The following is a 72089-nucleotide window of genomic DNA, read 5'->3' on the forward strand; positions in this document are numbered from 1 at the left end:
CTATTACCACCCTTACATTTTGACTAATCAATCTTCCTGGTAAAAATCCAGCTTGATCTTCATGTATTAATTGATTTAATACTCTTTTTAATCTATTAACTGAAATTGCTACAAATAATTTATAATCAGTGTTTAACAGTGAAATCGGTCTATAATTTTTAACTTCCAATACATCAGCATTCACCTTTGGTATTAATGCTATATTTGCTTGTTTCCAAGTTTGAGGGATAATACCTTTTGTCAATCCAAGATTCATCACTTCCAATAGGTAAGGGATTAATTGCTCTTTAAATGTTTTATAATAAGATGCTGTAAAACCATCTGGTCCAGGAGATTTGTTCAATTTGCTTTTATTTATTACTTCTTCCAGTTCTTCTTTAGTTATTGGAGAATCCAAGAAATCTTTATTTTCCTGTGTTATTTTTCCCCAATCCCATTTGGTAAGATAGAAATCCATTTCTACCTCTGAAACTATATTTTTTTATATAAATCTGTATAAAAATTCACGAATGTATCTAATATCTCCTCTTTAACTCTTGTTATCTTACCCTTCCTCTTAATTTGGGTTATTGGTATTTTTTTATCTTTTTGCTTGAGTTGCCATGCTAACATTTTACCTGGTTTGTTAGCATGTTCAAAAAATCTTTGTTTATTATACATGACTTATCTTTCAATTTCTTCAGCAATTAAAAATTCATATTGCTGTTGCCAATTTCTAATCTTGTCCTGCTGTTCCTGTTTATTTACTTTATCTTGCATTCTGCTTAAATGTCGTTCCCCCTGTTTTATTTCATCTAGTATATATTTTTTCTTTTTCTCCCTTTCTCTATAGCATCTTGAATTTTGTTGAATTAATAATCCTATAATAACTGCCTTACCAGCATCCCAAACTATATCTTCACGAGTACCCTTATCTATATTATCTTTAAAATAGTTCTGTACTTCCACCTTCAATTTGTCAACTATTTTACTATTTTTCAAAAGAAAATCATTAATTCTCCAGGGTTTGTATCCTCTATCTCCCATTTTAATTTTAACTGATATCGCGTTATGGTCTGACAACACCCTAGGTAAAATCTCTGAGTCTTCTGATTTCACTACTAGACCTTTTGATAGCCATAACATATCTATCCTGGAGTATGTAAGGTGTCTCTGTGAAAAGAAAGTATATCCCTTCTTATTACCATGTGTCAATCTCCAGACATCAAACATATCCCAGTGATCTATAAGAACATCAAAAATCCCTGGTAATTTTCCTTCATTAATTGCTTTTTTTCTTTTCCCAGACCTATCTATCTTAGGTACCTTAACACCATTAAAATCCCCCATCCATATCATTTTTTCAGTAGTGTGTTCAGCTAATAGCATTGCTAATTTATCATAAAATACTTTTTGATTTATGTTAGACGCATATATTCCCACCAACAATATCTTCTGGAAACCACATGTTATTTCCACCAACAGAACTCTTCCCTCTACATCTTGGTAGATAACTTTTGGTTCTAGTGAGACAGGTATATACATAGCTATTCCATTGGTTTTCCTACTTTCATTACATGCCGTGAAGAGTGTACCCAACCTTGAATGTTCCAATCTAAATATATCCCTTGGAAGTATATGCGTTTCCTGTAAGCAAATAATATTAGCATTAATTTTTTGTAAATGGTGAAATACTTTCCTCCTTTTATTAGGAGAATTCAATCCATTGATATTCCAGGATAAAACCTGTAACATATCAAAATTTTAGTTAGATCCCATAATCTTCACAATCAGGTATAACAATTTTAACACCTACTGCCCCCCTTCCCCCTTATTCTCAATTCATTCTTCAGTGTCATCAATTGAAGAGTCCTCTGATGGATCTACTGGTAGGTCTCCACCCCCTGATGCTTCAGATGCCTTTTCTTCCTCTGTAGATTCTCTGGTTGGAACTTGTTTGGTTGATTTGGTAGGTTTAACCAATTCTGCATCATATCTTCTTAAAAACTGCTCAGCCTTATCCAATTCTGTAAACTTGAACCTTTTTGCCTTAAAAGTGAAGGAGATACCCTGTGGATATTCCCATCTAAACTGAATTCCACTGAGTCTTAAACGTTGAGCAATATCCATAAAATCCTTTCTTTTCTTCAACAGTCTTGCAGGTATTGTCAGGCTGCTATCTCAGTTTCTGTATTGCCTCTGTGCCTGTGCTGAACTGTCTAGACTCAAGGTCGACCTCGCATACCAAAGCCTGGGAATGCTACTCCTGGGAAAGTGTATTCTGTCTATGCGTTGTTGATGCTTTGTAATCTCCCGCCATTGACTGCCTTATATTATCTTCCAGCTAGTGAGACTCTCATAGCTGCCATATTTTCCTGTTTGCACTGTATTACCTTTTTGACCAGTAAAAGCCATCTGCTTGGATTCTATACGGCTCTGTGGTAATTTCTGGTTCTAAGGGTCAGGAGCTGACATTATGGCAGCTATCTCACCTTCTTCGTTATACTATTAGCCAGGCTGGAGCCCGGGGGGGTTCGCCTGCCACTTGGATGGGAGCTGGGAGGCTCTCCGAGTGACCTACTACCCTGGATTCCTCTCTGGAGGATCCCACCCTATTACAGGACTTAGTCGCTGAACTTTTTCGAACTACCCTAGAGGTTTGCCGCTTGAGGAGACTGGTACAGGAACAGTGGCAATCTCTAAGGGGGGTTCTCTGGATGTTGATGTCGGAGGATACTAATACTCGTTTAGACCTTCGGGATTTGGATCAATTACTGGACGACGCCCGGTTGGCAACTGAGGACTTACAAGTACTAACTGGACTTTTGGACAATCTTATTTCTCGGGGGACTCTTCCCTCTAGTTCTATTACCCTGGGAAACGCTGCTATGGCAGGAGCCCCGCAGGAAGGTTTTTCCCTAATACCTGATGCGGCCAGCTGTCAAGCTGAAGCCAAGCGGATCGCTGTTCGCACCGCTCTTCTCCTTGTGGAATGTACAAAGGACACCCCGGTGGCCACCTTGGCTCAATGTTTGACCCCCACGTTCGGGACCGATGCACCCGCGCTGGCAGTTCAAATACAGCCATTACTGGGCGGGGAACCTGACCCCATACTCACACTCCTGGAAACGGAGCTTTTACCGCATGTTACGGCAGAGGCTGCCCTGAGACTTGAGAACGCCAAAGTCCTTGCGGATAAGGAAGCCGCCGAAGCGGCTAAAGCGGCAGCCGAAGTTCTGGCCGCAAAGGATAAAGAAACAGCTAAGGCAGCAGCCGAGGCTCTGGCCGCAAAGGGTAGGGACCGGGCGAAAATGGACACTCGCCCCAAGGACACTGTACAGGGGCTGTTAGGTCTGTCTTTTTCCCCGACGTTTGTCCCGTCGCGCATGACTCAACGCGCACGCCGCCTTGCTGACCGACGCCGAGACTCCGGAGAGTCTGAGGATGAGGATCTATATGGGGACAGCTCTCAATGGGCCACGAGTTTCCGGACCAGTAAACCTCATCTTACTGGTGGCCCAAGCGAGGATGTTCACCTCTTACGAGCCCAGAATCGGGAGCTCACCGACCGTGTTGATCAACTCCAAGAGCTAATGGAGCGTATGCTTCAGGATAACAGGCAATTACAACAAGCCTTGTTAGCCCAGGTACAGCCCGCTCCAATACCGGGTCAGGGGGTGCCCGTCCAGCCACCCGCCAATGTGCCTGCACCACTCCTGCCTCCCGGAGCTCCCGTTGTTCCTCCACCCGGACCACCCGTGCAACCGGGTCAGCCTGCGCCCGGTCCTTGGAAGCAACTCAAATTGAGAACTACGTACGACGGATCTCTCGAGACTTTGCCTTGTTTCTTGCATCAAGTGGACAGCTATATGCGAGAACAAGGGCAGCTTTTCCCCACGGAGGACAGCCGGGTGCGCTATGTGGCTTCCCTTCTGACTGGTAAAGCAGCTGACTGGATGGTTCTCCAGTTCGACACCCACTCCCGCTCTATACGTTCCCTCAACAACTTCATGACTGCTCTGAGAAGGAGGTTTGAGGACCCCTTTCTGGGGGAACGAGCCAAAGCGGAACTCTTACAACTGAGACAAGGCTCTGCTCCAGTTCGAGAATTCGCCGATGAATTTCAACGACTGGCAAGTAAAATTGTGGGTTGGCCCGAAGCCACCCTAATTCACCATTTCAGGGAAGCCCTGCACCCTGATGTTCTGAACTGGTCATACATGCGGGGTGATCCCGATACCCTTGAAGAGTGGATTCTATTGGCCGAGGAAGTGGAAAGCCGCCGACGCTTTATTTCTCTTGTCCGTCAAAAGCACAAGGAAAAAAGCACCCAAAAGCCCCAATCCAAGGCACCACCGCCCATTCCACGAAATCCTACATGTCCGCCCCAGGAACGTGAAGCCCGGTATCAGAGAGGTGCCTGTCTTACTTGCGGGGAAATGGGCCACTTTGCAGCTGTTTGCCCATACCGCCCTGAATTATTTCGTCCCAGCACGATAACCCGAGCCAGAGGTCGTCCACCACGCAGAGGCACCGCGGCCACCCGCAGCGCAGCGCCGGGAAGACCCACACCCTCTGCACTTCATGCTGGAGACCCAACCTCCCTGCCTACTACGAACGACCCCGCCGGGTCTCGGATTACAAGTGCCCCATTGGGGGACAACTTTCCCTCCTCGGATGAAGAAAACCCATGGAACTCTCCAGCCTTAAACTTGGAATCTCCCCTTGACTTGTCAAAAAACGGCTCCGGTCTGTGGTGAGTGGAGCGTCTCCACAGACCTCTGCAGATCCTCCTGCTAAACCAAATGCTCCCACTAAAATTAAAGAAGTGGACTCCACCGTCTACGTGGATGCAGTTTTACAACACCATAAAGGTGGCCCCCAACTACCCGTCAAAGCACTCATTGACTCCGGCTGCTGTCGCACTCTCATAAGCGAAGCCACTTTTGCTGCACTTAAAGCCGAATCTGAGGCTTTACCAGCCCCCGTCCAATTTGCCCAAATGGACGGGAGCCATTTCCAGGGGGGTCCAGTTGATCACCACACCATAGGGGTGGCGATGGGAATTGGCTCCCACTGGGAGCAAATAGACTTTACTATAGCCCCTATCCGATTCGATGTGGTCTTGGGAATTAACTGGATTAAAGGACATAGTCCCAGTATTGACTGGGAAACAAACACTATCTCCTTCGCTAGCCCATTTGCGACCAGCATCGGCAGCGCTTTGCGCTGTTATATCCGCCCGTCCCAGCTTTAACCTCCGATGTCCCAGCACCTCCAATCCTACCTAAAGCATACCAGGACTTTGCGGATGTCTTCGACCTCAAAGAATGTGATGCCTTACCCCCCCACCGAGCCTCAGACTGTGCAATTGAAGTGGTCAAGGACTACACATTAACCAAAAGTAAGATTTACCCTATGAGCGCTTCCGAGCGCACTGTTCTCCGGGACTTTTTTGAAAAAAACCTCGCGAGAGGGTTCATTCGCCCATCGAATGCCCCGAACTCGGCCCCCGCGTTTTTCGTCCGGAAGAAGGAAGGCGACCTTCGCCTATGCATTGACTTCAGAAAACTCAATGCAGTTACCCAAACCAACGCCTATCCTATCCCATTAATATCTGATATTTTGGGACAATTACAAGAGGGCCGTGTATTCTCCAAGTTGGACTTGGTGGAAGCCTACTACCGGGTCCGTATCCGCGAAGGGGATGAGCACCTCACTGCCTTCTCTAGCTATTTCGGAATGTATGAATTCCTCGTGATGCCGTTCGGATTAAAAGGGGCCCCGGGGGTCTTCATGCAACTTATCAACGAAATCCTTCATGACTTGCTGTATCACGGGGTGGTAGTTTATTTGGACGACATTCTTATTTATTCAAAAACCATGGACGAGCATGTAGCTCTGGTCCGGGAGGTTCTGCAGCGCCTACGCGACCACCAACTTTTTGCAAAACTGGCTAAATGCGAATTTCATCAAAGCCAGCTCACGTTTTTAGGATACATAATCTCCCACCAAGGTCTTCGCATGGATCCTGCCAAAGTCCAAGCCGTTCTCGATTGGACTCCCCCCACCAACCGCAAGCAAGTGCAACAGTTTTTGGGGTTTGCAAACTTCTATCGAGGGTTCATCCCTAACTTCGCCCAAGTGGCTCTACCCATCACTGACCTGCTGAAAACTAAAGGGAAAGCAAGCTCGGCTACCTTACCCTCCGTGAACATCCTGTGGACTGATCAATGCCAAGCCGCTTTTGTGGCCCTCAAACACCTCTTCACTTCGGAGCCTGTGCTACGGCACCCGGACCCAAATCAAATGTTTATTGTGCAAGTCGATGCCTCCGATGTAGCTATGGGAGGGGCCCTCCTCCAAAAAGGACCAGATGGTCTCCTTCACCCTTGCGCTTACTTTTCAAGGAAATTCGCACACGCTCAATTGAACTGGCCCATTTGGGAGAAAGAGGCGTCGGCCGTTCACCATGCACTGACTCTATGGCGTCAATTCTTAGAGGGGTCTGAAGTCCCCTTTGAGGTTTGGACCGATCACAAAAATCTAGCTGCCCTCACGGGATCCCATAAACTATCGGCGAAACAACAACGTTGGGCGGAATTCTTTGCTCAGTTTCGTTTCGTCCTAAAGCATGTCCCTGGGAAGCAAAACGTTCTCGCCGATGCCCTCTCCCGGTTACCACAATACCCGATGAAACTCGAGAGGCCAACCAACTCTCTGTTCACCCCTACGCAAAGAGGAGCCCTACCTGTACTGGCCGTACAAACTCGATCCCAGCAGCAGCGCACCATATTCAGCACACAAGCTCCGCCAGCCCGACCGGCTACCCAGCCGCCCCCTCAACGACAACGAACCGGCGTTCCCGCCCCTACAACCCCACCAGCCGCCCTACCGCCTGCAGTCTGCGCGCCACCGCACGTAAGCACTACCCCATAGCTATGCCTAAGACCACCATAGACGGGGGGGTACCCGCCAAGGGACCCATAGCTATGCCTCAGACCACCATGGACGGGGGGGGGGTACCCGCCAAGGAACCCATCTCCGAGTCCTTTTTAAATTCCCTTCGGGACCATTGCCTTTTGGAACGCTCCGCTCACACCCTACCTCCTGGTGTAATAGAACAAGGGGGTTCTTGGTACAAAGACTTGGTATGTGCCCAAAGCACTCCGAAAAGACGTTTTGGACTTGGCTCATGGAGTAAAGACAGCCGGACACTTTGGGTTTCTGAAGACTCTTCACTTATTGAGCAGACAGTTCTGGTGGGGGGAATGCGTTCCGACATTGACTCCTTCATTCGCAGCTGTCCTGTTTGCGCAACAGTGAAACGATCGCAGGGCAAACCCCCGGGACTGCTGCAACCTCTTGAAATACCCAGCAGACCGTGGGAAGTGATTGCTATGGACTTTATGACTGATCTCCCTCTCAGCGGGGGAAAAACTGTATTGTGGGTTGTTACTGATTTGTTTTCCAAGCAAATTCATTTAGTTCCATGCGCAGGGGTCCCCTCTGCTCAAAAACTGGCCCACCTCTTCGTGACACATATCTTCAGATTACATTCGTTTCCGCGCAAAATAATCTGTGACCGCGGAAGTGGTTTCGTTTCTAAGTTTTGGAAAGCATTCCTCAAGTTGGTGGGGGTGGAGCAGGGATTGTCTAGTGCATACCATCCCCAAACAGAATGTTATTTGCGCTGTTATGTCAACTACCACCAGGATAACTGGGTAGAACTGTTACCTTTTGCAGAATATGCCTACAATAATGCTGTGCATCAATCTACAGGTTTTAGCCCATTTTATGCGGTGTATGGACAGGAGTTCGGTCCTGTTGCTCCGAGAAATGATGTGGAGGGGGAGGGGGACCCCGACGTCGCCTCCTGGGCACACACCCTCCGTACCACTTGGCCCTGGCTGATTAGCAATCTCGACCGAGCCAAGCGCAAGTACAAAACGCAGGCCGACAAACATCGTTCCCCCGGGGGTGATCTGCGAGTGGGTAACTTGGTCTACCTTTCCACCAAGAATCTACGCTCCACCCGTCCGTGCCATAAGCTCAATGCTAAATTCATTGGCCCATTCCCCATCACACGGATCATAAATCCTGTCACAGTGGAACTAGCTCTCCCCAAAACCCTGAGGCGTGTGCATCCCGTTTTCCACATTAGCCTCCTGAAACCCCATATTACTTCTCCACAATGGCATCCCGATCCGCCTCCCGAACCACCCGTGATGGTGGGGGGAGAAGAACACTTCGAAGTCTCCAAAATCCTTGACTCTCGTATTCACCATGGAAACCTACAGTATCTAGTCCGTTGGAAACATTTCCCCCCTGCCTATGACGAATGGGTCCGCGCACGAGATGTCTCCGCCCCCAAACTCGTCAACGCCTTTCACATTACTTACCCGGATAAACCAGCCCCCTTGCCGGATGGGAGGGGGCCTTAAGGGGAGCAGGATGTCAGGCTGCTATCTCGGTTTCTGTATTGCCTCTGTGCCTGTGCTGAACTGTCTAGACTCAAGGTCGACCTCGCGTACCAAAGCCTGGGAATGCTACTCCTGGGAAAGTGTATTCTGTCTATGCGTTGTTGATGCTTTGTAATCTCCCGCCATTGATGCCTTATATTATCTTCCAGCTAGTGAGACTCTCATAGCTGCCATATTTTCCTGTTTGCACTGTATTACCTTTTTGACCAGTAAAAGCCATCTGCTTGGATTCTATACGGCTCTGTGGTAATTTCTGGTTCTAAGGGTCAGGAGCTGACAGGTATTTCCTTCATCAGTCTCAAAGGCTCATCTTGAACTTTCAATGGTGTCTTGTAATGAGTGTTGAGTATTAAATGATGACTCCTTGAGAACAGTTGAAGCAGGCAATCCCTCGGTACTTTATTTCTGGTTGCATATGCAGAGTTTATTCTATAAGCTGTCACAATCATCCCTGCAATAACATCTTCTGATTCCTGTAAAAAATCTGCCAAAAGAACTGTCAGATACCCACGTAGGTCCCGATCTTCAATTTTTTCTTTCAATCCACGAATACGCAGGGAGGATTCTTTTATCTTGAGCTCAATCATCGCCATCTGGTCAAATTGTTTCTCATCTCTGTCAGTAGACACTGCTATTGACATCTCAAGGGTGTCCACCTTCTTCTTGATTTCTTTAGTCTCCTGTGTATTTTTTTAAAGCTTGGTTTCTACCCTATCTTGTCTGACAGTCAGGGATGAAATTGTGTCTTGCAAAGCAGCTACTGCAGCCGAGTTTTGAGATGTAGTAGCTGTATTCTGGGATAATTCCTGCTTCAATTCTGCAACATCTTGATGAGTCTTAGTTAAAAGTTCAAATACAGAAGTCAATGTCACTTCAGGCTTAGTTTTTGGAAGCATCTTAACAGTAACAGATGATGATGCTACTGGAGAAGTTGTCTGTTTAGTTATGATTTGAGTCACAGAGGATCTTCTATGAGTAGGCTGTACCACCAGCTTTGTGTCTTTAAGAATGTCCTTAGTATGCTTCTCTTTTTCTCCCATTGGTAAGCTAGGAGAACTGAAGAAAACAACAACAACAATTGGCAATTGTAATCCAAAAGGGGGAATTGGGGGGGGGGCAGAAAGTTTCTTTTAAGTCATTGCATAAAAATTATTTCAGATGAGAGAGTCCAGTTCAGAGAAAACAATCACTATGACATCTCAGATGTTTTATTCCATGTCACTTGATTATTCTCCAACTCCTTTCTCTTATTTCCAAGTTCTTGCTTTAATAAGAAACTTTTTGAAGTGCGTCACACAACTGGCAAAAATCCAAAAGTTAAAAAACAGAGCGTAACAGAATTATAGATGTTTCTGAGTTAAGTCTTTAAAGAACAATTCAGCCACACACCCCAAGTTAATGTTTTAAAAGTAAAAAAATGCTTTGTTGCAAAATGTAAAAGAAAATCGGGTCCCACCTCGCTTTCTTCTGATGTGCCTTTAAGATGGCGCCGGCAATTCAGCGGAGCCCCGTCAGAGCTACCGCCGCCGTTTTCTTGGCGGCTATCGCTCTGATGACAGGTCTGCCACCAGCCCCCGTTTCTGCATCCCCTCTTTCATCGAGGGGTGCCGCTTGCCGGTTTTTCATGGGGCTGATTGATTGCCCCGCGGCAGCGAGACAGCAGGAGCGCGACTTCGCGCTAGTGGCGGGGGGGGGGGGTCATCCAACCCGGAAGTCAATACTCCAAATTAATGACTGGCTGCGTAGGTGAGGTTATCAAGAAAGGTTTGGATTTCTGGACCATGGCTTACGCTTTCGAGAAGAAGCTCTTCTGTTGGGGGAAGGTTTACACCTCACGAGGGTAGGAAAAATGTGTTTGGTGAGAGCCTTGCAAACCTGATCAGGAGGGCTTTAAACTACATCCTATGGGGGAGCGAGACAACAATTTAAAGCCTTGTATGCTGATAATACCTGGAGATGAGAACAATAAAGATTTGCATGGAGTGGCATGTATGCACGGAAACAAAAACTCACAGGTAAGTACAGAAATGAAAACAATGGGGCACATAAACCACAGATTCCGATGTCTGTACACTAATGCACAGAGTATGGGAAACAAGCAGGAAGAACTCGAAGCCCTAATACAGGAAGGGGATTTTGACCTAATAGGCATTTCTGAAACTTGGTGGGATGTCACTCATGACTGGGATATTAAGATTGAGGGGTACAACTTGTTTAAAAGGGATAGATTGATAAGGAAGGGGGAGGAGTAGCACTGTATGTCAAAGATGTGTACACTTGTGAAGAAGGACATGAATCTGAGCATGGTAGTGCAGTCGAGACTCTATGGGTAAACATAAAAGGAATAAGAAATAATCATGATATTCTCATGGGGGTCTGCTATCGACTGCCAAACCAGGCAGAGGACTTGGATGGGACACTCCTAGACCAGATCACAAAGTTTTCAAAGAGACAGGACATAGTGGTCATGGGAGATTTTAATTACCAGGATATCTGTTGGAAGTCCAACACTGCTAAAAATGCAAGATCCAATAAATTCCTGACTTGTCTTGCTGACAACTTCCTATTCCAGAAGGTGGACAGGGAAACAAGGGGGTCTGCTATCTTAGACTTGATTCTCACCAACAGGGAAGAACTGGTCGATGAGGTTAAAGTAGTGGGCACCCTGGGTAGTAGTGACCACTAGGGCTGTCGATTCGGTTCGGTCCTAACCAAAAAACAGCCGAATTTCTCCTGATTCAGTGGTTTTTAGTTCGGGACGAACCGAACTAAAAAATGGCGGGAAACCGGAGGAGCCGAATTCAGCGAGTTCAGGAGTTCACGAATAAATCCGGCAAATTCAGGGCCGTCAGTAAGCAGCATTCTCCTCCCCCGGCCAATCGGTGGCCAAGCTGGGTCTTCTTCTGGCCAATCAGTCAGGATTGAGTACTGGAGGAATCAGCTGCTGCGCGGCCAGGCCAGGGAGAGAGAGAGAGTGAGAGAAATCCTCGTGTGTGTGTGTGTGGGGTTCTTGTGCACATTCGCTCCCTTCCGTGGCTGCAGGGGGTGCATTTTTTGGGGTACAGACCCCAAACTTTCAGTGGAGCTTCAGACAAGCCTTCTTAAGAGACCCCCGAAGTTTTGTAAACATTGGGTCAGGGGGTCCCGAGATATGGATTCCCCCCTTTTCTCTTTTTGTGGCTGCAGGGGGCGCTTTTTTGGGGGTGCAGCCCCCAAACCTTCAGGATATCTTCAGACGAGCCTTCTTAAGAGACCCCCCAAGTTTTGTAAACATTGGGTCAGGGCCCCTCGAGATATGGGCTTTCCCCTTTCTCCTATTGGGATGAATGAATCACCCGATCTTGTATGCATCTCCAGAGCAAAACATCCCGTGCTTAAATGAAATCGTCTTGGATTACCCAGTCCTCCTCCCAGCCCCTCTCGATGGAACAGAAGACAGCCACAGTAGGACCCCTTTGGGGGCTTTAATCTATACTTTTTCTCCTGTGTGTGTGTGGGGGGGGGAAGCAGAGTCTGTGTGTGTGTGGGGAGGGAGCAGTTTCTGTGGGGGGGGGGAAGCCAAAGGGGGCTTTCGCCCGTTCTGCCTGGGGGTGTGTGCCCCCTCAAGTCTCTCTCTCCCTGGTTTGAGGGGGGGCTTCAGTTGTATGTCCTCAGGTTTTCCCTCATTCATACGACGGTTAGGTCTATTTTGATGCTTGCTAAAACTGGTTTTCAAATGGTGACTTAAAGAATGCATTTGCCTGGTCCTGGGTCCGATGCAAAAGGGGAAATTCCACCCTCTCCTGCTCATTATGCATAGCTAGCTGCCTCTGTCCCTTTCCATGGTTTGCAAACTCCCAGGTGTCAGGTGTTGCTTTGCATGTTTGCAAAGGTGTTGCTTTGCAATTGTGTTGCTTTGCAGTGTTGCTTTGCAAACTTCTTAGCACCTGCCCCGCCCTTTGCATGTTTGCAAAGGTGTTGCTTTGCAGTTGTGTTGCTTTGCAGTGTTGCTTTGCAGTTGTGTTGCTTTGCAAACTTCTTAGCACCTGCCCTGCCCTTGCTCTCATCAGCTGGGAGCTTTGTGTGTGGGCGGCAAGCTCTGCTCAGAGATGGACATTAAGGGTGGGGGGACCCCTTTTGGGGCCCATATCTCAGCCCCCCCTAACCCAATCTTTACAAAACTTGGGGGGTCTGGCAAGAAGGGTCCTTTGAACCTCCGCTCTACCCCCCAAAATGCCCCCCCCAGAGCCACGGAAAGGCATGGTTGTGTTTTTTATTCGAAATTGTAACAGGAGACAAAGAGGGGGCAGAACTCCTCAATTCCTACTTTTCCTCAGTTTTTTCTCGTGAGGGAAGTGGTGCTCAACATGGCATAAACAGAACATGTGACCAGGGAAGGGATTTGCAGCCTAGAATTGGCATTGGGATAGTGCACAAACACCTGGTTTCTTTAAATGAAACAAAATCCTGTGGGTCAGATGAATTGCACCCAAGGGTACTCAAAGAACTTGCAGATGTAATTTTTGAACCTCTGTCCATTATTTTTGAAAAGTCTTGGCAAACAGGTGAGGTGCCAGAAGATTGGAGGCGGGCAAATGTTGTCTTCATCTTCAAGAAGGGGGAAAAGGAGGATCTGGGTAACTACCGACCCATCAGCTTGACTTCTATACCAGGAAAGGTGTTCAAACAAATCATCAAACAGTCTGTCCTTGAGCATTTAGAAAGGATGGATCTGATCACTAAGAGCCAGCATGGGTTTCTCAAGGATAAGTCATGTCAGACTAATCTTTATCTCCTTTTTTGAGAAAGTTACTACCTTGCTGGATCAGGGGAATGCTGTAGACATAGTTTATCTAGATTTCAGTAAGGCTTTTGATAAGGTTCCACATAGTATTCTAGTTGACAAATTGGGAAAATGTGGGTTAGATCCTATTATTGTTAGATGGATCTGCAACTGGTTGACAGATCGTACCCAAAGAGTGCTAGTTAATGGTTTCTGGTACACTTGGAGAGAAGTGACTAGTGGAGTTCCTCAGGGATCTGTGCTGGGCCCTGTGTTGTTCAACATCTGATTTGGATGAAGGAAAAGAGGGGATGCTTATTAAATTTGCAAATGATACTAAATTGGGAGGGGTAGCAAATACAGTAGAAGACAGAGCCAAGATGCAGGATGATCTTGACAGGCTAGAGAAATGGGCTAGAACTAATAAAATGCACTTCAACAAAGACAAATGTAAAGTTCTGCATTTAGGTAGGAAAAATCAAATGCATAATTATAGGATGGGGGAGACTTGTTTGAGCAATAGTGTGTGTGAAAAGGATTTTGGGGTCTTAGTAGACCAAACACTGAACATGAGTCTGCAGTGTGATGCTGTAACTAAAAAGGCAAACGCAGTCTTGGGCTGCGTCAACAGAAGTATAGTGTCCAGATCATGCGAAGTGATGGTATCACTTTACTCTGCTCTGGTTAGACCTCAACTAGGGTACTGTCTTCAGTTTTGGGCACCACAATTTAAGAAAGATGTAGACAAGCTGGGACGTGTCCAGAGAAGGGCAACAAACATGGTGAGGGGTCTGGAGACCAAGTCCTATGAGGAAAGGTTGAAGGAGCTGGGTATGTTTAGCCTGAAGAGAAGACTGAGAGGGGATATGATAACCATTGTCCCCCCATTGATCGCCAGGGTTGATTTTGATGATCTGGCTGGCTAGGCGGGTGTCCCCTACCTCTCTCACCACTCCATGTGCGCCCCTCCCGAAGCTGCACGCTCGGTGGAAGAGGACGACCATCCCAGATAAAAAGAGTGTACCATTCTTTGATATTGAAATGGTTTTGGTTTTATATATTATAGAGATTTAATAGAAATGCTATATTATGCTTATTTAACCTGCCACATTTAAAGTATGAAGTTGTTAGTAGAATCAAATGTTTTAGATATATTGAATTAATAATATAACTGATTTTTGTAGTAATTTGGCTGACTATTCAGTACGTTGTCATGATAACAATGCTAGTGGGAATATCGTAGCAAGGAATAGCAGTGCCCTTGAAGCTATTTTGACTACGTAATCTTGACTGCTTCAGAGGTATAGCAAGATTTTCTGCTCTCCTATTATTTAGTCAATATTGTGTGTGTTAAGTGCCGTCAAGTCGCTTCTGACTCATGGCGACCCTATGAATGAAAGTCCTAAAGACATATAAATATGAGTGCAGAAAGGTAGAAAAGTTAGATCTCTCCAAGTCTTAGTATAGACTGGAGAATCTCAGAAGATTCTTGGCTTGGTATGTATGAACTACTTACTTATATGTTATTCTAGATAGTCTGAATTCACTAACTAAATATTTTAACTAAATCAGACTACTTTAACTGTTATATTCTAAATTTTGGATTTTAAGATTACTTAGTATATAGAACTTGTCTGTATTCTTGTATACACTTTTAAGACTTTATAATACATACATATACACATATTACATTGAAGTTATACAATAAAATGACTATTTACTCACAAAAGTAAGTCATTTTGTGTCCTGCTTATTAGGTGACTAACTGAATAAGATAACTGAATAAAATAACATACCACTTCTTAGGAAGGGGTCAATTCTAAGAGCATAGTTACGAGAAGCCATTTCCTCTGTAATAGCTGGTTTCCCCGGGAGATCCAGAACAATCCATCTCTCTAACATGCTCTCAGATAAGGACATGGAGCTAACCTTTAAAGTGGCCAAATTTGGATGGTGAGCTATGAGGACTAGACGTGCATGTGTTAACTCAATGGTTGAGCAATTTTAGACTTATATTTATGTTAATTCCAATTATGTATTATGTTTTAAAATCATGCTCAACGGCTTTTATGAGTGAGTGATTACTCGTGACAAGTATTTATTGGGGTATATACTTGCTATCCTTTTTATGAATGTATATTTATGTATATCTTTTATTTGCTGGTCTTGGACCATATTAAACTTATTGACTGAAGAGCATAGTCACTGAAAGGCACTGACCTGCTTCAGCTTCTGGCAATGAAAGAGAAATTCCTTTCCTGCACTGGGAAATCCAGAACTTCTAAAGACTGAAAACAGATGGAAGGAGCTTCGTGATGTGATGTTGTTAGAACCTGAAATCAGGCAGATGGCTGGCAATGGAAAAAGCTGCCTATAAGCTTTGGGCAGAAGAAAAGAGATTGGCCCAGAGTGACAGTCCAGTAGATAAATCTCCTTTTATGATCACAGGTGTCTAATTGAACCATCTCAAAAGGTATAATCAACTCAAAGTAAAAAACCTTGATGAGAAGAATGAGGCCCACTGTAATCTGGAAATGAATGAGTAATTCTGTTCATCTCAGAAGGCATTGACTGTGGACAATGGAAATTTTCAACTGAAGAGTGCAAGTTCGTACGAGTATTAAGCTGACACAGGGGAAAGGAAAGCAGGCTTCCATGCAGTGAGCAAAAGCAATAAATGAAAAATTACAGACATCCTTTTCCACTAGTAGATAACCTTTATTTACACATACAACTTCTGCACTCTCACTTTCATTGCTTGTGTGCCTCTATTGCTTCAGGGTTTTTTCTTTTCTGCAGTTTAAAACTGCAGGGAAATATGCTGGACATAAAGTGATGTAATATCAAAGCAATCCACTAGAGGGAGTAAATCACACGAGGGGGAAAAACCCCTCATAGCAATAGGGGCACACAAACAAATGACAGTGCAGAAGAGCCCTGAAACTGGTTTGGGCCACACGGAGTATTTGCATATACTAATGGGAAATGATGTGAAGTGTTTGCAATGCATTTCAATGGAGGAAGGGGGGCAACCTCTTCGAGACCCCATAAAATCAGAACTCCTCACCCAATCTTCACCAAACTTGGGGGTTCTTGCCAGGAGAGACCCTTACAGCTACCCTGAAAATTTGGGGCCTCTACCCATAAAAATGCCCCCCAGAAACTTCGCAAAAAAAGCCCATTGCCTTAAATTTTCCCAGCCCATTTTCTTCTTCCCTAACAACTAATGCAAGCCCTACACAACCACCAGACACTGTCACAACCTAGAACCTAGAAGCAGAACAACCTAGCAGCACGACAAACCATATGAAGAAGTCTATGGAGCCGAGACTCTTACCAAAAAACCCTAAACACAACACACCACAACAAAATCAAAAGTGGGGGCCCTTTTGCCCTCCCCTACCAAACCTACACTATGTGCAGAGTGGAGGCTGATCACAGCACCCAGGCACAGTCTGGCGGCACATGCTCCACAAAACCCATGTCCAGCCACACGACGCCAGGTAGCTGGAGGTTCACCACCACCACCAAAATAAACCACTAGCAAAGTACACACACAATCAAAGCAGCTGTGTGAGTTTGTGATCTAAACTCAGCCTTGCTTGGAGCCAGCCAACCACAGCAGAAGCCCCCCCCCCCCAATTCAGTAGCCTGATTTCACACCAGCAAATCACTGCCATGAGGCAGGTGAACTGACCCCACACACAGGCAGAAGACCAACAGGGCAGGTAAAGGCGAGACTTCAATTGGAAGCAAGCAAAGTTAACCACTCACTTGCCAACAATGAATTAAAACACTTATGAGGAACAGCAAAAAATAGCTGATATCAATGTGTTAACTCAATCTCGAGTTCTCAGAGCACCCCCAGAGCCAGCAGACTAGTTTACAGGAAACTGCCTTCCCCCTCACGCCAGGCAGAAACTGCCTCCCCTCCCATACAGAGGCAGGCAGCAATCCAACAGGCAAGGCAAGCCTTCAATAGGAACTTGCAAAGCAGGCAGTAAATCAATCCAGTTCTGATTTTGTGATCAAGTTAAGCACTAGCAAAGCAAACAGAGTAAAACACAGCACACCACATCGCATACCAGAGACCCTTGCTTCGAGCCCCAAAGAAAATCCCCCCCACCAGGCAGAAACTGCCTCCCGCCCCCCCAGAAACCCAACAGGAATCAAGTTTAGAAGAAAAGCCCCAATTAAAACAAAATGATAGGGTCAAACTGTTGGATTTCTTCTCCTCCAGGTAGCAGGCAGGAAATAATCCAATGGATGCAGAAGGCGCACAGGTCAGCTCAGGATAGACAGCAGCAGCAAAAGCCAAGGTTTTTGCACTGGGACTCTCTGAGCAGGGAGTATTATAGCTGTTGACCAGCTCAGAGAAGTTCTAATGGGAGAATCCAGATTCTCTGATTGGCCAAAAGAATGCTCTTCTCCCAGTTCTGGCCACCTATTGGCCACTGGGACTGGATTTCCCCCCTCCCAGCTCAGTTTGGGTGTCTCTGAAGGCAAAGTAGGTTGCCCCTGAGGAGAGCTTTCTCCTCGCAAAGGCAGGAAGAAGCCGGAAAGCCGGATTGATTCGGCTTTAAGCCGAATCGCCTAAATCGCCTAAAAGCTTCGGCTTTTCCCCGCCTTTTTTTGCTTCGGTAAAACCCGAACTGGATAAAGCCGAATCAGCATTTATTTGGCTTTTATCCAGATCAGGTTTTACCGAATCGACAGCCCTATACTGGATACAGTAGCTGAATAGGACCCTGGGCGACCCAGCTTGGAATACCCACATCTGACAGGGAAGCTCACTGGGTGACCTTGGGCCCATCCCAAACTCTCAGACTAACAGGTTTATTGTGAGAAAATGGAGGAGGGGAGAATGAAGTTCTTAAAACCGCTTTGAGTTCCAACTGGGGAAAAAAGCGGATGTAAAAAATGCAAATGCTCTAATACAGTGATAGCACTATGTCCTGTGACGCAGTGATACAGCCTGACTCTTATGTGTAAATGTTGATGAGACACAAAGTGGCATACAAAGCACATTCCTCCCATTCCATCTGCCTTTCTGCTCATTCTATTCCAGATGGGGCCATGTGGAAATTTATGTGGCATGCCATGTGGAAGTTTTCTAGTCCCAGAGTTTCTGGTTCTCTGATATTTTAAACAGCAAGAACCTAAAGCAAGTGGTACCTCAAGCTATTGTTGGAGCTATTTCCAAAGCAATTTGGAAACAAAATCATTCCATGGTAAATTGTACATCTTTGGACTTAAGGGGGCTAATTCCCTTTGTTCTGAAAATTTGTGCTCATTATTCCTTAAGGCTTAATATACATATTAGCATTTTAAGTTAAATTTGTAATTAGTACAGTAGAGATAGTAATAGAAAAGAAGTTCTCTCTCTTTTTGGCCTCTGAGAGCATTCAGTATGGCCCTCTTTTTTTTGGTCTATGATTATATATTCTCAATTTAGCAACTGATAGGGTTTTGCTTTTCTTCTTTTTAAAAAATTCTCTGCTGACTTTGCCCTTCACATTAGGAGGGGAAACACACCTGCATATAAAAAGTGTTGGCATCCAGACATACGTATGCAGGCATTAGTTAAAGTGCATGAAAACACTGAGTCATATCCTGCCTCACCTTTCAGAGAGAACACTACCTTAAATATTTAGTGCCTTGGCAAAGGGGTTATGTTTGCAGAATAGCAAATGTTTCCTCACCAGTTGTCAGATGCGATTGTCCCTCTTCGTTAGACATACTGCACATTTTCCCGTATAGAAATTACAAACAGAAATAGCGCTTGCTACTTTAGAACCTAAGGATAGGGCACAACCTGGAAACGCTTCCCTGGTGTAAATGTCATTTCTTGGGAGTTCAGCTGACCGAGCAGGCTTATGATATAAACACATGAAATCATAGGAAGAATAGTATTGGTCCTTGTAGCCCACAACTATATGTTCTCAGAGGCCGAGGTATACTGCAGTGATGGTTTTCACTGGAGATGTCAGAAACTGAGCTTGGGAACGTAATGAAAGCAGATAACTGAAACTGTTTCAAAAAGAAATACCACTGGTTTTTCTTTACTTACAGGGTTGCCAACCTCCAGGTACTAGCTGGAGATCCCCTGCTATTGCAACTGATGTCTATCTCCCTTTAATGATGTCAATATCCCTTTATTAGTCAGTAGAGACAGGGATGGTAGCAACTACATTCAGAGAAGGAGAACTCAGGCAGTCTATAATTCTCACTAATCAACAGAAGTAACTGAGCTGGGACTCCACCCCATAAGACTAAACCAATGCACACAATTATCAGAGAGGGAACCAGACTGTGCCATTGAATAGGGTTGCCAACCTCCATGTGCTAGCTGGAGATCTCCTGCTGTTACAACTGATCTCCAGCCAATAGAGATCAGTTCACCTGGAGAAAAAGGCCGCTTTGGCAATTGGACTGTATGGCATTGAAATCCCTCACCTCCCTAAACCCCATCCTCCTCAGGCTCTGCCCCAAAAACCTCCTGCTGGTTACGAAGAGGGACCTGGCAACCCTAGCCATTGAAATGTATACAATAAATAAGCTCTTAACACGCAGAGTTGTTATCAGTAAAGTCTACTGCAACAACAGGCTTGCAAGAAGCATTAACTAATGGTAGGCCTTCCAGGAGCATAGACACCTTTGGGACATATCTTGCTTATAGGCAGAGAAGCAACACAGCAAGGAGCAGAGGAAAACAAGGGAGAATTTTAATAAGCTCTAAACAGAGGGCAGAATGCACTGCGGCTCCCCCCAGAGTTCAAATGGACTAAAAATCCCCTTCTATCAGTACTTTCATAAAATTCTCCACATGCTATTACCTGGCAAACAGGCTGTGGGCTGAAAGAGAAATATGCAGAAGAGGAGAAATAAGGGGGAGCTAGAGTAGTGAAGTGGAAATGGAGAGGGAACAGGTAGAGAAGGGAGACGTTGACATGGCTCAGAGTTGCCTGGCAAAACTTTGACCGCTGTTCTTACGTGCTTTTAATTAATTTCAGCCAACATTGGCTCCCATAAGGTTGCCAGCTCCAGGTTGGGAAATACCTGGCAATTTTGGGGGTGGAACCTGAGGAGAGAGGGGGTTGGGGAGGGGAGGGACTTCAATGCCGTAGAGTCCACCTTCCAAAGTGGCCATTTTTTCCAGGTGAACTGATCTCTATTGCCTGGAGATCAGTTGTAATCTCAAGAGATCTCCAACAACCACCTGGAAGTTGGCAACCCTACTCCCAAAGTACAGTATAAGAGAAGGGTGTGGGTGCCTGCCTGAGGAATCACTCCCTACTTCCCTCCTCATTCTCTTTTACCTCATTCTTTCTCTCCCCACTTTCAATATGGAAATGGGGAAGTGCTAACGGCAGTACCGGTTCCAATGCCTTTAAATGAAATAGAATAGAATAGTTCCAATGCATTTACCGTAAATGAAATAGAACAGAATAAATATTAAGTAGATTTTTTAAAAATCCTAAAACTAGCTTTACAAGAGCCTTTAAAAACCAGCAGCTAAAATCGCAAACAGCAGGGAGGTTAAAAGGATTGCCAGGGATTCCAAAAGTCCTGTGTGCATGTAAACGTCTTTACATGGATGCCACCACTGAGCTGCCTCTGCCCCTGGTACCTAACTAACCAGCCTTAGACCAAGGGGAAAAACAGTGCAGGGTCTTGAATTTTGTCCTCAGGTGGCAGATAGATACAGAGAAGGCAATCTCCCCTTCTTCCAGGCCATGTACACCAGTATTTCAAATAGCACCTGGAAGCAAACCAGTAGCCGGTGTAAAGCTTTCCATAGTAATGACATATGTGTCCTGTAAGTAACACCTGCTAGCAGCTTAGCTACAATATTTGGGACCAGTCAAAGCTTAATCTAAACCCTCTCCATAGTCATCCCCATCTTTCACGTAGAGCGCATTGCAGTACACCAACCTTCAGGGCATCATGCTCCCAGAGGGCTACCAGCTACTCAGTAAGAATGCAGCATCATAAAATCAGAAAAACAATGGCAGATATCCAGAAAAACAATAGTAGAAACCAAGATACTACTAGAAGTAGTATCTTTAATCCAGCGTACCTAAACAATAAAACAGAATTGGCAGGGCATTTAATATACTTCCGTAAACAATATTAGACAATAAAAATAATAACTGTCCTGAATATTGGTTCAGCTCAGTATGTTTCAATAAAGATCTTTGACAAACAGCTCTATAAACCCAACAACACAAAATGAGTTTTGAAAATCCACAATTCCACTGAGAAATGCCCTCGCTACAAATCAGATCTTCCCAGATGTACCATGGATCTCCTTGAGTCCATTAAAACAGTCACATTTCAACCTCACCCTGGCTATTTGTGGACAACCCGGCTTCAGTTCTTTGTTTGTAATTTCTCTTCTTAGGAAATCAGAAATAGCTCTGTCCTTTAACAACAACAACAAAAAATGTGTCCTGAAACTTCATTTACTAAAACCTGTGCTACATGAGTACAAGGATGTATGTATAGTACTAGGAAAGAAACAGAGAGAGGGTTACTACTCTGTATGTTTTAATAATGGATTTAGTAACTTTTTAAAAATCAAAGGCTTTGTGTGTGTGTGTGTGTGTGTGTGTGTGTGTGTGCATGTTAAGTGTGATCAAGTCTCTTCCAACTTATGGCAACCTTATGAATTCATGTTCTCCAAAACATCCAAAGCAGCAAAAATGTAGTGTTTAAGGTGTCAGACTAGGGCCTGTGAAACGCAAGTCCAAATCCCCACTTGTTCCACAGAAGCTCGCTGGGTGACCTTAGGCCAGTCACACAATCTCAGCCCTGACCCTGGCTAGTACTTGGATGGGAGACCTCCAAGGAATACCAGGGGCATGAGCGGAGGCAAGCAATGGCAAACCACCTCTAAACAACATTTGCTTTGAAAACCCTATGGGGTTGCCATAAGTCAGCTGTGACCTGACGGCAAAAAAGAAGAAGAAGAAGAAGAAAAGTCCTATCCTTAACAGTCTTGCAAACTGAGAGCCGTGGCTTCCTTGATTGAGTCAGTCCATCTCATATTGGGTCTCTCTCTTTTTCTGCTGCCTTCAAATTTTCCTGGCATTATATTTTTTAAATTTATACTCAAGACTGGGTCTTTGGACTGTGCTCGATTTAAAATATTTAAATAATATTAAAATATTTTATATTTAAAATATTTGTAACATCCCTCTCAGCAGTTCTTTTCCTGTGGTTTCCATACAAAATTATACAGATGTACTGGCCAACAATAAAAATCAGAAATTCAGCTGTTAAATGTTTCAGAATATCTAGTTGTTGTTTTTTAATCATCACAATCCAATAAGAAAATAACAAGAGAACCAGTCAAAACCAGCCTATTAACTGGGAAGACAATAAAATCAACCAAAATTTGATCACTAAAGATCACACTAGAGAAAAAAAAACAATAATAACAAAAGATCTAGGAGAAAAATGTTTTCACCCAGCACCCAAAATTTACTAAGCTTGCTTCAAGGTGCCTTGGTAAGGAGGGAGAACACTGCTGAGTTGCCACCACTGAGAAGGCCCCGTCATTCATGATCAGCATCTCACTTCAACAGTGGGACACACACCTAGCAAAACCCCACTTATGGATCTTTGTTGTTGAGCATCTATATATGGGAGAAGCTGACCCTTTCCATAATCTGGTTTTGGGATGATTAGGGCCAGGTAAGAGGGTAATGATTAGGGTAGGTAAGAGCCAGCAGCACATTGAATTGTGCCCATGTACCTCTTGAAGCTCCAGTGAGTTACATTCATTTGGCAGTCATGATATTCATGCATAATGTCAATGAGGATAGAGCAAGGGAGCGGGTGACAATCCCAGGGTCCTCACCGCATACCACTGCTGTCAGGATGGGTCCCTGTAGTGTAGAATAGCCCGCTGAGCTGTACTAGACCCCCTCTTCTCCTCTGGCACCTTTTATGTCCAATTGCCTTGATGCAGCCAGCAAGGTATGTCCCCACCATTGTTGGGGTTGCCAACCTCCAGGGGAGGCCTGGAGATCTCCCGAAATTAAAACTGAGCCCCAGGCGACAAAGATAAGTTCCCCTGGAGAAAATGGCTGCTTTGGAAGGTGGATTCTATGGCATTGTAGCCTGATGAGGTCCTGCCCCTCCCCAAACCCTGCCTTTTCCTTGCTCCACCCCCAAATCTCCAGAAATTTCCCAACTAGGCACTGGCAATCCTACTTAGCAGCCATTTTGGCCTTCAGAGCTTCAGCTATGCCAGAGGACAGGAGGGCTCCAGAGACCAATGCAGATGCACCAAGGGGACAGTAACCCCCCTTCCTTCCCCCATATGTGCTGTTCGTTTGCAGGAAACTGCAGCAAGCATTTCAGTCTCCATGGTCTTTCCCTGAAACACAAGTGGAGTTCCCCTCCCTGGAGAGGAACAGGGTGCCCACACAACACCATGTCGGAAAGCGGCTGCAACTGAGAGCTGGTAATACTGGCGCGGATGAGCTAGAAAGGCATCCAACATTTTCATTGACTGTATCTAAAGAGTAAAGCACCCAGAAAGGAGAAACAGACGAGCATGTCTATTAATTATGGAGGAACTAGTTTCATAGGGGGAACCTAAAACCTCTCTCTCTCTCACTCACTCATACACACACACATGCAGATCTCCCCATCCTACAAATTCATTAAAGACCTCCTTTGGTGATCCTGATTGCAACTGGAATTTAAATAATTTAGCTGTCATTACTAAAACATGTTGAAGTAATTTGCAAATGTTTACATTCGATAAAATGCACCTTTTAAATTATGTATTGCTTCATATCATTTCAATAAACATTTGTTTTCTTTTCTCTCCCGCCCAGCATTCCTGGGAAGGGTTGCCGCATGGCAAGCATCTCCTGAGATGGAGTTTAATAAACAGAAAGATCACTCCTTTTAAACACAAAGAGCTGACGGAAGGTGCCGAAGCAGCTCCTTGTCCTTTCGGCTTCCTTCTCTGCACATCGCCTGTTTGTAATGCATAACGTGACCTTGGGCTGCATTTACCACTGAGGATGATTAGTGATGTGGAAACAGAGAATCAAATTTATAATCCTTCTGGCAGGAGGGATTTATAGAGGCTATTTAATCTTGTTTCTAGCTTAAGAACTCGGTCTGTTCCGAGCGGAGTGTTTGCAGAATCAGTTCATAGGTGAAAACCAGTTTAATGAGGCATTGCTCATGAACAAGAAGAAAGCCTGTTTCGGAGAAGTGGGGACTAGGCCAAAGGAACCGCAGCAAATTGCAGGGAAGAAGAATGCAGCTTCTATTCAAATGTCTTTGATAGAATCTGTGGGAGCAAAATTCCATTTGTATCAAAACCAGTACAGAGTTATTCTATGCAAGGCTGCAGTCACAGAAAAGCTGTACTTTAAAAGCTACATACAGGTATTGGTCATGATCCAGAACTGTAAACATATCAAGACTTTCAGTTGCGTTTTATGATGGAACTTTTAGCATGTACTGAAGGACTGACCTCCCCCCCCCCCCCCCCACGAAATTTCATTTCCCTGGAATCAGGAATCTATGTAGTCCCACTCATGTGTACACCTGAAGCTGCCTTATACTGAATCAGACTCTTGGTCCATCAAGGTCAGTGTTATCCTCTCAGACTGGCAGCAGCTCTCCAGGGTCTCAGGCTGGGAGGGGCTCAAGATATTTAAACAAAGAAGTGTGACTTAATAAGGAATTCGTGAGATTAAAAGAGGGGAGATTATCAAAACCTAATTTTATTAGAGGATAGAAACTCTTTCTTGACTTTTGAGGATTTGCAGTTGGATAGAGACCTTTAAAATTGTAGAGAGAGGTAGAGAGAGAGAGAGAGGGAGAGGGAGAGGGAGAGAGAGACTGCATCTGCGTAGCACCCTGGGACTTCCCTTGTCCCTTCTAAGTACTAACCAGGGCCAACCCAGCTTAGCTTCCCAAGTTTTGACCAGAACCAATTAGCCTGGGCCATCAAGGTCAGGTCTATATATATGTGTGTGCATGTGTATTAAAAGTTGGTGGTTGATTGGATTTGTTCTTTTATATTTAAAATTTAAAAAACCCCACAATTATATAACATTGGGGGGAAATTCTGAAGGAGAGAATTTCAAAAACCTCATATGACCTAGTGAACCAGAGTTGTTCAGGAGGGTGTTTCTATGAAGGGCATGGGGCTGTAGCCGCTCTGAGTCCAACTTCAGCCAGGATAGAGAACAGGATATAAGTCCAATAAACAAACAAATAAATAAAATGGAATCGTTCGAGAGGATGCTTTTATAAATGAACTATGTTTTAGTTTAGGGCACTGGCAATGTATGCACTATCTTGTATTGAGTACATTGTTTTCTAATTTTTGTAATCCAGCCTTGTTTATGATACATCATGTGTTATACCATTACTGTTAACTAATTAGATAATCCCTTCAAAAACCTTAAAAAAAACAAAGGTCATTTATGCATGGGAGTTTTACCTGAGGTTCGTTGCTCGCTGGACCCACACTTTCCTATTGGGAATCTATGTACCAGCAGTCTCCAAGCTCAAATCAAGTCCCGCCCCTTTAAATGCTGCTTTGTAATTGGCTTACTTCACAGTGCTCACTGTGAGAGAAGATTCCCCCTAAAACCCAATTGCCACATAAAAAAGCATTTTAAGAACAACAACATAAAAAACGGAGCAATCTTAAAAAGAGGGGGGGGGGAATCCTAGCCTCAGTTTTAAAAAGATTTTATTCTGCTCAGAAAGAGCTCCGAGGAAGCAGGAAGTATTTCAATCCCTGCCTCTGGATATGCTGCTCTGTAACTGGCTGTGAGCGAAACCAAGCTTGCATGCCCCATACTTTGCCTTCTGCATGGAGATTTCACCTGGGCTTTGCTCAGGGAAGATGGAAGAGTCGGGTTAACAGATGAATGGAAAGGTCTGGACATTGTGAGGGCTGGCAGGGAGGTCAGTTCTCATGGATGAAAAACGCATGCATAACTCCAAGGAACAACTAAGATAGACCAGGGGCAAATGTGAGTGAAAGTACTCATGCATAAACAACCAAACACTTGCCCTAGATGGCATTATCAGACATTTATATAAATTGTTGCTTATCCTTTGCTAGCTGCAATCAGTATCACTTTTCAAGAAAAAAGATCTCCCTCAGTCCTGAAGTGAATCAAAGATGGTTGTTACAGTGAGGGGAAAAAGTATTTGATCCCCTGCTAAATTTGCCCGTTTGCCCTCTGACAAAGAAATGACCAGTCCATAATTTTTTTAACAATGATTTGTATTGGTTTTTAATTTTAATGGTAGGTTTATTGTAGCTGTGAGAGACAGAATAACAACAGGAAAAACCCCAGAAACCCAGAAGACAAAAGTCAGAGATTGATGTGCATTATAATGAGTGAAATAAGTATTTGATCCCTTGTCAGCCCTTGGCCCACAGAACCAGAAATCACCACAAAGTCATATAGAGTCCAAACAGATGGCTTTTACTGATCAAATAGGCATACAGTGCAAACGAATAAAATGACAGCTATGAGAGGCTCACTAGCTGGGAGATATTATAAGGCAGGAAAGGCGGGAGATTACACGCATGAATACAGTTTCCCAGGAGCTGAGTTCCCAGGCCTAGGTATGCGACCTTGGGGGGCAGACAATACAGCACAGAGACAGAGGCAATAACGAAACCGAGATAGCAGCCTGACATTCTGCTCCCCTCAAGGCCCCCTCCCAGTTCGCAAGGGGGCTGGCCTGTCCGGGTAAGCAATGTGAAAGGCGTCGACGAGGTCGGGGGCGGAGACATCCCGTGCGCGCACCCATTCGTCATAGGCAGGGGGGAAATGTTTCCAACGAACTAGATATTGCAGATTGCCATGGTGAATACGGGAGTCAAGGATCTTGGAGACTTCGAAGTGTTCTTCCCCCCCCACCATGATGGGTTGCGCAGGCGGTGGGTCCGGATGCCACCGTGGAGAAGCAACATGGGGTTTGAGGAGGCTTATGTGGAAAACAGGATGCACACGCCTCAAGGATTTGGGGAGAGCCAGTTCCACTGTGACAGGGTTTATGACCCGAGTAATGGGGAAAGGGCCAATGAATTTGGCGCTGAGCTTATGGCACGGTTGGGTGGAACGGAGATTTTTGGTGGAAAGGTAAACCAAAGCACCCACTTGCAGATCACCCCCGGGGGAGCGATGTTTGTCAGCTTGCGCTTTGTATTTACGTTTGGCCCGGTCGAGGTTGCTAACGAGCCAGGGCCAAGTGGTACGGAGGGCGTGTGCCCAGGAGGCAATGTCGGGGTTCCCCTCCCCCTCTACATCATCTGTAGGAGCGATGGGACTGAAATCTTGTCCATACACAGCAAAAAACGGGCTAAAACCTGTGGATTGATGCATGGCATTATTGTAGGCATATTCTGCTAAAGGTAACAGTTCCACCCAGTTATCCTGGTGGTAGTTAACATAACAGCGCAAATAACATTCAAGTACAGCATTGACACGTTCAGTTTGACCATCAGTTTGAGGATGGTATGCACTAGACAATCCCTGTTCCACCCCCACCAACTTGAGGAAAGCTTTCCAAAACTTAGAAACGAAACCACTTCCGCGGTCACAAATTATTTTACGCGGAAACGAATGTAAACGAAAGATATGCGTCACGAAGAGGCGGGCCAGTTTCTGAGCAGAGGGGATCCCTGCGCATGGAATCAAATGTATTTGCTTAGAAAACAAATCAGTAACAACCCACAACACAGTTTTACCCCCACTGAGAGGGAGATCAGTCATGAAGTCCATAGCAATCACTTCCCAAGGTCTGCTGGGCGTTTCAAGAGGTTGTAGCAGTCCCGGGGGTTTGCCCTGCGATCGTTTCGCAGCGGCACAAACGGGACAGCTGCGGATGAAGGAGTCAATGTCGGAACGCATTCCCCCCCACCAGAACTGTCTGCGCAATAAGTGAAGGGTCTTCAGAAACCCAAAGTGCCCAGCTGTTTTGGCTCCATGAGCTAAATGTAAAACGTCCTTCCGGAGAGCTTTGGGTACATACAATTTTGAGTCTTTGTACCAGGACCCCCCTTGTTCCAAAACACCAGGAGGTAGGGTATGAGCGGAACGTTCTAAAAGGCACTGGTCCCGAAGGACAGTTAAAAAGGATTCGGAGATGGGGATTTTGGAGGGAGCCCCCCCGTCGGTCATGGAGATCTGAGAAACAGTTATAGGGCTAGTGCTTACGTGCGGCGGTGCGCAGACTGCAGGCGGCTGAGCGGTCGGAGGGGTAGGAGGGGCGGGAACTCCGGTCTGTTGCGGTGGCGGCTGGGCAGCCGGTTGGGCTGGCGGAGCTTGCGAGTTAGGGAAGGTGTGCTGATGCTGGGATCGGGTTTGCACAGCCAGCATAGGTAGGGCCCCACGTTGCATAGGGGTGAACAGAGAGTTGGTGGGTCTTTCGAGTTTTACCGGATATTGTGGTAAACGGGAGAGGGCATCCGCGAGAACGTTCTGCTTCCCAGGGACGTGCTTCAGGGTGAAACGGAACTGAGCAAAGAACTCCGCCCACCGTTGTTGTTTCGCCGATAGCTTATGGGACCCCGTGAGGGCAGCTAGATTTTTGTGATCGGTCCAAACTTCAAAGGGTACTTTAGACCCTTCCAAGAATTGCCGCCATAAAGTCAGTGCATGATGAACTGCAGAGGCCTCTTTCTCCCAGATGGGCCAGTTTAATTGAGCGTGCGCAAATTTTTTTGAAAAGTAAGCGCAAGGGTGAAGAAGACCGTCCGGTCCTTGCTGGAGGAGAGCCCCTCCCATGGCTACATCGGAAGCATCGACTTGCACAATGAACATTTGATTTGGGTCTGGGTGCCGTAGCACCGGCTCCGAAGTGAAGAGGCGTTTGAGGGCCAGAAAGGCGGCTTGGCATTGCTCAGTCCATAGGATTTTTGCGGAGGGCAAGGCAGCCGAGCTTACTTTTCCCTTAGTTTTCAGCAGGTCCGTAATGGGTAGAGCCACTTGGGCGAAGTTAGGGATGAATCCCCGATAGAAGTTTGCAAATCCCAGAAATTGCTGTACTTGCTTACGGTTGGTGGGGGGAGTCCAATCGAGGACGGCTTGGACTTTGGCGGGGTCCATGCGAAGACCTTGGTGGGAGATGATGTATCCCAAAAACGTGAGTTTGCTTTGGTGAAATTCACACTTAGCTAGTTTAGCGAACAGTTGATGGTTACGCAGGCGTTGTAGAACTTCCCTGACCAGAGTCACATGCTCGTCCACAGTTTTCGAATAAATGAGAATGTCATCTAAGTAGACCACCACCCCACGATATAGAAGGTCATGTAGGATTTCATTGATGAGTTGCATGAAGACCCCCGGGGCCCCTTTTAATCCGAATGGCATTACAAGGAATTCATACATTCCGAAACAGCTAGAGAAGGCAGTGAGGTGTTCATCTCCTTCGCGGATACGGACTCAGTAGTAGGCTTCCACCAAGTCTAATTTAGAGAACACACGGCCTTCCTGTAATTGTCCCAAAATATCCGATATTAATGGGATAGGATAGGCGTTGGTCTGGGTAACCGCATTGAGCTTTCTGAAGTCAATGCACAGGCGAAGGTCGCCCTCTTTTTTCCGGACGAAAAACGCGGGGGCCGAGTTTGGGGCATTCGAAGGGCGAATGAACCCTCTGGCGAGGTTTTTGTCCAAAAAGTCCCGGAGGACAGTGCGCTCGGAAGCGCTCATAGGGTAAATCTTACTTTTGGTTAATGTGCAGTCCTTTACTACTTCAATCGCACAGTCTGAGGCCCGGTGGGGGGGTAAGGCATCACATTCCCTAAGGTCGAAGACATCTTCAAAGTCCCGGTATACAGCGGGTAGAGCCGGTGGTACTGGGGCAGTAGAGGTTAATGCTGGAACGGGCGGAAATGGCAGAGCAAAGTTTTGCCGATGCTGGTCGCAGGTGGGACTAGCGAAAGAGATAGTGTTTGTTTCCCAATCAATACTGGGACTATGTCCTTTAATCCAGTTAATTCCCAAGATCACTTCAAATCGGATAGGGGCTATAGTGAAGTCTATTTGTTCCCAGTGGGAACCAATTCCCATTGCCACCCCTATGGTGCGGTGATCAACTGGACCCCCCTGGAATTGGCTCCCGTCCATTTGAGCAAATTGGACGGGGGCGGGTAAAGCCTCTGAGTCGGCTCTGAGTGCAGCAAACGTGGCTTCGCTTATGAGAGTGCGACAGCAACCGGAGTCAATTAGTGCTTTGACGGGGATTTGTGGACCTCCGTTAAGTTGTTGTAAAACTGCATCCACGTAGACGGTGGAGTCCACTTCTTTGATTTTGGTAGGAGCATTCGGTTTGATAGGAAGATCCTGAGAGGTCTGTGGAGATGCTCCATTCACCACAGACCGGAGCCGTTTTTTGACAAGTCGAGGGGAGATTCCAGGTTTAAGGCTGGAGAAATCCAAGGATTTTCCTCATCCGAAGAGGGAAAGCTGTCCCCCAATGGGGCACTTGTAATCCGAGACCCGGCGGGGTCGTTGGAAGCAGGCAGGGAGGCTGGGTCCCCGGCATGGAGTGCAGAGGGTGTGGGCCTTCCCGGAGCTGCGCTGCGGGTGGCCGCGGTGCCTCTGCGTGGTGGACGACCTCGGGCGCGGGTTGTCGTGCTGGGACGAAATAATTCCTGGCGGCGTGGGCAAACGGCTGCAAAGTGGCCCATTTCTCCGCATGTAAGACAGGCACCCCTCTGAAATCGGGCTTCACGTTCCTGGAGCGGACGTGGGGGATTTCGTGGGACGAGCAGTGGTGCCTTGGGTTGAGGCTTTTGGGTGCCCTTCTCCTTGTGCTTTTGACGGACGAGAGAAATAAAGCGGCGGCGGCTTTCCACTTCCTCGGCTAATAGGATCCAGCCTTCGAGGGTATCGGGATCGCCCCGCATGTAAGACCAGTTCAGAATGTCAGGATGCAAGGCTTCCCTGAAATGATGGATTAGGGTGGTCTCGGGCCAACCTACAATTTTACTTGCCAGTCGCTGAAATTCATCGGCAAATTCCCGAACTGTAGCAGAGCCTTGTTTTAATTGTAAGAGTTCCGTTTTGGCTCTTTCCCCCAGGAAGGGGTCCTCAAACCTCCTTCTCAGGGCAGTCATGAAGTTGTTGAGGGAACGAATCGCACGAGAGCGGGTGTCAAACTGGAGGACCATCCAGTCAGCCGCTTTGCCTGTCAGGAGGGAAGCTACGTACCGCACCCGGCTATCTTCCGTGGGGAAAAGTTGACCTTGTTCTCGCATATAACTGTCCACTTGATGCAAGAAACAAGGCAAAGTCTCAAGAGATCCGTCATACGTAGTCCTCAATTTGAGTTGCTTCCAAGGGCCGGGCGCGGGTTGACCCGGTTGCACGGGTGGTCCGGGCGGAGGAGCAACAGGAGCTCCAGGAGGCAAGGGTGGAGCAGGCAAATTAGCAGGTGGTTGCACGGGTGGTCCGGGCGGAGGAGCAACAGGAGCTCCAGGAGGTAAGGGTGGAGCAGGCACATTAGCGGGTGGTTGTACGGGTACCCCCTGACCCGGTATCGGAACGGGCTGTCTCTGAGCTATCAGGGTTTGTTGTAATTGCCTGTTCTCTTGAAGCATAAGTTCCATTACTTCCTGGAGTTGATCAACACGGTCGGAGAGCTCCCGATTCTGGGCTCGTAAAAGATGAACCTCCTCACTTGGGCCACCAGTAAGATGAGGCTTACTGGTTCGGAAGCTCGTGGCCCATTGAGAGCTATCCCCATATAAATCCTCGTCTTCAGACTCATCTGAGTCTCGACGTCGGTCAGCCAAACGGCGTGCGCGTTGGGTCGCACGCGACGGGACAAACGCCGGGGGAAAAGTTAGACCTGATAGTCCCAGTACATAGTCCTTGGGGCGCGTGTCCACGTTCGCCTGATTCCTAATCCTTGCTGCAGCCGCCCTGGCTGCTTCCGCCGCCTCTCTCTCTCTTGCGACCCTAGCCGCTTCGGCGGCTTGCTGATCCGCAAGAACTTTGGCGTTCTCAAGTCTTAGGGCAGTCTCTGCCGTAATGCGCGGCAAAAGTTCTGTCTCGAGGAGCAAGAGTATGGGGTCAGGTTCCCCGCCCAGCAGAGGTTGTACTCGAACCGCCAGTGCGGATGCCTCGGCTCCAAACGTCGGGGTCAAAACTTGAGCCAAGGTGGCTACCGGGGTGTCCTTTGTACATTCCACAAGGAGAAGAGCGGTGCTAATAGCGACTCGCTTGGCCTCAGCCTGGCAGCTGGCCGCATCCGGGATCAGGGAAAAACCCTCCGGCGGGGCTCCCGCCATGGTAGAAAGAGTTTGTCGAGAAATAAGATTATCCAAAAGTCCAGTTAATATTTGTAAATCCTCAGTCGCCAATCGGGCATCGTCCAGTAATTGATCCAAGTCCTGAAGATCTAAACGAGCATCAGTATCCTCCGATGTTAACATCCAGAGACGTCCTGTAAGAGATTGCCACTGCGCCTGTACCAGTCCCCTCAAGCGGCAAACCTCTCGGGTCGTCCGGAAAAGTTCAGCGATTAAGTCTTGTAACAGAGTAGGGTCCTCTGAGAAGGGCTCCAGGGTAGTAGATCACCTGGAGAGCTGCACAGCTCCCATCCAAGTGGCAGGCGAACCCCCCTGGGCTCCAGCCTGGCTAGGAGAACGGTGAAGATGAGTGATAGCTGTCATAATGTCAGCCCTTGGCCCACAGAACCAGAAATCACCACAAAGTCATATAGAGTCCAAACAGATGGCTTTTACTGATCAAATAGGCATACAGTGCAAACGAATAAAATGACAGCTATGAGAGGCTCACTAGCTGGGAGATATTATAAGGCAGGAAAGGCGGGAGATTACACGCATGAATACAGTTTCCCAGGAGCTGAGTTCCCAGGCCTAGGTATGCGACCTTGGGGGTAGACAATACAGCACAGAGACAGAGGCAATAACGAAACCGAGATAGCAGCCTGACATCCCTTTGCAAAAGATGACTTAGTACTTGGTGGCAAAACCCTTGTTGGCAATTACAGCTATAAAATTTTTACATCCAGAGTGGGGAATGGGTTAAAAGGTATAATAAGTAAATATATCTATTCTAATAAGGCAAGATTTATTCCAGGCTGCTCAACAACTACTAATATTAGGAAGGTTATTAATTTAATATATTATGTCAAAGAAAAAAATGAATTTGTATTTCTCTTTGTTGCGTACAGGCAGGGACCAGGCAGAGGTGCCTGGCCTCTGACTCCACTCCCAGCAATGGAGAGTACTGGGGGGAGCAGAGCCTGTCACAGTTTACTCTTCCCGGTAGTGTGGGTGGACTGAGTGTGTAACCAATGCAGCACTCTAAACAAGGAACAGGTTCACTAACCAGTACAAGTTCCTTTGCATCAAGGTCTAGGCTCGGTCCTCCCAGGTTCTGCAGGGATACCAGAAGGGCAGGAGCTGGTAGTTGGCACCTAAGCGAGATAATACTGAGTGCAGAGATCTCAGCACGAGCAGCAGAGCTTACAGTAATTAGCAAAGTTGTTCCCACACTGACTGACTGGCCAGCCTAAGATTTATGGCTGTTCCTCCTCACTCCCTTCCTAGGCCAGCTGTTCTGCATCACTCGCTGGTGTTGACTCCTGCAAACACCTATGACCAATTGCCTGCAATCTCGCGCTGTGATGCCTCTCCTGCAAATTGAGCTGAACCTTTGACAGCTAACTGGGCTGGGCGGGTCTGGAGGTGATAATCTTCTCTGTTCCTCTGCTCCTTCCCAATATGTACCACCTTCTTCTGCATCTGTTGTCTTTGCTGGTTCAGACCTATGGTCCAGTCGCCCTGGTAAGACTTCCACCGGTGCATCACCCTGCTCTGCCACTCCTTCCTCCTCTTCTTCCAAGGAGAGTTCAGGCTGACTCACGACACTCTTCTTGGATGCTGAAAAGGCATTTGACAAAGTAGAGTATCTTCTGCTATTACATCTGATCTCCATCCAATAGAGATCAGTTCACCTGGAGAAAATGGCCGCTTTGGCAATTGGACTCTATGGCAGTGAAGTCCCTCCCCTCCCCAAACCCTGTCCTCTTCAAGCTCTGCCCCAAACCTCCCACTGGTGGCAAAGAGGGACCTGGCAACCCTATATGAAGGCACTGGAAGAGGTCATCAGGAGGTTTGGGCAGTGGTGTCACCAATCTGTAGATGATACCCAGCTCTACCTTGCTTTTGCACTTAATTCTAAGTATCCTATTGATGTTCTGAACTGGTGCTTAGAGTCACTAATGGGCTGGATGAGGGCTAGGGTTGCCAATCTCCAGGTGGTGTCTGGAGATCTCATTACAACTGACCTCCAGGTGACAGAGATCAGTTCCCCTGGAGAACATGGCTGCTTTGGCAATTGTACTCTATGGCATTGAAGTCCCTCCGTTCTCCAAACCCCATCCTCCTCAGGCTCCACCGCCAAAATCTCCAGGTATTTCCCAACCTGGAGCTGGCAACTTAATGAGGACAAACATGCTGAAACTTCATCCTGCCAAGACAGAGGTTCTCTAGACCAGGGACTTCAGATCTCTCCTGTCTTGGATAGGGTTTTACTCCCTTTGAAAAGACTGGTATGTGGTGTATTGGTGCTTCTTGACACAGAAGTCACTTTAGAAAACCAGGCAGCTGTGATGGTTCATAGTGCATTTGTCCAGCTTTGGCTGGTGCGTCAGCGGAGCCTGTTCCTGGTTCATTCGGATCAAGCCACAGTGATCCATGCCTTAGTTACACCTAGCCTGGACAACGGCAATGCACTCTACAAGGGCTACCCATGAAGTGTGTTCAGGAGCTGCAGGTAGTACAGAATGCTGTGGGTGGACTGCTGGTTGGGGGCAGCTATCAGGAGCAGGGGACCCTGATATTACAGCAATTACACTGGTTACCAGTCCATTCCCGAGCCGGATTCAAGGTGTTGGTTTTGTCCTTTAAAGTCCTGCATGGCTTGTGACTGGGGTATCTGAAGTACTGTCTTCTCCCATATGATCCTGATCAACTTACCTGGGAAGTGTGCCTGCCTGGCCCCCGCACTTGCTTTCCTACGTGCTTTCTCCTGTGCTTTCCTATTATGTTTAGTTGAAAACGATAGGACTTATTTCCACCTCTAGAAGTAATCTATATTCTTTAACTGTTGGAGAAATGATAGATTGTTAATTGTTGTTGATTTCTAGACAAAGCTAACAGCAATGCATGAGTTACATTATTAGATGAGACACTGATCTATGACTTTGACATTCTTGTAGGAGTTCAATAGTTACTTTAATGACATAATTACAGGCTTGATAACTTTGCTAACAGGAGTATTAGCATGGTAACCAATGAGTAACATCAGGGATTTATAAAAACTAGGTGTGTTTGGGGAATTCAGGCATACTGATGCTTAGCACAACAAAAGATTATAAGCTAGCAAAACAATAGCAGGAAACCCCATATACTGTCCTATAGCCAACAGTTCTCAAACATAACTACACTTCAATACACAAAATGTGTGGCTAAATTAATACCATGTCATAATTTGTTATATTGACAAACTTTGAGTGGGGAAGGGACTTGAAACATAACCTTCCCTTAGTTGAAAAGTCTGCAATATTTTCAAGTTGGACACATTTTTAACTGGGGCCTAACTTGAAATGGCTTACTGAATGTCTGCTGCTCTAGGCCAGACTAGCTATGCTTCCCCCAACCCAAAACTTTCTTCCTGGACATTGATCTTTCTTCAGACATTTTTTCCTGCAAATTACTCTTCCCAAACTTCTAAATAAGAACATAAGAAGAGCCCTGCTGGATAGATCAGTGTCAACCTCCAGGTGGTATTGTGAAGAATCTGCACTGTTGGTCTAATGTCCAATATGCTAATATGCCTATATAACAACCATTTAAAGTTCAAAATATTTTTTATATAGGTAGGTATTTTATAATGCTTTTGCCTTTGCCTTTGCTACGTTGATACAATAATGTCGATACAGGATACAGAAATGTCAGTTGAAAGTCCAATTCATTAACAAGAGACACAATGGTATCACAATTGTATCAATTTTCACATTTACATGTGTTCAATCAGTTGCACCGTTGATGCCACTGGATGGGGCAGTTTATTTCAACAGTTTATTGCAACAGACATTTTTAAATCAAGGGCAACACTTGTGGCTTGTCCTTGCTGTGTTTAGTACAGCAGTGAAGCACTGGGATTTTTTTTTTTAATGCTCCCAAATGTGTACTCGAAAGTGTTTTTTTGTATTGTTTGCAATGATTAAATTTGATATCTGCAATAACATGATTATGTGTGGAATTATGAACCTTGTTAAAGCTAATGCTCAGGATTTTTCTCCAGTTGCAAGACTGGCTGGTGGCGAATGGACTCCTGCTTCCTGTTGGCCACAGCTAAGGCCTCAGCCTTCTACCTGACTGAGGACTGAGTATTGACAGGAAAACTGTGCTGATGTTAGATTCAAATCTAATAGCACCTTAGAGACCAAGAAGATTTTTGGATTGAAGGCTTTCAAGAGTCAAAGCTCCCTTTTTCTCCCTCTCCCAAAATACTAGAACTCAAGGGCATCCAATGAATCTGACGGGCAAAAGGAAGTACTTCTTTAAATCATGAGTGATTATGGAATTCGCTGCTGGAGGATGTAGTGATGGCCACAGGCATGGACTGCTTTAACAGGAGACATATTCGTGGATGATAGGTCTATCAGCGGCTACTAGCCATGGTAACTAAAGGGAACCCCCATGTTCCATACAAGAGCGGCAGGAGGCAACATTGGGGGGACGTCTTGGCCTCTATGCCCTGTTGTTGGCCCTCCAGAATAACCAGTTGGTCACTGTGTGAGACAGGATGCTGGACTAGATTGACCACTGGTCTGATCCAGCAGGGATCTTCTTAAGTTCTTATTAGGGGAAGACCTTGGCCTCCATGACCAGCTGTTGGCCCTCCAGAGGAACTGGTTGGCCGCTGTGTGAGACAGGATGCTGGACTAGATGGACCACTGGTCTAATCCAGTGGGGCTCTTCTGATGTTCATCAGATGCAATGGTTTTGTTGGTTGTTTAACCCTCTGAAGTGCTTATTTCATACTTCCTGACCTATGGTAGGGGGAATTGTAAAAAATGAGACCCCTTGACATACCATCCATTGAACCTCAGATCCATTTGCCTAACTGCTGTCCATCTCAGTGAAGTTGCTGAACAGCTTCACAGCTGTGTGGTAGCTGCAGTTTCTCAGAAGATCGGTCCAGGTTTTGGAGGGCCCTGGGCAGAGACTGCTTACAGGCCCTCTCTCCTCCTCTGACCACCAACAGGACCACTGCTCATGCCTTCCTTCCATCCCACTAAGGTTGCCAACCTCCAAGTAGTAGCTGGATATCTCCCGCTATTACAACTGATCTCCAGCCGACAGAGACAGTCCACTTGGAGAAAATGGTCGCTTTGGCCACAGGTCTCTATGGCATTGAAGTCCCTCCCCTCCCCAAACCCCGCCTCCTCAGGCTCCACCCCCAAATTCTCCCACTATTTCCCAACTCAGAGCTGGCTACCCTACATCCTCACCTGCCTTCCTTCTCCTGCCTATTTATGTTCCTTTGCACTGACTATTTGTCCTTCCCCTAATGATGCTGGTTGGTGTGTGGATAGGGTTACCAAGTCCCTCCTTGCAACCAGCGGGAGGTTTTGGGAGGTGGGGTTGGGGGCAGAGATCAGCGTCATCTACATGATGATTTCATCTCTAGTTTGTCAGGGCGGCCCCAACTGGGGTGCCAGAGATAACAAGCAGCCCCAGACTACCACCCAAAGGAGGGAATCAACGAAGGTAAAACACGCTGCCAGCAGTGCCCTCTCCTCCTGCTTTTTTGCTCCAGCGTCCCAGTTGGACTCATGACATCATCACGCCGAATGGTTCCTCCGCCCTTCCCCTGCCTGCTTCTGCCCACCGGCACCTGAGAGTCAGCAGGCAACAGGAACAATGGGCGGTAGATTGCCTGCCATAAGCGGGCAATTGGGAACCCTGTGTGTGGAGATGGGAAAACCACCACTGTGCCTAGGGTTGCCAGGTCCCTCTTTGCCACTGGTGGGAGGTTTTGGGGGAGGAGCCTGAGGAGGGCAGGGTTTGGGGAGTGGGGACTTCAATTCCATAGAGTGCAATTGCCAAAGTGGCCATTTTCTCCAGGGGAACTATCTCTATTGGCTGGAGATCAGTTATAATAGCAGGAGATCTCCGGCTTGTACCTGGAGGTTGGCAACCCCAACTATGCCTGGAAGGAGTGCTCCCATTGTACACCCCCTGCATAGCCTTTCCTGGCAGTGTGTGGTTGGGGGACTCTGCGGCCAGAAACCCTGGGCCCAAGCAGCTGCCCCACCTCAGGGTATGCTGACACCGGCCCTGGTTTCTCAGTTTCATTTCTTTCTGCCTTGAAAGGTGCTTTTTCATTTCTAATATCAGTTTACACTGTAGTCCTTTTCTAGCCAGAGAATTTTTCAAGGCTCATTTTAAGCTGCTCTCTGTTTTATGCTGTGTTATTCTTTTATTTCCTGAAAGTCCAGTTCTAAAAACCCCAGCCAGATGTGACTGCTAAGAGTTGATTGCAACTCAGTGGCTTTTTTTTTTTTAAGTGGCTTCAAGCAGGTTCCCTGGGGAGGCAGCATAGAAATTTCCCAAATAACTAATAAATACTGTGTAGCAGGTAAAATCAATTATCTCCCAGGATCATGGAAGGTCAAGTCATTGGGGGTGGTGGTGGTTGTGTTATGATTCCTGTAAGGCTTGTGAAACGTGCATGTGTGAAATAATCTTGAATACAATGTGGACTCAAAGTAACTAAAAATGGTAAGATTTTTAAGAAAGTTTGTTCATGATCCCCGACTCACTTGCTCTGTGCTTATTCTTATGACTGGCTGCCTCTTGGTGAGCAGTGGGGACAGGTCTGAGGGGGAGGACCAGGGACTCCCTTTGTGCTGTGTGATAATGCACAGGCATGAAATACTGCAGATAGCACAGTGGAGAACTGTACTTTTTGAAAATGCAAAAAGTGGCCTAATGAAAAAACCTGAGCTGCTTGTCCATAAACGGCTCCCTGCTTCTGACCGGCAAGCAGAGCATGAACCGAAATAGCAGCAGGTCTCTAAGCAGCCCTACCCCTAGCCGAACTATTTATACCCCCTTGAATGCTGAGAAAGCCAAGGGATTCTTGAGAATAGTAACTTCTGAACTGGAGAAAACTACCTTCTTATACATTACATTTAACAATTATATCGCACCTGGGGCCTGCCAGCTTCCAGGTGGGGACTGCAGGTCTCCAGGGATTACAGCTAGGGTTGCCATCTTCCAGGTACTAAATCCAAAACTGCACTGATGGCTAAATACAAAGAATGGTTTTTAAAGAACTATATATCGAAACATATGTAATTATAACAATTTGTAACAAATTATGCTTCAATAAAATGTCAAATCAATGTATACAGTCATTTTTTTACAATCATAAATACCAAGCGCAATGATCTTAGGCAGTTCTGGACACAGGTATGTATTGAACCGTTCATAAAATAGAACCAGTAATGTAGGTTGCAATACAATGACAAATGTAGCCAACACAGTCCATTTAGTTACTGAAGAAATGAGTGGCACATTGCCAACTAGATTTCAACTTCAGCCAGACAGCAGCGTGTTGCAGCCTTGAATTCAGCGACAGCGATACGGGCTTCCGGTAATTCACCCATTTCACCACTAGGGGCTCCATCTATCACAAAAATTCCTCTAAATGGATATTAACTCGATACCCGTCCCATCACAGGATTCAACGTTCTTTCATTCATAGGATTCAACGTCCCTTCATTCAAACAGATGGCATAGTAGCTCATCTTGATCAAGTTCAGGTTGTAAAAAAATGACTGTATGTATTGATTTGACATTTTATTGAAGCATAATTCTCTCAGCCCCACCTACCTCACAAGGTTTCTGTTGTGGGGAGTGGAAGGGCAGGCAATTATAAGTCGGTTTGAGATTCCTTAAAGGTAGAGAAAAGTGGGTTATAAAAACCAACTTCTTCATTTTGTCCCAAAGTTTCCCTTTTACCCTGTATTGTGGCTTCTCTTGACGCCACACTTGATGCAAAACAATCCTCCCCTCTCCCTTTTTGGTATGAGGTATGTTGTCCACAAGCGCCAGAAAGGAGCATGCTTGTGAGGGCCATGTGTCTCTGACTCCCCTTCCCCTTTGTTGCTTCCTCTATCTCTGTTCCTTTGAACTCGTAAAAGCAGTTCACACCTCCCTTGCCGGGACCCCGGCGCCTCATCTGTCCTTCCCAGGTGCCGCTCTTGCCCTCCCCTGCTGCGCTTCCTGCATGCACTCCCTCGGGCCGAATATGGCCTTGGGGATCTGATAGTCCTAACAGTCTCTCTGGGACCTGTTTGATGTTTTGTATTGCACCAATCTATCTTGTAACTTCCCACGACTAAAGAGCCTTGTAGTAGATATATACTGTAACCCCGATAAGCTAGCTCACTTGCAACTTCAAACCCGTGTCTGTCTTGTACTATCTGAAGTCTTCAATAAATCCTTTGTTTCTGCATCCAAGTCTGAGCAAGTGATTTTGCGAAGTTAGCACAGCTAGGTTGAGACTCTCACATTAAGTTGCAAGTCCTTGCCTTTTCGTTCTGCATCTGTACCTTAAGGGACAGTAATGCCAGGCGAGGAGGATACCTCTTCTCCCCCGGGTTCACCGGACAAACCCGAGGTTCCGGAGAAACCGGACCCTAAGGAGGAGGGTGCCAGGCGGAAGGTACCCGATGCCCCCCACCCGGGACCGGGCTTGGGTACGAAGCCCAAGAACACCTTTAACTCCTGGCTAGACTCTCCTAAGGGCTGGTCGCTTTCCCGGACCGAGGCGAAGCACCGCCGCTTGGGGTTGTCCGGTACGGGACTCGTGGACGACTCCGCGCGCAGGGAAGCCCTGATGGACGAGGAACGGAGGCAATGGCAGGAGGAACGCCAAGCCATGCTGGAGCGGATGGATGCCATGCAAGCCGTGATGGGTGAGATGGCTGCCGCCATGGACGCACTGAAGGTACAGCCTCCCCCCAGTAACCCCCCGGATGGAACGCCGGCGGCCCCCCCCGTTCCTCCCAGCGCTCCGACCCGCCGTGACCTGAAGATCACGTATGATGGGTCGGGGGATCAGCTAACCTTCTTTATGGTCCAAGTGGATATTTTTATGCGGGAACAGGCCTGGACCTTCACCTCGGAAGAGTCCCAGGTCCAGTATGTGGCCTCCCTCCTACAAGGCGAAGCGGCCGCGTGGATGGTGTTACAGTACGAGCTCCGCTCCCCTGTGTGCGGAACCTGGACGAGTTTATGATTGCGCTCCGCAACAGGTTCGAGGACCCGAACCTGGGGGAGCGGGCCAAGGCCACTCTGATGCAACTGCGCCAAGGGACTAAGTCGGTGGCGCAGTATGCGAGTGAATTCCAGTCTTTGTCGAGCAGAATTCTGGATTGGAGCGAGGCTACCCGGGTGCAGTGCTTCAGGGAAGGACTAAACCCGGACCTGCAACATTGGGCCTTCATGCAAGGGAACCCCCCGGACGTCGAGGGCTGGGTGCGCCACGCCGCCGACATCGAAAATCGGAAGCAGCTTCTGACCTTGTCCAAACAGCGCACCGGCCGTGATTTTAAGCCGAGAGGAGACAGACCAGGCGGTACCAAGGACTCCCGCACCCCGGGCGGCGGCGGCCCCTCAACGGCCGAACGCCGCAAACGCTTCGAGACCGGGGTGTGCTTGGTGTGCGGGGGTAAAGGCCATTTCGCCTCGCAATGCCCGTCCCGTTCCGGACGCCCGGCTCCTCCTCGCCCAACCGGAGAAGACCCCGGCGGAGGGCCAACCTCGATGCAGAAGCGGCGCTTCCGGACGTCGGAGCGCACCCACCGCGCTACACGCGAGCGCCCAAGAGGGAGCCTCCACCTCCACTGGCCCATCAGGACCCCGGATTACAAATGCAGCTTTTGACTCGGCCGAGTCACGGATTACAACTACCACGTCTCCTTCATCCAGTGAGGAGGAAGAGTGGGAGGTGCCGGCAAAAAACGCCGTCGGTCTGCTGTAAGAGGGGCTCCTCAGCAGACCGTTCCTATCGTTGTGCAAGGAGCTCCACCGATGGTAAGCGCCCAAGAGGATAATTTGTACATTTGGGTCCACCTGTCTTTACCCAAAGGGGGGCCAGTGTTAGAATTCCCCGCACTAGTTGACTCAGGGTGTGCCCGTACCTTGATTAGTGAGGAAGCTGCCAAGAAATTGCGTGCCCGACGCAAACGGCTCCCGGGCCCTCTCCGTTTCTCTCAGATGGACGGTAGTGACTTTAAAAAGGGGCCCGTCACTCACCGTACCACTGCGGTGGTCATGGCAGTGGGGGAACATTGGGAACTACTGTACTTTACCATCGCCCCCATAGTTGCCCCCGTAGTTTTGGGGATGAACTGGTTACAGGGACACAACCCCACCATTGACTGGGTCAAACGGACCCTCACCTTCCCCGAGGACCCCTGTGCCATGCACGACAAGGACCGAGTACTTTGCGCCCTGGCCGCCGCGCTGGTGGGTTCCCCCAAGCCCATCCCCGCTACACCCCACTTACCCTCGGAGTACTCCCAGTTCGCGGATGTGTTTGATGTGAGGGAATGTGATGAACTGCCCCCACACCGAGAGACCGATTGCGCGATCGAGATCGTGGGAGAGGGCAAGTTGTCCAAGGGGAAGGTTTACCCCATGAGCCCTAATGAAAAGGCGGTGTTGCGGGACTATTTGGACACTAACCTAGCAAGGGGCTTCATACGTCCTTCCAAAGCTCCGTACTCCGCCCCCGCCTTTTTTGTCAAAAAGAAAACAGGGGACTTGAGACTGTGTATTGACTTTCGTAGACTGAATGCTGTCACTCAGTCTAACGCTTACCCCCTCCCTCTCATTCCAGACCTTCTAACGCAATTGAAGGAAGGCCGAATATTCACCAAACTGGATTTGGTGGAAGCCTATCACCGTATCCGCATTAAGGAGGGGGACGAATCCAAGACGGCCTTTTCAAGTTGTTTTGGCATGTTTGAATATTTAGTGATGCCGTTCGGACTTTCTGGGGCTCCGAGTGTGTTCATGCAATTAATCAATGAAGTCTTACATGATTTGTTATTTCGGGGGGTGGTGGTATTTCTGGACGATATTCTCATTTATTCTGAAACCATGGACGAGCATGTCCGCCTAGTGCGGGAAGTCCTCCAGCGTCTGCGGAACCATAAATTGTATGCTAAGGTGTCAAAATGTGAATTCCACCAACCTTCCATCACCTTCCTGGGCTATGTGATTTCCCACCAGGGGTTGGAGATGGATCCCGATAAGGTTCAGGCGGTGCGGGATTGGGAACCCCCCACCACGCGTCGGCAATTGCAATAGTTTTTGGGATTCGCCAACTTCTACCGCAACTTTATTCCCAATTTTGCGCAGGTGGCTCTCCCCCTCACTTCCCTCTTGCGCACCAAGGGGAAGGGAGCTAACGCCGCGCTGCCCTCGGCCCGGTTACAGTGGTCTCCCCCCTGCCAGCAGGCTTTCGATGAGCTAAAATTGCTCTTTTCATCCGAGCCCGTGTTAGCCCACCCGGACTGCACTAAGCCTTTCGTGGTCCAGGTGGACGCATCGGACGTAGCCATGGGAGGGGCACTCCTGCAGAGGGACGACAGTGGGAATTTGAGACCGTGCACCTACTTCTCCAAGAAGTTTTCTCAGTCCGAGATCAACTGGGCTATCTGGGAGAAGGAGGCGGCGGCGGTTAAGCATGCCCTCACCATCTGGAGGCATTTTCTAGAAGGGGCGGAATTTCTGTTTGAAGTATGTACTGATCACAAAAATTTGGAGGCTCTCAAGGGGGCTAGAAAGCTCAACGCCAAACAGATTCGGTGGGCTCAATTCTTCGCCAAGTTCCGTTTCACCCTTAAGCACGTCCCCGGGAAAGAAAATGCCCTGGCCGATGCCCTGTCCCGACTGCCCCAATACCGCAACAACTTTGACCGCCCCGTGGACTCCCTGTTCACCCCCGAACAAAGGGGGGAAGTCCCAGGTTTGGCCGTCACCACCCGGTCCCAAACCCGCCAACCGGGTAGTCCCATGCTCAAAGGAGTCCCGGAAGCCTTTCAGCGCAGGCTCCGAGACGCGTCTCTGCAGGAGGCGGAGCAACAGCTTCTTCCCACCGGCATGGAACAGCGGGATTCCTACTGGGTGCAGGGTGGGAAGCTTTACGTCCCTACGCCTCTCTGCAAGGAGGTCTTGGGGCTCGTCCACGGGGCCAAACTTGCAGGTCATTTTGGTTTCGTGAAAACCCTACACCTGGTAAGACGACAGTTTTGGTGGCCAGGCATGAGAGCCGATGTTGAACTATACGTGCGCAGCTGCCCCATCTGTGCCACTGCGAAGAAGAGGATGGGAAAACCCCCGGGGCTTCTGAAACCCTTAGAAACGCCCACCCGGCCGTGGGAAGTGATCGCCATGGACTTTATCACCGATCTACCTCCTAGCCGGGGTAAGACGGTCCTGTGGGTGATCACGGACCTTTTCTCCAAACAGGTCCACTTTGTCCCCTGTGCCGGACTCCCCTCGGCCAAACTGTTTGTTACTCATGTCCTGAGGCTTCACTCGATTCCCAAGAAGGTCCTCTCCGACAGGGGGGTCCAGTTCGTTGCCAAGTTCTGGCGTGCTTTCCTGAAATTAATGGGGGTGGAGGAGCAGGAACTCTCTTCAGCTTACCACCCCCAAACCGATGGTCAAACTGAACGTGTAAATGCTGTGGTCGAGTGTTACCTCCGATGTTATGTCAATTACCACCAGGACGATTGGGTGGACCTGCTGCCGTTCGCTGAGTATGCCTACAACAACGCCCCCCACTCCTCCACTGGTTTTAGCCCTTTCCAGGTGGTGTACGGTACGGAATTTGGCCCTTTCGGCTCCACCCCCGTCACTCCTGAACTCGAGGCGGTCCCAGAGGTCCAGGAGTGGGTGCAGGTGGTTCGATCCACTTGGCCCTGGTTACAAAAGAACCTAGAGTGGGCCAAGCGCAAATACAAGGAACAGGCCGACAAACATCGGTCCCCGGGCTGGGAGCTCAAGGTGGGGGAGCAAGTTTATCTCTCCACCAAGAACCTACGCTCGCTTCGGCCCTGCAAAAAACTAAACGATCGTTTTGTGGGTCCTTTCCCCATTTCCCGTGTGATCAATGATGTCACCGTGGAATTGGAACTGCCAAAGACCCTTAGAGGAGTTCACCCAGTCTTTCATATCAGTCTTCTCAAGCCTTACGTACCCGCTCCCCAATTCCACTCCCCCCCTCGACCAGAGGTTCCGACAGTAGTAGGTGGGGACACGCACCTGGAAGTGTCCAAGGTTTTGGATTCCAAGTGGAAGAAAGGAAAACTGTTTTACTTTGTCCGATGGAAACATCTGGGTCCTGCACATGATGAATGGGTGGCAGCCCCCCACATGGCGGCACCCCGCCTCATTCACGACTTCCACTGCGCCTACCCCGATAAACCTCGCCCTCCCGACCTTGCGGGAGGGGGGCCTTAAGGGGGGCAGAATGTGAGGGCCATGTGTCTCTGACTCCCCTTCCCCTTTGTTGCTTCCTCTATCTCTGTTCCTTTGAACTTGTAAAAGCAGTTCATACCTCCCTTGCCGGGACCCCGGCGCCTCATCTGTCCTTCCCAGGTGCCGCTCTTGCCCTCCCCTGCTGCGCTTCCTGCATGCACTCCCTCGGGCCGAATATGGCCTTGGGGATCTGATAGTCCTAACAGTCTCTCTGGGACCTGTTTGATGTTTTGTATTGCACCAATCTATCTTGTAACTTCCCACGACTAAAGAGTCTTGTAGTAGATATATACTGTAACCCCGATAAGCTAGCTCACTTGCAACTTCAAACCCGTGTCTGTCTTGTACTATCTGAAGTCTTCAATAAATCCTTTGTTTCTGCATCCAAGTCTGAGCAAGTGATTTTGCGAAGTTAGCACAGCTAGGTTGAGACTCTCACAATGCTAGAAAAATTGCATTACAGCACAATGCAGCATGATGCTGATCCAACATGGCACGGTCTCATTATTGGAGAAGAATTTAGAAACTGCTCTGTCAGTTCCAGAGGGGGTTCAAATCAATCAGCACAGAAATCAACATATCCCTTGAATCCCATATTCTTCTTTGCCAACGAGCTTATTCCTTTGAGAACCATTGGTGTTTTCAGGATTCCCTGACAGCGATGCACAAACCACTTACACATTGCAGATGATTCTGTTATTCCGATTTCCCTTTTAATGCCAATAAAGGCATTCATATTCATATTTGTTCGATTCTGTTATTCACTGGCATTTGTAAATGGGGCTTTTCACTTTGCAGGTGCTTAAATTTTCTTTAGGGACCATGAAGATAGATTGAAGATCCATGAAAACAGAGATCAACTTCTTCTTGTGGGATTCAGTCCACTTTAAGTCACTTGGTGACCTTGGGGCAGTCATTCTCTCACAGCCTAACCTACCTCACAGGGTCGTTGTGAAAATAAAATGGGAACCAACCACTCTGTTTCTTCTCTCCATATGCCATAGCAAAATTCATCAAAGCAGATGAATGAAATTATTTCCTGTAATAGATTCATTCTCAAAGGTACATATAGGGTTGCCAGGTCTCTCTTTACCACCAGTGGAAAGTTTTTGGGGCGGAGTCTGAAGATGGCGGAGTTTGGGGAGGGGAGGGACTTCAATGCCAAAGAGTCCAATTACCAAAGCAGCCATTTTCTCCAGGGGAACTTGTTAGGGTTTTCAATATATTGATTATAGGTGCTGATATATTACAGCTTTAAATGCATTTAATTCTCAGTCTTCTATTGTTTTGTCTGTATAACTGAGCATCTATGAGAAATGAAACTAAGATAGCTCAATGGTCACCTGGCAGTCTAGGAGCCGTGCCCAGCTACAGATATCAGCTTTGTTTATGGTACTTGCAAGAACAGAGGAAAAAAATGAGGACAGAGACACCTTTTGAATTCGGCTTGTCTGCCTTTTCATCTGCCTAGATTGTCTTTGCTTAGAAGTTAATCAAGATGCAATATATATATAACTTTAAGATAGAAGATGCTTTGACTTAATGGCTAGACATTGAGCAGACAATGGATGTGAACCTTTAAAGATATTTTGAGAAATATATTGTTTATATGAAAATTTCCTGATGTCATCCGTCAATTTATGACATCAAGGTTAAGGTAGATGCTTGAGAACAGACATTTAATCTGATTCCATGCATCACAAGTCCTTTAAAGTCTGGGAAATTGACAACATTCCCAAGACTCCATTTTATTGGTTCCCAAAACATCAGCCCCCCAAACTTTATAAAAAGGGCTTGAAAATTGAGAGAAATAGGGACTCTATCCCCCAGACATGTTGCTTACAGTCTGTAGGGACATTCTGTACCAAATATGCTTGCATGCTGCTTGGTTTGAGAACCCTTTCTTGACATGATCATTATCGCTTCTCGGCCTTTTGGCTAAGATCAAGTGACATGATCATTGATGGGTTGGTTACTGGGTGTGTAACTGATTTGTAACTGTGTTCTATTCATATCTATATTCTTTTTTTTTTTGAAGCTTGTATATATTGTGCATATATCTTTTCATTTTATTCTTTTTGAAGTATTTACATTAAAAATGTATTGTTTTACAATTCAAAATATGTTGTATCATCACTTACAGTGACTGGTTTACTAAGGTAACATGGTTTTTAGTGAATCACAAAATCTAAAAATCTAGTCACAAAAGTACAGTGATTGACTTTTTCCAACTGATCTCAATCGGCTGGAGATCAGTTGTCCTTTAAAAACAACTTGGGGACTTCCGGGTCGGAGGGGGAGCTCCACGGATCACTCGGCGAGTTGCGCCAGCTTGAAGCGGCCAGGGGCTGGGAAAACGCCCCCCCCATCATCTGGCAAGCGGCACCCCTCATTGTAAGAGGGGATGCTGGATCAGGCGCTGGTGGGCTGCCTGACATTGCAGCGATCGCCGCCGAGAAATTGGTGGTGGTCGCTCTGACGGGTGCAGCCCGAGAAGCGGGCGCCATCTTCTACAGCAGCCGGGAAATCGCGGAGGGGATTCTCCAATATGAACAGCAAATCTTTTTTGTTCTAATTTCTAATTTGTCTTATTAAAGTCGCAACTGAGGTGTTTGACAGTTTTGCTCTGGGACATAAAGGACTGATTCTACTGACTATAACTCTTCTAACTGCATCCAAAGTGAAACTGGGCTTTTTGCCAGCTGTGGCGCAGCAAAAAATTAACTTTGCCAGACACTGCCAAACTTGGATACGTATATAAAAGTTAAGATGATAAGAACTGGCATGAAATAATTAAGTAAAGAAGATAATGTGCTAGACTCTCTCTGAGGTTTGAAATACAAATTATGTGACTTTCATCTACAATAAAGATCCCAAACTGATGCTTTAAGCAACAAATGCCATCCCCCCCTCTCTGTGGATTACAAATATCAGCCAAGCTTGTTTTTCAAGTTCAATGGGAGAGAAAGATAAAAGAGAGAAACACTCCAAAGAATTTTTTAAAGACACTAAACAATTGCAAGTGCAGCAAGCTCTTAAACAATGTAGAGGTTCAGCTTCCAGTATAACTCCAGCTGTGTCACCTTCTCTAACAAGTACCTCTATTACTGTGAAGATGGCTGCCAAACCAAAACCTGAGGTGACTCTGAACTCTTTACATGAATTGCTGACTACAACTTTTCAGGAGGTCCACAAATATATCTAAGTCCACAGTCAATTTTTTTTTATTTCTGTAATGAATCAAATATTTATTAGTGTATATAGTTGTTATCCTGTTACTATGTATATATTTTTTATCTGCTGGTCTTGGACGGTATTAAAGTTATTGATGTTGATGATTTCTGTAATGATAAGTTCATTTTGCCCATAAAGCTATTCACCCAGCAGGGGTTAACCATTCAGGGACAGATGGGTGTGGGTGGGTGTGATTCCCCCCCCCAGTTGGCTATGAGTGCTATTTTAGCAGCTGTCCATGAGCTCAATGTTAGTTTATTTATTTAATTGATTTACTTAAAACATTTCTATGCTCTCTTTCCAACCAAATAGGACCCCCAAAGTGGTGAACTCCAAAATGCTAGAACATTTCAACATTAAAACAGCATTTAAAATAGAGCATATATAAAATATGTAAGCAATTTGATAAAAGGGGCTGAAAAGGCAGATTTGTGTGTGGAATAATGCCATAAAACAGAAGACCAAAGGGAGGTGGGGCATAATGCTGACAAGACATCACCAAAATATATACAGCCTATTTCAAAGGCAATCACTGCAGAAGGTCAGAAAATACAGAGAAATTATTCTGTGATGTGGGATGTGGACTTTGTGAGGCTGGGGAAGAACACCCAATGGGTCATGGCATGTGCCGGGTGCTTGTTCTGTGTTTTGCAGACCCAAGCAGTGTGAGGGACAGGTTTATTAATTGAACACATACAGGCCAGCTGTTTCTATTTACCATGCAAGTCCCTGTTTTCAGATAAATTACTGTCCCTATTCTGTCTTGTCTGTGCCTGTGGGGGATATTTTGAAGATGCTTTAAGAAAAAAAAGCATCAGAATACGAGCACTTGAATCCAGCAGCTTCCCTTCCCCTCATCTATAACAGTTTATCTAGATACTGCATTGATAAATATGTGTGATATTGTGAAATAAGTATAACCAGATCCATAGTAAGATGCAGCATTCGTCTCAACATTCTCAAGTTAAAAAAACAAATCCTTAGCACAGCCAGCTTGAGAAACCAGCACAAGACAGATACCAGACTGCCAGAGAACGACACAGAAGGCATCAAAGCATCTTAAGCAAGATTTCAAAAGTAGCAGCGATTTTTTGTGTGTGAGAGGACAGGATGTTCTAAATATTCAAGCACATCCCTGTTTTCATCTGTGAAAGGTGTGTGTGGGGTGAGTGCTATGCTGATAGGAACCACACAGATGAATGGTAGAATACTGTTTTGTGAACCGCTATTCCTTGGCTCCACCATCAACCAAAAGGGAGACTGCAGTCAAGAAATCAGAAGGGTCTGGTAGAAAAATCAGAAAATTCAGAGATTTTGCCCAGGGTGTTATCAGACCATAATGCGGTTTTAGTTAAAATTAAAATGGGAAACAGAGGTTACAAGCCCTGGAGAATTAATGATTTTCTTTTAAAAAATAAAAAAATAGTTGATAAATTGAAGGTGGAAATATGCAACTATTTTAAAGAAAATATAGATAAAGGTACCAGTGAAGATATAGTCTGGGATGCTGGTAAGGCAGTAATTAGGGGACTTTTGATTCAACAAAACACAATATATTATAGGGAAAGGGAGAAAAGGAAAAAATGTATATTAGATGAAATAAAACAGGCGGAACGATACTTATGTAGATTGCAAGATAAAGGGGCTAAACAGGAACAACAGAATAAGATTAGAAATTGGCAACATCAATATGAATTTTTAATTGCCGAAGAGATTGAAAGAAAAGTTATGTATAATAAACAAAGATTTTTTGAACATGCTAATAAACCGGGTAGAATGCTAGCTTGGCAACTTAAACAAAAAGAAAAAAAATACCAATAACCCAAATTAGAAGGAAGGGTAAGATAACAAGAGTTAAAGAGGAGATAGTTGATACATTTGTGAAATTTTATACAGATTTATATATAAAAAAATCTAGTCTCAGAGGCAGAGATGGAAGCCTATCTTACTAAATGGGATTGGGAAAAAATAACACAGGAAAATAAAGAATTTTTAGATTCTCCAGTATCTAAGGATGAACTGGAACAAGCAATAAATAAAAGCAAACTGAATAAATCTCCCGGACCGGATGGTTTTACAGCATATTATTATAAAACATTTAAAGAGCAATTAATTCCTTATTTTCTGGAAGTGATGAATTTAGGGATGACAAAAGGTATTATCCCTCAAACATGGAAGCAAGTAAATATAGCATTAATACCAAAGGTTAACTCTGATATATTGGAAGTTAAAAATTTTAGACCGATTTCATTACTAAATATTGATTATAAATTATATGTAGCAATTTTAGCTAATAGATTAAAAAGAGTATTGAATCAATTAATACATGATGAGCAGGCTGGATTTTTACCAGGAAGGTTGATTAGTCAGAATGTAAGGGTGGTAATAGATCTTTTAGAATATGCGGAACAAGATACAACACCAATGGCCCTGATATTTTTGGATGCTAAAAAAGCTTTTGATAATGTTAATTGGCAGTTTATGATTAAGGTATTAGAGTTTATGGATTTTGGTGAGAGTTTTAAAACTGCTATAATTGAACAGTTTGACAGATGGAATAAAATTTTGGAGGTGCTATAAAATTAAAAGGCATAAATACACAACAAACAGCTAATCTGATTTGATTGGATCAGTCAAAAAACATACTAAATCATCAGCATATGCTTTGAGTTTATAATGATTTCTCCCTATTCATACCCCTACTACATCATTAGACTTTCTAAGATTATTCAATAATATCTCTAAAACTAAAATATTATCACCAAAGATTGAAATTCAAAGGGGAACGAGACAGGGTTGTCCTCTTTCCCCTTTACTTTTTATTTTAGTTTTAGAGATATTATTGAATAATCTTAGAAAGTCTAATGATGTAGTAGGGGTATGAATAGGGAGAAATCATTATAAACTCAAAGCATATGCTGATGATTTAGTATGTTTTTTGACTGATCCAATTGAACAGTTTGACAGATGGAATAAAATTTTGGAGGTTTATGGAAAGCTTTCAGGTTTTAAAATTAATAAAGCTAAAACTAAAATTTTGGTTAAAAATATGACTCTTGCACAGCAACAAATATTAGTCAAAAAGACGGGACTCAATATTGAAAACAAAGTTAAATATTTGGGTACATGGATATCGAATAATAAACTTAACTTATTCCAGGATAACTATGTAAATCAATGGCAACAAATTTAAAAAGACCTGATAAGTTGGGAAAAAGTACCTTTATCACTTTGGGGAAAAATATCAGTAATCAAAATGATGTTATTACCCAAAATACTTTTTTTGTTTCAAAATTTACCAATATTGACAGGTGCACAGATATTTGAAGATTGGAAAAAGGATGTTATGAGATTTCTTTGGGGTAAAGAAAGACATAGGATTGCATATAATAATTTAATAGAACTAAAGGAAACGGGAGGATTGGGATTACCGGATTTAAAAATGTATTATCAAGTGGCCTGCTTTACCTGGATTAAAAACTGGATCCTCTTAGAGAATCCAAAGCTATTAGAATTAGAAGGACATAAGTTGCGATTCGGGTGGCATGCTTATTTATGGTATGAGAAACAGAAAGTGAATAAAGAATTTAATTCTCATATCATTAGGAAACATTTATTACAAATATGGAACAAATATAAAGATGCTTTAGAAAGTAAAACTCCCGGGTGGATAAATCCTATAGAAGCTTTTATTAGAAGAGGTGCACATTTAAATTTGGATTGTAATATCTATAGAGAAATGATAGATTACAGAGACGGGACATGGGTATTGAAAACACGTGAAGAACTTCAGATAAAAGATTGGTTTATGTATCATAAATTAAAAGATGTCTTTACTAAGGATAATAGATTGGGATTCAACCGAACCAAATCTAAATTTGAGATATTATTAAAGGGTAATAAAGGTTTGATAGGAAGGATTTATAAAGTACTTATAGAATTGAATTTAAAACAGGAAAGGATCAAACCAGTTATGTTGAAATGGATGAGAGACCTAGGGTATAATATAGACTTGGAGATTTGGGAAAAGTTGTTGAAAAACAAATTTAGGTTTACTATTTCAAATGAAATAAGAGAAAATTTATATAAAATGTTTTATAGATGGCATATAACTCCAGCATTATTAAGTAAAATGAAAAAAGATGATAAAGTTTTCTGCTGGAAATGTGGTACCGATATAGGTACATTTATGCATATTTGGTGGTATTGCAAAAAAATTAGGAGATTTTGGCAATTAGTTTTGAATGAGACAAATAATTTGATTAAAGTAAAAATTAAGAGAGATCCCGCCTTTTGTTTATTGGGCATTCCAAAAAAAGAACTGGATAAAGGTGACAGAGTCATATGTCAATATAGTTTTGCAGCAGCAAGGATTACAATTGCTAAAAAATGGAAGCAAACAAATAAACCATCAATTAAAGAATGGAGAGAAAAACTATGGATGTATATGCGGATGGCCAAAATTACAGTATCTTTACATGGTAAAGATATGGAGGAATGAAAAAATACATGGTCAAAGGCCACTGCATACTGGGATAAATCGGCAAAAACGGATTTTAAAAATATAGTTAACGAATTATAGTACAAAGTGATTTTAATTAATGTATAATAATGTGATTTTGTTAAATTTTGTCACCCCATCTTCACCCCATCGGAAATCCATTGGTGAAGGGCACAGTGGTGGGGGTTGGGTTTTTGATTTGGGGCGTAATATATAGTTTTATATGAATAACAATGGATAACAGAATAACAGAATTTTACGCTCTACATATGTATATGTATTTTTTTCTTTTATATGTATACTTTTTCTTTTCTTTTCTTTTCTTTTTTTTGGATTTATTATAAAAATGCAATAAAAATTTATATATATATATAAAAGAAATCAGAAGGAGATTGAGACTAGGAAGGGAAGCCATGAAGGAGCTAGAAATGTTTTTGAAGTGTAAGGATGTGTCACTGGCCACCAAGACTAGATTAATTCATGCCATCGTATTCCCTATTACTATGTATGGGTGTGAAAGCTGGACAGTGAAGAAAGCTGATAGGAAGAAAATAGATTCCTTTGAAATGTGGTGTTGGAGGAGAGTGCTACGGATACCGTGGACTGCCAAAAAAAAAAAAAACAAATCAGTGGGTTATAGATCAAATCAAGCCTGAACTGACCCTAGAAGCTAAAATGACTAAACTGAAGCTATTGTATTTTGGTCACATCATGAGATGACAAGAGTCACTGGAAAAGACAGTCATGCTAGGAAAAGTTTAGGGCAGCAGGAAAAGAGGAAAACCCAACAAGAGATGAACTGACTCAATAAAGGAAGCCCCAGCCCTCAATTTGCAAGATCTGAGCAAGGCTGTAGTGTCAAAGATAGGGCATTTTGGAGGACTTTCATTCATAGGGTCGCCATGAGTTGGAAGCGACTTGACGGCACTTAACACACACATACTTTTAAACGTATCCAATGCCTGTTTTATACAATAGACCCAAGGGTAAATTGTTCAAAGGTTTTGCAGGCTTATGGAAAGCAGGGACAGTTTAATCTGGCAAAGAAGAAGAAGAGTTGGTTATTATATGCCAACTTTCTCTACCACTTAAGGAAAAATCACAACAGACACCCTGTGAGGTAGGTGGGGCTGAGAGAGCTCTATGAGAGCTGTGACTAGCCCAGGGTCACCAAGCTGGCTTCATGTGGAGGAGTGGGGAATCAAACCCAGTTTTCCAGATTAGAGTCCACAGCTCCAAACCACTGCTCTTAACTACTGCACCACATGGCTCAAGTGCCATTTGCTGAATAATTGATCTGAAAGCTGCTATGTTGTGTTTAGTGCAAAGATTGTTTTTCCTCTGAAGGAGAGAGCTCTGGGAGCAAAAACCCACTATGTGTGGCACCAATGAGCCAACATTTGTAATACCCCCAAAAGACTCCAAAGCTGCTTGCAACTATTTTTTAAAATGCTTCCTCTTTTAAACAGAGAAAGGAAAGGATACACATGTAATCAAATAAATGTTTATGTGGGGGCTTACATTTTTAAGGTGCACATTCTGTTTGAAGCATGAAAGGAGGGGGTAAAACTGATAGTTAAATCACCATACCAAATTATAAAAGGCACACGTCTGTCACACAGGTTGCAATGCTGGGGAGGGAGGGTCATAGGTCCTTTATGCACGGGTACTTTGACTCATGTTCGCCCCCGGACTGACTTGGTTGTTCCTTGGAGTTTTCTGTTGGTTGTTCTGTTGGAGTTTTTTGTGTGAAATGGTTTCTAGCATGACACTTGGGTTTCCACTGAGGGAGAGGGGAATTGGACGTTTTTTCTCACAGTAAGCGCTACAGCCAATTACAAAGCAGCATTTTCAAGGGGTGTGGACTCAGATACTTCTGGATTTGAGCTGGTGATTTTGCTGGTGCATAGCATTTTTAGGATTCACAACAGAAAAGTGTGGGTCGAATGAGCATCGAACCCCAAGTAAAACTCCCACGCATAAAAGACCATAGTCACATCACACATAAAAAACTCTGTGTGACATTTCTTTATATTTATAGGGCGAAAACACATAGGGAGTTTTGCCTTGGAATTGCCGCTCTCTAAATGCACATTTCCCCCATCTGAATTCTCAAAACTCTGCATGGGGGCTTGTTTTTCAGTTTTGAGAATTTGGCTGGGAAAAATGTGCACTTAGAGAGCGGCAAATCCAAGGCAAAACCTTTCATGCGTTTTCGCCCTAAGTCCATCTTTACCCTTAAATTCGAGTCCCTGAACTCATTGACTTTGTCCATCATGTCATAAATTACACTTGATTGGTATTCTTTTTTGACCAATTAAAAAAATCATTGTAAAATAGCATATCAGTGGTATTTGACTTCCGAAAATTGAAAGCAAAACCCATCAGACTGATGCTGGAAACTAGAGGTATGCCATTTAAATGTTACCATTAGGGATGCCAGTCCCTCTTCACCACTGGTGGGATTTTGTATTCCCACCTCCACCCTGCACCCCAGCAAGAGAGGGGAAGGGGGGAGGGAAAGCTAGAATCCTCATACATTATTATTTTTCAAATTTATGAGGCTGGACTATCAGTTGATAGTGGGCCTTGTAAATGTAACAATTAATGCTAGCTTGCTTCCCACCACCCCACCAGCTCCCTGAAACACTCCCGAAGTTCTGGAAGTGTTGGGGGGGGGAGGGGTCAGCTATACCCAAGCCAAGCCAAAATGGCTAATTTTGGGTGTATTTTCAGCCCGGGTATATCTGGATGCAGACCCCTACTGGAAATGTGATCAAGTAGCTGCTGATCATATTCACTGCCTGGGAATATAATTTGATATACAGATACCTGTTCTTAGATTATTCAGAATCTCACAGGATGCCTTTCCCCATTTGACCCCATTGTAAATCTTCTTGGCTATTTAGATAAAACAGCTAGAAAAATCAGAGATGGAATCAATAACAAACTTACTGAGTGCAGCAAAAATAAAATGGTAAGAAATCTTCAGAGAGCCCCTTGGCCCAGAGTGGTAAATTGCAGTACTGCAGTCAAAAGCTCTGCTCACGACCTGAGTTCAATCGCTTTCAGGTAGCCAGATCAAGGTTGACTCCGCCTTCCAACCTTCCAAGGTCAGTAAAATGAGTACCCAGATTGCTGGAGGTAGACTGGGGAAGGCAATAGCAAACCACCATGTAAACATAGTCTGCCTAGGAAACATTATGATGTGACGTCACCCTGTGGGTCAGTAATGACCTGGTGCTTGCACAAGGGACTACCTTTACCTTTAAGAAACCTTCAAATGTCCCAATAAGTGAAGATTAGCTCATGTGGTAACCACTGCATTTTATGAAATTAACAAACATGGGGCACAATCTAGCCAATATTAAAGAATTGCATGTCCTACTGGTTTCAGCGGAAGCATTATGTACCTTCTCAGCTGTTTCCCATTGCAACCATTATGATGCCCTTCCTTTTAGGGATCTAGACTTGTTCTAGACTTGCCCATCTATCTGCTGTTGGGAGTGTTTCTCACCCACTCTGAACTGATTATCTTTGAGTGGTTGTTGTTTCTAACTGTAACATCTTTCAACTCCCACTTTCCTGTTGATCGTATCTTTGACTATAATTATATCTCCTGCTAAGGTACCCTCCAATGATTTGATGAAGTGAGCTCTGACTCATGAAATCTCATTTTGGAATAAATGCTGTGAGTCTTTAAGGTGCTGATGGACTTCTGTTTAATTTTGCCAATAAATGTGGCTATCCTCTTGGATTTACAAAGTGACTAGGGCTGTCGATTCGGTTCGGCCCGAACCGAAAAAGAGCCGAATTTCCCCCGATTTGGCTGTTTTTAGTTTGGATGGAACTGAACTCAAAAAAGGCTGGAAACTGGGGAGCCGAATTCGGCGAGTTCGGGGTGTTTGGCAAATAAATTCGGCAAATTTGGGGTTCGGCACAGCAGCATTACCTTCAGTTAGTAAGCAGCATTCTCCCGTGGCCAATCGGTAGCCAAGCAGGGTCTTCTTCTGGCCAATCAGTCGCGATTGAGCACGTGAGCCCAGCTGCTGTGTGGCCCAGGGAGAGAAAGAGAGAGTATCTGTTTGTGTGAGAGAGAAATCCCTATGGGTGTGTGTGTGTGTGCACATTCACTCCTTTCCGTGGCTGCAGGGGGCACATTTTTGGGGGTGCAGCCCCCAAACTTTCAGCGTGGCTTCAGATGAGGCTTCTTGCAAGAACCCCCAAGTTTTGTAAAGATGGGATCAGGGGGTCCAGAGATATGGGTCCCCCCTTTTCCCTATTGGGATGAATGGGATCAGCCGATCCTATACATCTAGAGAGCAGCAAATCCAAGGCAAAACCTCCAGTGCTTAAATGGAATCGTATTGGATTACCCAGTCCCTCCTGATGGAACAGAAGACATCCACAGTAAGACCCCTTTTGGGGCTTTAATCTATAATTTTTTCCCGTGTGTATGTGGGGGGGGAAGCAGAGTCTGTGGGGGGCAGTTTCTGTGGTGGGGGGAAGCCAAAGGAGGCTTTTGAGCATTCTGCCGAGGGGTGTGTGACCGCTCACCTCTGTGGGAGTGTGTGTACTGCTTTTAAAGTTAAGTTTAAAGTTGAGTCTGTGCGGCGGCTAGCGAGTCTCTCTCTGCTAGGCACCCTTGGTGTCAAGTCTCCTCCTTAGAGTTTTTCACTGTTTTTGCCTCTAGCCTGGGGTTGAGTGCAACGGGGCGGCTTGCGTGAGATCCCCTGCATCTTGGATTTTCCCCCCGTTTGGGGGGTGCACCGTGGCGCCGTATTGATTGGAGAGGTGCAGGGTGGTGCTGGTGAGACTTGGTTAAGTTTGGTGGGGTCGTTTGCATAAGGGGGGAGCGTCCCTCCACCATGAGAAGAAGGAGCAGGTCAGAAAATACAAACTCTGGGTTTTCTTTTTGCACGGTCTGTTTTGCTGCTCACTCAAAAATGTTTTTGCAAAATCTGACTTTCACAATACATTTTCACGGTCCAAGTCACCTGCTCCTTTTTTCCTTTTTGCTATAGCTAGCCTAGTGCGCCTCTGTTCCTTTCCATGGTCGCTCGCGTGTTGCTTTGCATTGCAATGGTTAGCATGGGAGGTTTTGCCTTGGATTTGCCGCTCTCTAGATGCAAAGGATCGGCTGATCCCATTCATCCCAATAGGGAAAAGGGGGGAACCCATATCTCTGGACCCCCTGATCCCATCTTTACAAAACTTGGGGGTTCTTCCAAGAAGCCTTATCTGAAGCTACGCTGAAGGTTTGGGGGCTGCACCTCCCAAAATGCACCCCCCTCAGAGCCGCGGAAAAGCACCAATGTGCTTTAAGTGGCTTTATTCCTGTCACTGTGGGTGATTTTTGGGGGGGGCAACCTCTTCCAGGCCCCATATCTCGGGACCCCCTGACCCAAACTTTACAAAACTTGGGGGTTCTTGCAAGAAGCGACCCCTCAAGCTACCCTGAAAGTTTGAGACCTCTACCCCAAGAAATGCCCCCCCCGGAGCTGCAGAAAGACACGAGAGCATTTTTAATGGCTTTATTCGGCTGAATTTTCCCTCAAACTAGGCGCCGAATTCCATGGATCCGAATCGGGGGAGTTCGGACTTCAGCTTATCCCGAATCGAGATGGGCTGAATTCTGCCGAATCCAAACTATACTGAATTTTTTCCCCCAACAGCCCTATATAAACGTGCTTAACCTTGGCTGGATCATCTCTTTATATAACAGTTAACTTCCAGCAAAGTAGGTCAATGAATGAAGAAATCCTTTTGGGGGAACTGAACCATCATAAAATGTTGCATCCAACATGAAATATGTTCAGTGTTTCAGTGAAATTATAGTTTGTAATATCTATGATGAAAAAATAAGTAAAAAAAATGGATATTTTTTAAAATTTATTTGAAATGTTTACTTCTCTGATGCTGCCTCCTGGCACTGGTATTCAGAGGTTTAGTGCCTCTGAGCGTGGAGGTTCCATTTAGCCACCATAGCTAGTATCCACTGATAGACCTCTCCTCCATGAATCTATGAACCTACCTAAACCCCTTGAAAAGCTGTCTATGCCTGTGGCCAACACTATATCCTCTGGCTAATGAGCCCCTAAGGATTGTAATGGAAGGGGGATCAGCCAAAGTGGTAACCCTTGCTTTTGAAGACAGAAATGCCCTTCTGTCTTCAGAACTGAGTGATTGGACAGAAAGCCCTTATTGTTGGTATGTTCTCTAAACTGGTGATTTTAGAGTTATTAGAGAGGGGGGAGAGAAGGTGGCATGGTGTAGCCTGATCTCATCAGATCTCAGAAGCTAAGCAGGTCGGTACTTGGAAGGGAGACCACTGAGGAGGACTCTGCAGAGGAAGGCGATGGCCAGAAACCACCTCTGCTTCTCACTCGTCTTGAAAACCCCTTGCTGGGGTCGCCATAAGTCGGCTGTGACTTGATGGCACTTTGCACACACACATCTACAGAGCGGGGGGAGGGGGGAATGTAAAGGTATAACCCCTAGGCTTCTTAGCCTGTGCCTTTGTCGGCATTAAAATCTGGGTCAGCAGGCTCTATTCAGCAGCTCTATGCAAAAGGAGAGATAGTTTCTCCACATTGGTACACCGAAGGGAAATTTTGTGGATGAGGGTTCTATTTCAGGAACGTGTGTTTAGAGAGCACACACGGAAGCACAGTTTGGATGCAGGTCTAAAGAAATGTCATCACTGCCCTGACCTAGATGGCTCAGGCTGGATGGATCTCATCAGATCTTGGAAGCTAAGCAGGGTCAGCCCTGGTTAGTTCTTGGATGGGAGACCACCAAGGAAGTCCACAGTCACCACACAGAGGCAGGCAATGGGCGAAAACACATGGTTGCTTTAGCCTCCTTTATTCCCTGTTTCAGCCAGGATCAAACGCACGTTCGGCGAAACGCATGCATTCGATCCTGGCTGAATGCTGGCTGAAACAGGGAATAAAGGAGGCTAAAGTGACCATGTGTTTTTGCCCAATGACAAACCACCTCTGTTTGGCTCATGCCTTGATAACCCTATTATGAAAGGTCGCCGTAAGTTGTCTGTGACTTGACAGGACTTTATATGCATGCACACACGCACGCGTGCACACACACACATGGCCATAGTTGCCCTGGCCACATAACTGCAATTACTTTACATCCCAAATTATTTGGGGACAATTTTTTCTCATCTTGGACTGCAGCAAATACTGCACCGTTTCTTCCAATGGGGCTGCCATACTAGGTTTCCTAAGGTAATAATTGGAGGGATTGACAGTGTGCTTTATTTTCACGAAGGCTGGCAACTTTTCCGTCGATCGTAGTGATGCTTGCAACCGGCACCTGCTGCCTTTGTAGTTTCTGATTAATTCTCCAGCTACATCTCAGCTCATTCATATATTTCAATCTAATGTGGAGACATGAGCTTTGGAGATGATGCCAGCTGTCCCTGTTTTGCTTGGATGCTGTAATCTAAAGTGGCAACATGGATCCTGTTTTATACACCTTTTAGAGTTGTTGGGGATCCTTCCGGGACTGACAGATGGATGAATAAGGAATTATTCTATCATGCCTGCAGCTGCAAAGTATCAGGATAAAAATTTTAAAATCTCAGAATAACCCAATGAGGCTTTACTAGCTAATTTAGGTACCAAGAAAGAAATCTCTAAGCAGTTGAGTAACAATATTTAGAGCTACACTAATAAGCTATCTTGCTTTGGGGATTAGAAATATTAGAAACTGACTATTTATTTTTAATATTAAAACATAAGAACATAAGAAAAGCCATGCTGTATCATACCAAGGCCCATCAAGTCCAGCAGTCGGTTCACACACTGTGGCCAACCAGGTGCCTCCAGGAAGCCCACAAACAAGCACCTAATATTAGGGCTGTTGAAAATAAAAATTCGGTATAGTTTGGATTCGGCCGAATTCGGCCCGTCTGGATTCAGGATATGCCAAAGTCCGAACTCCCAGCGATCCCAGCGATCTGAAAGTGTTTCCCAAACTGACACCTCCAAGCCGAAGTCCTGAAAATGGCTTCCTGCTTAGTACTCAGGGGCAGGCAGGCCCTTCAGCCGACTGGGAAAGGTCCTGATGGGCTGGTGGATCACTGCTGGCCAAAAGCGAACTGAGTAATAGAACTAACCTCATCCTGTTCTGGATCATCAGCTAACACTGTTTGACCAGGTTGAGACTTGCATAGTGCTGTCGATTCGGTTCGGCCTGAAATGAAAAACAGCCGAATTTCCCCTGATTCATTGGTTTTTAGTTTAGGGACGAACCGAACTCAAAAATGGCGGGAAACCGGGGGAACCGAATTCAGCGAGTTCGGGAGTTCACAATAAATCTGGCAAATTTGGGGCCGTCAGTAAGCAGCATTCTCCTCCCCCGGCCAATCGGTGGCCAAGTGGGTCTTCTTCTGGCCAATCAGTCAGGATTGAGTACTGGAGGAACCAGCTGATGCGCGGCCGGGCCGGGGAGAGAGAGTGAGAGAAATCCTCGTGTGTGTGTGTGGGGTGTGTGTGCTTGTGCACATTAGCTCCTTTCCGTGGCTGCAGGGGGCACATTTTTGGGGGTACAGACCCCAAACTTTCAGTGGAGCTTCAGACAAGCCTTCTTAAGAGACCCCTGAAGTTTTGTAAACATTGGGTCAGGGGGTCCCAAGATATGGGCTCCCCCCTTTTCTCTTTTTGTGGCTGCAGAGGGCGCATTTTTGGGGGTACAGACCCCAAACTTTCAGCAGAGCTTTAGATGAGCCTTCTTAAGAGACCCCCCAAGTTTTGTAAACATTGGGTCAGAGGACCCCGAGATATGGGCTTTCCCCTTTCCCCTTTTCCCTATTGGGATGAATGAAACACCCGATCCTGTATGCATTTCCAGAGCAAAACGTCCCGTGCTTAAATGGAATCGTCTTGGATTACCCAGTCCTCCTCTCAGCCCCTCTTGATGGAACAGAAGACAGCCACAGTAAGACACAGCAGCATAGCCGTCAGTAAGCAGCATTCTCCCCCAGCCAATCAGTGGCAAAGCTGGGTCTTCTTCTGGCCAATCAATCAGGATTGAGTACTGGAGGAATAAGCTGCTTCGCGGCCCGGCCGGGGAGAGAAAGAGAGAGAAATCCTTGTGGGGGGGGTGCGTGTGCACATTCGCTCCTTTCCATGGCTGCAGGGGGCGCATTGTTGGGGGTAGAGACCCCAAACTTTCAGGGGAGCTTCAGACGAGCCTTCTTAAGAGACCCCCCACGTTTTGTAAACATTGGGTCAGGGGGTCCCGAGATATGGGCTCCACCCCTTTTCCCTCCCCCTTTTCCATTTCCGTGGCTGCAGGGGGCGCTTTTTGGGGGTGCAGCCCCCAAACATTCAGCATAGCTTCAGACGAGCCTTCTTAAGAGACCCCCCAAGTTTTGTAAACATTGGGACAGGGGGTCCCGAGATATGGGCTCCACCCCTTTTCCCTCCCCCCTTTTCCATTTCCGTGGCTGCAGGGGGCGCTTTTTTGAGTGTGCAGCCCCCAAACTTTCAGCATAGTTCAGACAAGCCTTCTTAAGAGACACCCCAAGTTTTGTAAAGATGGGTTCAGTGGAGGCAGAAATATGGGCTCCCCCCTTTTCTCTTTCCGTGGCTGCAGGGGGCGAATTTTTGGGGGTGCAGCCCCCAAACATTCAGCATAGCTTCAGACGAGCCTTCTTAAGAGACCCCCCAAGTTGTGTAAACATTGGGTCAGGGGTCCCAAGATATGGGCTTTCCTCTTTTCCCTATTGGGATGAATGGATCACCCGATCCTGTATGCATCTCCAGAGCGGCAAATCCAAGGCAAAACCTCCCGTGCTTAAATAGAATCGTATTGGATTACCCAGTCCTCCCAGCCCCTCCTGATGGAACAGAAGACAGCCACAGTAAGACCCCTTTGGGGGCTTTAATCTATACTTTTTCTCCTGTGTGTGTGTGTGTGGGGGAAAAGCAGAGTCTGTGTGTGTGTGGGGAGGGAGCAGTTTCTGTGGGTGGGGGGGAAGCCAAAGGGGGCTTTCGCCCGTTCTGCCTGGGGTGTGTGTGCCCCCTTGAGTCTCTCTCTCCCTGGTTTGAGGGGGGGCTTCAGTTGTATGTCCTCAGGTTTTCCCTCATACATTCGACGGTTAGGTCTATTTTGATGCTTGCTAAAACTGGTTTTCAAATGGTGACTTAAAGAATGCATTTGCCTGGTCCCGAGTCCCATGCAAAAGGGGAAATTCCACCCCCTCCTGCTCATTATGCATAGCTAGCTGCCTCTGTCCCTTTCCATGGTTTGCAAACTCCCAGGTGTCAGGTGTTGCTTTGCATGTTTGCAAAGGTGTTGCTTTGCAATTGTGTTGCTTTGCAGTGTTTCTTTGCAGTTGTGTTGCTTTGCAAACTTCTTAGCACCTGCCCCGCCCTTTGCATGTTTGCAAAGGTGTTGCTTTGCAGTTGTGTTGCTTTGCAGTGTTGCTTTGCAGTTGTGTTGCTTTGCAAACTTCTTAGCACCTGCCCCGCCCTTGCTCTCATCAGCTGTTTGTCGGGGCTGGGAGCTTTGTGCATGGGTGGCAAGCTCTGCTCAGAGATGTATATTAAGGGTGGGGGGACTCCTTTCGGGAATCATATCTCATCCCCCCCTAACCCAATCTTTACAAAACTTGGGGGGTCTGGCAAGAAGGGTCCTTTGAAGCTCTGCTGAAAGTTTGGGACCTCTACCCCCAAAAATGCCCCCCCAGAGCCACAGAAATGCGCGGTTGTGTTTTTAATGGCTTTATTCGGCCGAATTTTTTTCCTGAACTCTGAATTCCCGCCGAATTGCACGGACCCGAAGTGGGGGAGTTCGGACTTTGGCATATCCCGAATCTAAACGGGCCGAATTCAGCCGAATCCGAACTATACCGATTTTTTTTTAATTCAGCAGCCCTAGACTTGCACACACATTCTGAATGGAAGTCCAATACAGCTCAGGTATGTAGACCACACATTTGTACATTTAATACAAAAAATTGTCCCAGATTTATTATGCCAACTTATTATTTGATCTTGTTTTACAGAGTAGAATAAATTGCAGGCACTCCAACTAGAGTGTTTTATAATTTGAAATTTATGATGTAAGTAATCCTAAACATCTTTATTAAGAATCATACTTATATTGGATTGAGACTAATTTGTTATCATCCTTTATTCTTTTCAGACACCCAACATGCATGCCTGGGCTAGTATATAGTTGTCTGTATGTGTTGATATGTTTGTAAATACTAATGTGTGCATTATATGGGTTTTATTTGACCACTGAGGAAGGCCTGTGGGCCAAAACACGTATAGCGTGTGGTTAAAGTCTATCAACCTCATGAGATGCCATTGTGCCATGTTTTATCATTTTTAATGTTTTTAATGTGGGGGGGAAGGTAGTTGTTAATTTCCTTCATTGTGCAGGGGGTTGGACTAGATGACCCTGGTGGTCCCTTCCAACTGTATGATTCTATGATTCTAATTCTTATTTAGCACCTTATTTTAGCTTTTCCACCCAACCTTGGGTACCCAGCAAAAGTGAGCTGAGCCAAGTGGCTACCAGGTAAGCCTTTGCCCACCGTCATTGGCACCATGGCCTGGGCCCAGCTTGAGTGGCTCCTGTGACTCTGCCAGACCACAGGGGCCATTTGAATAACTTGCCCCAGGGCTGCTTTAATGTCCCTGTCCACTCCTCTTTCTCATCTCACTAGCTTTTCAGTGTCCAGATGACTCTCTCTACAATCTTGGGTGTACAAGCACAGATTGGTGAGCCTAATGTATTGTTTGTATCTATTGTATGTATTTAAAACAGCTATTAAACTGCCTTGCTTCCTTACAGAGCTCAAGGTGGCTTACAACATGTAACATGTCATGCTATGAGAGCCAGCGTGGTGTAGTGGTTAAGAGCGATGGACTCTGATCTGAAGAACTGGGTTTGATTCCCCATTCCTTCACATGACTGGTGGAGGCTAATCTGGTGAACTGGATTTCCCCCCCACCCCCACTCCTACACATGAAGCCAGCTGGGTGACCTTGGGCTAGTCACACTCTCAGCCCCATCTACCTCACAGGTTGACTGTTGTGGGGAGGGAAAGGGAAGGTGATTGTAAGCCGACTTTGATTCTCCTTTAAGTGGCAGAGAAAGTTGGCATATAAAAACCAACTCTCTTCCTCCTCCTCCTCCTCCTCCTCCTCTATATTCCAATTAAGTGATGGAAGATCCCCTCTAGCCTGCATTGGAAATTATTCATGGGAACAGGATTGTTTGACCAAACTTCCTCCAGGAACATACTCCAAGCCCTAACCTGGGCCAGGGGTAGAATGCCCAATATTTCCAGGATTGGATCCTCCCCCCGACCCCTGATGATTCCTGATTCTGATATTTCCACTCCTGATAACATCAGGATTAGGAATTGTATCGGGAAAGTAGCAATGGCTGGGGAGGAGGGAATGGACCCCAGCTGGTCTGCAGCGAATCAGCTTTTTTTAAACTTAAAAAGAAACTTCTTTTTTCTAGGGATGGTAGACCTGGTCTCCAAATCTGGAGGTTCCAGTGTCCATTGACACAGTGGCCCCTTGAAGGGCTGGTGTGGCATGGACCTGTTGGGGGCTGCGGCAGGCTGCCTCTCCCTCCCTCTTTCCTCTTAGTCTCTCTAGGGGGCCACTGAAAATTACCATTTTAATCCCCTCTTACTTTAGGAAGGACATGATTATCATTTGCACTAAACCTGGAGTACACATGAACACATGAAGCTGCCTTGTACTGAATCTGACCCATGGCCCATCAAAGTCAGTATTGCGTACTCAGACTGGAAGCAGCTTTCCAGGGTCTCAGGCAGAGGTCTTTCACATCACCTACTTGCCTTGTCCCTTTAACTGGAGATGCCAGGGATTGAACCTGGGGCCTTCTGCATGCCAAGCAGAGGCTCTGCCACTGAGCCACAGCCCCTCCCCCAATACAGCTCCAATATTGATTAAAATGGAAATTGTTTGACACAGCTTTCTGGAATCATAGTAATATTTCCAATATTTAGTGTTCTTCTTGACTTTCCAGTATGGAATTAACATGACTATTTTTGAAGTCCTTACTGTGACACAGTATCTAGGGCCTAATTCGTGATGAAGTCCTTCCAACCTGATGGAGTTCTAAAGAGTTCTGAAGCTGTCCCAAGACAGGTAAGACTGGCAAAGGAAAAAAAAGGGCTACATTCTAGAGGATCTAAATTGATCCAAAAGGTGGACCTGCAAAATCTGTTGCCTTGGCAGACACTTTTTTTTTTGCCGTCAAGTGACAGGTGACTTATGGTGACCCTGATCCACCAACTGGTGGTGAAGGAAGGAGGAAATGTTTAGGAAATTGTTTCCCCTTTAAAACAGAAGGTTTGGATTGCCAACTCCAGGTTGGGAAATTCCTGAAAGTTTGGGGGTCTAGCCTGAGGAGGGCAAGGTTTTGGGGTGGGGAGGGACCTCAGTTGGTCATAATGCCATAGAGTCCAACCTCCAGAGAAAACATTTTCTCCAGAAAAACTGATCCCTGTAGTCTGGAGATGAGTGTTAATTCCAGGAGATCTCCAGGCCCCACCTGAAGGTTGGCAGCCCTACTAGGGTTGCCAGCTCCTGGTTGGGAAATACCTGGAGATTTTTGGGGTGGAGCCTAAGGAGGGTGGGGTTTGGGGAGGGACCTCAATGTCATAGAGTCCAATTGCCAAAATGGCCATTTACTCCAGGGGAACTGATCTCTATTGGCTGGAGATCAGTTGTAATAGCGGGAAATCTCCGGCTAGTACCTGGAGGTTGGCAACCCTAAACTCTACAATGGGTGGAGCTTCTGGTTTTTTTAGAACATTTGGCTTAGCTTTGTTCTGAACTGAGACAGCTCATCTGTGCCTCTAGCCCTTCACGTGACATCTCTTTGGGAAGTCTCACATGTGCGAATGCCACTTTGCGGCCAACGCAAAAGCACGACGTGAAAGTCAGATTCTGGGCAGATGTGTGTTATTACCCTGCATGTGATTTGCCTTCCCAAGTAGCTTAACATCAGCGCCGACTGAGACAGAAGCAAATGCCACACGGCTAGGAGTTAGGTGGAACTGTTAGCTAAGCTTATGGTCCAGCTGACATTTTGCTGTTCTGTGGATTTGCTGGATTTGTGATATTCCTGTGGAGTGACAAGGCTTCTGGAAGTGTTCTGAGTCATGCCCTGATATGAACAGGCCAAACACAGCCTCTCAAGGCCTGAAAGGTATTAAGGCAAGACTCCAGGCTGGTTGCAACACGCACTTTCCCCTCTGTCTCTTACCAATGTAACGAAACTACAGTGTCTGCCTCTGTTGAATGTGTTTAGTTCTACGATTTGTCCAGCTATTTTTAATGGTCATTTTTATTTTTTGAGATGACGCAATTCTCTTTGAGCCATCATGAAAGACTGGGTAAAAACTTAATGCACCCCCCTTTCATTCACATACGTTTTAAATAAAAATCAGTCAATCAAAGAAACCATTACTGGGGAACGTAGAGCACGTTATGCATAAAATTATGCATGGGGTGGAGAATATGGTTGAAGAGAACTGTTTCTTCCTGCTTCCATAGTATTGAAACTTATGGGTACCTAATGATGGTGAGGGACAGTAGATTCAGAACTGAGGAACTAGTTCTTCATTGAAAAGGTAATTCACTGCCACATGTTTTATGATAATTAAAAGGGGATTAGACTGTTGAAGGATAAGCCCATCAGTGGTTATTAGTCTCTGTGGAGAAATAAAAAAATGTACATATTTGTATATATATGATCGTAAACAGAAAAGTATAGGTGCTACAATGAATTTAAGGTCTTCATGTTTATTAGAAAGCTGAGCAATCATGCAAATTCAGGGTTTGTAAAGTTAACTAATTAGAGAAAAAAAGAGGGAAAATAGAGCTGTCATATTGGTCCTTAGTAGGGTTGCCAGCTCTGGGTTGGGAAATAAAAAAAAAGGTAAAGGTAAAGGTCCCCTGTGCATGCACCAGGTCATTCCTGACCCATGGGGGGACATCACATCCCAACGTTTCCTAGGCAGACTTTGTTTATAGGGTGGTTTGCCAGTGCCTTCCCCAGTCATCTTCCCTTTACCCTTAGAAAGCTGGGTACTCATTTTACCAACCTCGAAAGGATGGAAGGCTGAATCAACTTTGAGCCGGCTACCTGAAAAAAACTTCCATTGGGATCAAACTGAGGTCGTGAGCAGAGCTTGGACTGCAGTACTGCAGCTTACCACTCTGCGCCATGAGGCTCTTAAGGTTGGGAAATACCTGGAGGTTTTTGGGGTGGAGCCTGAGGAGGTTGGGGTTTGGGGAGGGAAGTGTGAGGACCTGTGTATCTCTGACTCCTCTCTGTCTACCCTTTCCTCCTGCCTGCTTTGAACTCGTAAAAGCAGTTCACACCTTCTAACGCTTCCCTGGGTTCAGGCGCCACATCCGTTGGACCCAGATGCCGCCTTCCCCCTCCCTGCCGCGCTCTCTGTATTCACTCCCTCAGGCCAGATTCGGCCTTGAAGATCTGATAGCCCTAACAGTTCCCCGGGGACCGTTTGATGTCTGTATTGTACCAATCTATCTTGTAGCTTCCCATAACAAAGGTGTGAACCTTAGTGCCCTGTAGGAGATATATTCTGTAACTCTGATAGCTAGCTCACTTGCAACTTTTAACTCGTGTTTGCCTTGTACCATCTGAAGCCTTCAATAAATCCTTTGTTTCTGCATCTAAGTCTGAGCAAGTGATTTTGCGAAGTTAGCACAGCTTGGTTGGGGACTCTCACATTAAGTTGCAAGTCCTTGCCTCTTCGTTCTACGCCTGTACCCTTCCGGACAGCCATGCGAGACGAAGGGGAAACACCTTTATCACCCGAGAAACCGAAGGAACCCGTGGCACCGGAACAGCCCGACACCGAACCCCCGGAGGGTGAGCCGAAGCGAAAGCTACCTAGCGGGCCCAACCAGGTCCCAGGTTTGGGTACAAAACCCAAAACCACCTTTAATTCCTGGCTGGACTCTCCCAGGGGATGGTCGCTCTCCCGGACCGAGTCGCGGCCGCGCCGTACGGCGGTTCCCAGTATGGGGTTTGAAGACGACCCCGCTCGGAAGGAGGCCCTGATGCTTCTCCAGATGGACGAGGAGCAAAAGCGGTGGCAAGAGGAGCGCCAGGGTTTGATTGAACGAATGGATACTATGCAAACCTTGATGTTCGAGATGGCCCACGCATTGGATGCGTTGAAGGTACAAACCCCCACCGGCGACCCCCCGGACGGGGCACCGGCCGCTCCACCCGCCCCTCCCGCTACACCGGCCCGCCGTGACTTGAAAATCACGTATGATGGGTCGGGGGACCAGCTAACCTTCTTTATGGTACAAGTGGACATTTTTATGCGGGAGCAGGGCCGAACCTTTACCTCCGAAGAATCCCAGGTCCAGTATGTAGCCTCTCTTCTTCAAGGTGAGGCGGCCGCTTGGATGGTGTTACAGTACGAGCTTCGCTCTCCTGTTCTACGAAGTCTCGACGACTTCATGGTGGCACTCAGAAATCGGTTCGAGGACCCGAACTTGGGGGAGTGAGCCAAGGCCACCCTGATGCAACTGCGCCAAGGGACTAAGTCGGTGGCGCAGTATGCAAGCGAATTTCAGTCACTGTCAAGCAGGATTTTGGATTGGAGCGAAGCCACTCGTGTACAGTGCTTCAGGGAGGGACTGAACCCGGATTTGCAACACTGGGCCTTCATGCAAGGTAACCCCCCCGATGTCGAAGGTTGGGTGCGCCACGCTGCCGACATTGAGGATCGGAAGCAACTCTTGACCCTGTCCAAACAACGCACCGGGCGCGACCTCAAACCCCGGGGGGACAGACCCGGCGGTGCAAGGGATCCCCGACCTCAGGGTGGCGGAGGTCCCTCGATGGCCGAACGCCGCAAGCGCTTCGAGAGCGGCGTCTGCCTAGTCTGCGGAGGAAAAGGGCACTTTGCCTCTCAATGCCCGTCTCGCTCCGGACGCCCGGCCCCCCCTCGCACGACCACGACTGAACCCGAGAAGACCCCGGCTGAAGGCCAACCTCGCCGCCGGAGCAGCGCGCCCAGCCGCCGGAGCGCACCGTCCGCGCTACACGCGCGCACCCAGGTCGGATCCTCCTCCTCAGCCAGTCCATCGGGACCTAGGATTACAAATGAAGCTTTTGACTCGTCCGAGTCGCGGATTACAACTACCACGTCTCCTTCCTCAAGCGAAGAAGAGGAGTGGGAAGTGTCGGCAAAAAACGCCGCCGGTCTGCTGTAAAGGGGGCTCCTCAGCAGACCGCTCCGAAAATTGTGCAAGGAGCTCCATTGATGGTAAGCGCCCAGGAAGACAATGTTTATATTAGGGTCCACCTTTCCCTGCCCAAAGGGGGCCCCGTATTGGAATTCCCCGCTCTAGTGGACTCTGGCTGCGCCCGCACCTTGATAAGTGAGGAAGCAGCCAAAAAATTGCGTGTCAGGCGCAAACGCCTCCCAGACCCCCTCCGCTTCTCTCAAATGGACGGTAGTGACTTTAAGAAGGGACCCGTTACTCACCGCACCGCCGCGGTGATCATGGCCGTGGGGGAACACTGGGAACGACTTTACTTTACCATCGCCCCCATAGTCGCCCCCGTAGTGCTAGGGATGAACTGGCTGCAGGGCCACAACCCGTCCATTGACTGGGTAAAGCGAACACTCACCTTCCCCGAGGATCCCTGCGAACTGCACGATAAGGACCGAGTGCTCTGCGCTCCGGCTGCCGCCTTGGTGGGGTCCCCCATGGCCGATACCCCACCATCCCAGCTGCCTTCCGAATATTCCCAATTTGCGGATGTGTTTGATGTGCGGGAATGTGATGAACTGCCCCCACACCGAGAAACTGACTGTGCTATTGAAATTGTGGGAGATGGCAAGTTGTCCAAGGGGAAAGTTTACCCCATGAGTCCCAATGAGAAGGCAGTACTGCGGGAATATTTGGACACAAACCTAGCGAGGGGTTTCATCCGCCCTTCCAAGGCTCCGTACTCCGCTCCCGCCTTCTTTGTCAAGAAAAAGACGGGAGACTTAAGACTGTGTATTGACTTTCGTAGACTGAATGCTGTCACTCAGTCTAACGCTTACCCCCTCCCTCTCATTCCAGACCTTCTGGCACAATTGAAGGAAGGCCGAATCTTCACCAAATTGGATTTGGTGGAGGCCTATCATCGTATCCGCATAAAGGAGGGGGACGAATCCAAGACGGCCTTTTCAAGTTGTTTTGGCATGTTCGAGTATTTAGTGATGCCGTTCGGACTTTCCGGGGCTCCGAGTGTGTTCATGCAATTGATTAATGAAGTATTACATGACTTATTGTTTCGGGGGGTGGTGGTGTTCCTGGACGATATCCTCATTTATTCAGAAACCATGGAAGAGCACGTACAACTGGTGCGCGAAGTCCTCCAGCGGCTACGGGAGCACAAATTATTTGCTAAAGTTTCTAAATGTGAGTTTCA

This window comes from Euleptes europaea, chromosome 11, assembly GCF_029931775.1.
Source record: "Euleptes europaea isolate rEulEur1 chromosome 11, rEulEur1.hap1, whole genome shotgun sequence".
Taxonomy (NCBI): Eukaryota; Metazoa; Chordata; class Lepidosauria; order Squamata; family Sphaerodactylidae; genus Euleptes; species Euleptes europaea.